The sequence below is a fragment of the Humulus lupulus genome, chromosome 9 (assembly GCF_963169125.1).
Source record: "Humulus lupulus chromosome 9, drHumLupu1.1, whole genome shotgun sequence".
NCBI classification, from domain to species: Eukaryota; Viridiplantae; Streptophyta; class Magnoliopsida; order Rosales; family Cannabaceae; genus Humulus; species Humulus lupulus.
The window spans coordinates 165,484,646-165,556,734 of NC_084801.1; the positions used below are offsets into that span (position 1 = coordinate 165,484,646).

The 72,089-nt window shown below is 38.8% G+C and overlaps 2 protein-coding genes and 1 long non-coding RNA gene across 3 annotated transcripts; 1 reads left to right on the forward strand and 2 right to left on the reverse strand.

The window, feature by feature from the left end:
* Positions 1–34,710: 34,710 nt before the first annotated feature.
* LOC133800270 (uncharacterized) lies at positions 34,711–35,154 on the reverse strand. Its single transcript, XM_062238226.1, has one exon. The coding sequence runs from the start codon at positions 35,152–35,154 to the stop codon at positions 34,711–34,713; it is 444 nt and encodes a 147-aa protein (XP_062094210.1).
* Positions 35,155–36,717: 1,563 nt separating this feature from the next.
* LOC133802379 (uncharacterized) lies at positions 36,718–39,934 on the forward strand. The gene is made up of 3 exons (XR_009877281.1): positions 36,718–37,136; positions 38,575–38,640; positions 39,693–39,934. It is a non-coding gene; the product is annotated as an uncharacterized LOC133802379 (long non-coding RNA).
* Positions 39,935–51,500: 11,566 nt separating this feature from the next.
* LOC133800944 (BAG family molecular chaperone regulator 4) lies at positions 51,501–54,594 on the reverse strand. Its single transcript, XM_062239059.1, has 4 exons — positions 54,173–54,594; positions 53,447–53,703; positions 53,214–53,360; positions 51,501–51,890 (listed from the first exon to the last, which is right to left on the reverse strand). Exons 1-4 carry the CDS (start codon positions 54,387–54,389, stop codon positions 51,693–51,695), a joined length of 819 nt encoding a protein of 272 aa, XP_062095043.1. The 5' UTR covers positions 54,390–54,594; the 3' UTR covers positions 51,501–51,692.
* Positions 54,595–72,089: the final 17,495 nt, after the last annotated feature.

Here is a 72,089-nt window from a genome sequence, read left to right on the forward strand (position 1 = left end):
TCGCCTAAAAGGATGTCAAGTACTCCTCTGATGCTGCAAACCCGCATTGACTGACACTTGGCTTATCTCTTAGATCTCGAGGACAAGGTCCTTGCCCTGGAAGATAACTGATGATAAGAAAGACCATGGACTGCCAAACAGCTCTTAAGACATGGCCTTGGAGAGACATATGTGTTCTTCCTTTGTCCGAGGGGAGTAATCCCTATCTAAGAGATCAACTCTCCGAGGACTGATCCTCGGGGCATGGCCTCATCTGAAGGAGTACACGCCCTAGCCACATGACCTACTCGGATTGTCACACATCCTACTTGAACTGCCACGTGTCCTTAGGTGAAAACACGGTCAACATTTGCCTCCCAAGTCTCTACTCATCCTCGAACAGTTGAGACTTAAAACTAGGGAAAACTCGAATAGTCCTCAGATAGAAATGTTTGGACTTCTTCTGACGTCACTACAGGATTTCTTGCCACATTTTGAATCCCCATTGATGGGCCCATCAATCCATGCAATTAATGAAGGGTCAAATCCACGACCCGAAAGGTCTTTTCCGTACCCTAGGTGTCTTTTAAGCTTATACTCGAGATTTCCATTTTCCAATGCCAATGATCACGATTCAAACCTTTCTGATCTTCGGCCCTTGGATCATTCTTGAGTACCTATGTCCTAGATAATTTGATGGTCAAGGTGAACTTACTTCGCCCTCAAGCACTGGACCTATAAAAGGTCGAGAATAAAATTTTCAACATTATTTTAGCCCATTTCAATTTTTTTGTGCCTTCAACTCTTTAGTCTCTCGGTCTCTAAACCCATTTTTTAGCATTGCATCCTCTCCAACCCCTTGCCATTCTGGACGACTGGCGTGAAGCCTCATACTTTTGGGTAAATGGCACGAGGTTCTTTAGAGTTTGTACCCGATTCAACACAATCCAACGCTATGAGAATCATGCCCGGGCGTACAAGGCTCCGTGTGGCAACAAGAATCATGCCTGGGCGTACAAGGATGAGTTCTTTTGGGCGGACAACTTCCCAACAAGGACCAACCCCGCACTACACAGTTGGTTAGTACTTCTGTCCTTGTGCAAATTAGTACGATAGTGCTTAGTTTGCGACTCATCCTTTTCCACTTCATCTTAATCAGGTCTGTTTTGTCGCACTTCGTTTGTCGACTCTTTCGACGAAAGTCTTCGGGCGATGGGATCCATTCATCCCGAGGAGCTAGAGCTCAGGTTCCTCATCACCGACATCCACCTCAGATGATACGGGCTGTTGTAGAAGAGGCAAAGTATAAATACGGTGGTTTTAACCAAATTCTAAGATTCAAAGAAATCTCGGAAAGCGGCAAGACTACACATGGAGTACATAGCTGCCAAGGCATAGCACCAATATTTACAATGTCTTCACGAGGAGCATACGGAGAGCGTCCTCACTATTAAGGCAGCTGTGGAAGCGAAGGAAGATGAGGAATTCGAGGCAGAGCTCGAGGCGGGAATCGAATCTTCTTCCATGCCTCAAGGTAAATATCCAATTACACTTTATTACCATAGGCGCGTAAGGGTAGGAACTAGTCCCAACCATTTATTATACTCTTCCTCCCTTTTCTAGTGTGGTCAATTCTCAGAGCGTCGTTGGTCCACGGAGGAATACCAAGATTACCAGGATCTCATTGACGTGTTCCTCCGCAACCCGAGGAGGAAGAGGAACCCCCAAGGCTTTGTGCCTCTTGATGAGTCAACGACCATGCACGCCTCATGGTTTTGTCAGTACGAAACCAACCTAACGTAGGAGATGGATCATCTTGTATGCAAATTTGCTAATACCATCCTCCATTCTCAGGAGCCTGGTCGTGGTGGGGCTCCCGAGGAGTTTTATCTTTCTTTTTTACACGTGTTTTATTCTGTTGTGGTTTTCCTTTCATTTATCGGGACTAACCAGGGTGTTTCCACTGTGAAGACAATATGGGCTTTTCTGACTTGGTGCGCTCGAAACGTCAAAGGATGTCAGGGCCTTCTGAGATTGACATCTTGATGGCATCAACAATGGTGCCCACTCCTTCATCAACTGCCCCAGCACCTTCTGTCGCTGCTCCAACGGCCCCTACCCCAAGCGCAACAGTTACTGGAGAGGTCATTGACCTTGAGACCTCCTCTCCCCGAGATGAGGGATTCTCTGGGAAAGGCAAAGAGATCCTTTCCCACCCCCTCAAGCCAAGGTCTCTTGGTTGGCCATCTTCCTGGAGTATTATGAAGACAATGACTCGGAGCTACACAAAGAGGTCATCGAGTACTACACCGCTCGTTTCGGTGAGGGCAATGAGAATGACCGAATTTTGGCCAAATAATTGAACGAGGACTAGCCAAAGGAATCCATCTTTCCTCCTCATCGTGAAGAGCTGGAACCTCTCCTCATAGGGAGAATATGAGGTAGGGCCTTACCACTCAACACGGAACTCATGCAGGGATTAGCGGCGTCCTTGTGCGAGATGTCTGCCGGCAGCTTCACCCATTGCGGCAATGACAATGAGGTGGCGCTGGTGGCAAACAGCCGCCATGCTTCCAATAGGTTAAGTCTTGATTTCTGTTCAAGTTCAATGAATATTTTCTGTCTTTTTGGCTGACTAGTCATTCTGATTTTGCAGGTTGCGGCTCTCAATCAATGACTTGGGGACCTAGTGCTGACGCGGTCTCTCAACCTAAAGAAGACTCGGGAGGAGCTAGCTCGTGTCCAAATGGAGCTTGCTCAACTATAGGAGACTACAATGCCCCTGGAGGAACATTCGCGGCTCCAAAAAGAGATGGAGGACAGCAGGTCTCGTGTCCGAGAATTGGAGGAACAACTGGTCATGGAGAGGTCGAAGTTTTCTGCCTTGGAGGAAACATCCTCCAAGTTACTGGAAGATGTCGCAGGCCGCACACGGACCATGGAGGAGGAACTGGACCGAGTTTGCGACGAGCTTTGGTTAAGTCGGGTGGAGTTTGGAGCCCGTGTCGGTGAGTAGGAAAAATCCAAAGGGGAAATGGCCAAAGACCTCGACGTGATGGTCGACGACATGCTTTTGGTTGCGTGGCAGAGAAACAGAGACATAGATCTCTTGTTCACAGAGGATCCCAACATGAGGACTAAGCTTAAGGTACGCCTCAAGGTGTACATTGCCCGCGCGGCTCAAGAGAGAAAGGCTTCTGAGGATAACCCGGTGATCGAGTTGGTGACAGAGGTGCCACCAAGCGAAGGGCCTTAGTAATTTGCCTTATTTAACTTTTTTTTTTTTAATTTGAATAGGCCCACGTGCCATAGTTTTTTGGGGTATAGACAATCAACGCTCGAGCCCTCGAGCACAGTTGTAATTATTTTCTTAGTTTAAGAACAATGCAGCTTGCCATACTTTTTCATTTGATTTGGTTCTCTGAATTCAACGTAACCTAATTTCCACGAGAATAAGCACTCAAACCACTTTAAACACTTGGTTCTATAAATTCAACGTAACACAACTGCCACGAGAACAAGAACCCAATCCATTTTAAACAATTAGTTCTATATATTCAACATAACACAACTGCCACGAGAACAAGAACTCAACCCTTTTTTATGTAGAGTCCAAGAACTTTACTTAGCTAAGATAGATAATAGTATGATAGTATTTATAGCATTATCTTTGTAACTGTGGATTTTTGGTTCAGACCGGGAATTATTTGGACACTCATAGTAGTACTTATAGATTTTCTAAGTTTAATCTATAGTTTAAGAATATTAAGTATAACCTAAGGTTTGATTAAAGTGACTGATATTAAGGATTATATTTATTATATTATAAGGTTTAGACATCAACCAATAGGATTTTTAAGCACATGTTTTGAATGGTAATTAAGGATTAAGTATTTTTGAGGATTAAATTAAATAAGGGTAAAGTTTGAATGTTATAGGGTCAGTCAGCAGCTTTGAGTACGTTGAGGGCTTAGTCAAGGCTGTTTACTCCATTCAAACTTAGCTAAAAATGTGTAAATTCGTGTTTAAATATTCAGCGTATGCCGATATATCGCAGCTATAGGGGGCGATATATCGCAGCACGTAAATACGGAAAACACGAATCGATGCACGGTCGCCTCGGGAACAAAGGTCCAGGCGATATATCGCCTATAGGGGGCGATATATCGCCTCCACCAGCATGTTTTCAAATACTTTTGAATTCTTTTCCTTTCAGCCATTCAAACTCCTTCAACAGTCCAGCATCTTTTGAACGAGTCTTCAGCCTCTGCTGAACGATTATTCAAATGATTTTTACCTAAAAAGCCATTATTTTTATTCAAGTAAAATCAAGATATTTTCATTCCCAAACTCTATAAATAGGACCTAGTACCCAGCCATTATTCACCATTTGCTCTAAGTTCAGAAGCTGCTAGTGTTAAGTGAGTGTGAGAGTGTAAACACTTGGTTTGGGGAAAAACTATAAGCTTAAACATCATAAGCTTATCAAACACTTTGGGAAGTGAGTTCTATAGTATTTCGGTGGAGGTTAGATTGATCTTGCAATCTTTGAGGTAAACCCAAAACTCTAGTTCCTTTCTGTATTTTATGTTATTTCCTTTCTCAAAACCTTCTACTCAGTCCCCTAACCTTATTCTTATTTTGGTTAGGGAATCCAAGCTCTTAAGCATATAAGTCGGTAAGTATGTTTTTTATGGTTTAGTCTTTCCATCTCTTTCATTTCATCTCCTTTCTTTAGACTCACTCTCTCTTATGGTTTTAGGAGTGTTCCAAAAGTCCCAACTCAGTCCATAATCCCGGTAACTTTGGTAAGGAAATAGGCTAGAATCAATATGTTATGTGATTATGTTATCTATATGTTTTATGTTATTAAAAGTATTATGATATGTATATGTGTATGTTTGTAGGCTTGGGCATATGACCCATATGACTAACAAGACCCCAAATGGGTTATGGGCATATGACCTACTTAGCTAGTAGGATCCCACTAATCCCATGGGCATATGCTTGTTTAGTCTATGGGACCCCAAGTAATAATGGCCATTATAATAAGTGTATGTTATATGTGTTATGTTAAGTCTTTATGTTTTCTTATGAAATTATGTATATGACTTTGTGTTAGATTTTCCTTACTGGGTATTAAGCTCATTCCTTTCTGTTTTATGTGCAGGAAAATAAGCTTTAGAGGCGGTAAGATTCGTGACGCTTGGAGGATGTGTATCGATGATGAATGGAGTCAAGGGACCGAGCGTTAATCGATTCGAGGATGTAGTTTCGGTTTTATATCTTTTTATATGTATTTTCCGCACTAATTATGTAATGTTTTATTATTTTAAATTATGTTTTTGTTTTAAAGACAATGGGATCCCATATCCGTTTTGGTATTTACTTTGTAAATAACTCTTATTTTGCAAGTTATTCAATAAATTATGGTATTTTCGTAAAAATGTAAGTTTTATGTATAGTTTTGTTAATGGTCCAAATAGTCTAGATTAGTGGGTCATTACATTTTAACACTTGGTTCTATACATTCAACGTAACACAACTGTCACGAGAACAAGAACTCACACCACTTTAAAGGTGATTCCAACATTTAGTGTCTCTTGTAGGCTCATAGTCCTAGAATTAAATTTAATGCAAAACTTACTATTAGTCCTAACTTGGCGTCCTGTGTCCCTTCAATCAAACGATTCGGGCTTTTAGGGGTTCTTGCACGTGAAACTGCCTGCCCCCTGAGTATACACTACTCGGGAGGTCAGCCAGGGGTTTCAATACTGCTCTCCGAGTGCATATCTCGTCACTTCCAGATCATCTCATACCTCTTCGGGCTTGACGTCCTCGGGAGGTCATGCTAATAGAGTGCCCAAGCATAAATGGCTTTGGGCATCCGTCCATATCTCGCAGACTAGGATTTGGTTATTACTCCTTGGGTGTGTGCTGTCCTCAGGAGGTAACTTGAATCTCTAAGTTTGTGTTATATTGGGTTTTCTACAAGTTTTCTAGTTATGGGATATAGTGACGCTAGGGGTGCTTCACTCTTCGAATAGAAAAGCTCTCCATGTCACGGGTTTCCCAAGGGCCAAGTACAAGTGTTGATGCGGTTCTTCGCCAACAGGTAATTATACGAATTAGTAGGATGGATTAGTGCTAATTGGTGAACTGTTATATGAAATAGCTAAATTATAGACTTGAGAAGTTAATATCATGGGAAGGTGATCACTCCTTTCTTTTCAGGTGGTTTGAAGGTTAAAATCCCTCTAGTCCACTAGTCGATATTATTGATATCTCTTGGCTATTTCTTACAGAGTATTTCTTTACAAAAATATGTCAACCCCTTGCACTGCCCAGGATCTTGGTATTTATAGGAAAAGGATACCTGGGTTGGCAATGGGGTTATCACGTGATCTCTTTACCCTTCACGTCATCTTTGTGACACTGATGATTAATTCCTAAAACCTTACAATGAAGTGTGGTCTAACCAATAAATAAGGAGGGATAATGGTCCACATGGCCCAAATCAGGCGTGGGATGTCTAAACATGCACGTTTATATTGCGTGATTGACTTTACAAGGATTCGGGTGTCAGATCTCTACCGCATCACGGGCTCAACGTAGCACCAGCTCGTGACATCCATACTCCTGACCTGCTGCCTCCGAGTAGCAGTTAACTCTCCAATCAGCTCGGGCTGGACAGATGGAAGCCCGTGATGGATCCAAAACGGGTATGTTTTAAAAATTTATACTCGCAAGTGCACGAATCGTATATGGAATATAGTGTTCGTGTAAGCACAAGATCAAACCCAAATGAGTTGTCCAAAATCAAAAAGAAAACTATTTCAAATCAAAAGTAATAAATTCTCACCTAGCTCCAAAGATTGATGAGTTTTAATGTTATGAATATAAAATAAAAGATTTAAAAATAAAGCCATTTAAGAGAATAAAAATAAACCAATAATGATTTGAAAATAAGTGTTAAAAGAAAAGATTATTAAGATGCTAGAATCCACAAAATGTAAGTTTAAAAATATTTATTAGTATATTGATTCCCAAGTTTTAGTGATAGTTAAAATAAATCAAACTATCATTTTCCAAATATATTTATAAGTTTAAGCACAAATAACTTCTAAAAAGATAGGATTTTTCTTCACTTTTCAAAAATTATAATTTCAAAGTATTTAATGTGAATCAACCTAATGAAAAAAAAAAAATCAAATGACATTATTTATAAGGCAAAACATAATATTTTTGTTCTAAGCATGGATGTGTACAATTTAATGACACATCTTACACAAAGAATATTATGTTTTTGCAAAATGAAGAACAAAATTATCTAACAATCCAAAATATGAGATATTAAAGATGAAAGACATATATGAAGAAGAAAAATCCATAAACTTTGTTGCATTACAAGGGAAATCAACATACAACATAAATATTACCTAGTTACAAGTTGCTTCATCATGATCTTAATAATCTTATGAAAAAGATTAGAAGCACATAACTAGAGTAGAAATTACAAAATAAATGACATACATACTTGCAAAATGCTCTTGAAAAAAAACCCAAAATGGAAGAGGGAATGATGGAGAGAAAATGGGAGAAAAGAAGATGGTAACCAAATTAAGCACCCCAAATGGTCTTGAAATTCCATATTTATAGCCAAAATGAATACATTAAAATAATCAACTTAACTTAATTAAATTTATTAGATTAATTAGAGGTAAATTATAGGGTGTAATGATGATGTTGTGGTGAAAATGTGTAGAAAAAAGGGTAAAAAGTTGGCATTTTGGACAAGGGGACAATATGCAAATTGATGGGCTCAAGAGGTGGCTGATGGTGGCTTGGTGTTGGTGGCAGTCGGCTGGGAGGAAAACCGTGGGCCTGGGTACATGTTGAGGCAGCTCGACAGCTAGAGAGACTAGGGTCGTACGGCTGGAGAAGGAGAAGCAGGCATGGGTGCATGTTGAGGCAGGCATGCCGAAGGAGAGGGGGAGAAGGTTGATGGCCCAGGCGGTTAGGGAGGTTGAAATGGGCCTGGGGGCAGCTGGGTCAGCTGGAGATGGGGCATGGGCTGGTGGTCTTCAATAATGACATTTTCAACTCTTTCTTTTCAGTTTTGCCAAAATCTTTTCTTTATTTTTCTTGACTTTTCAAGCACCAACACTATAACAATTTCCTACAAAATAAACATAAATTAAGTCATAATAAAATATTTTTAACTATAAAATAAATCATATTAATTCATTGAAAATAATAATTAAAACTTAATTTAATTTAAACATTTAAGCTCAAAATTTCATATTTTTACTCCTAACTTAACAATATTCATTTTAAATAATTAAACTATAACATAAAATAATAAAATATCTATAAAAACATATAAAAATCTAGAAAACTATAATAAGACGAATAAATTAAAAATTACTTAAAAACTTAATAAGTTAATTAAAATCTCAAGAACTAAGCAACAATTAGCATACAAAATATGGTAAAATAACTCTATTTTGTAGAGTTATCAGCCCGTAACAACAGCTCCGGGTGGACGATTTACACGTGGTAGATCGAATTAGGCCTTTTTCCAACTTGCCAATAGTGCACGGATGTTTAGGGTGTACATTTGCCCCTCAAGCCCCTGCTCGTGACCCATGACGTCATCTGTGACCTTCACAGCAGGGGCTTTTAAGTTTCCCTTTTGACTCTTCATGTCCCGCCCACTGCGCGGGTATCGGACACGTGGAGCATCGTGGTTGGTGACTGTCTGGCTTCCGAGAATTGCATTAAATGGCCTAGCCTGCCTTCGACCATCATTTCGCATCTCGAGTTATGAACCTCGTATCTCGTATTAATTTGGTCGAACGGTCCTCGTACCTTTGTCTCTTACGTATATATAAGGTTGGCCATCTTCCGTATTAGCCACCCTTTATTTGAAATTTTTTCCTCATTTTCTCTTCATTTTAGTCTCAGAAGTTTTTCTTCTTCCGGTTATCATCCCAGAGATCCCTACGCTCCTATCACAAGAGTTTCTTCGTCATTCCAGCTTTAAAGGCTCCACCAGGACTCCTATTCCTACGCTTTTTGCGACTTTCACACGAAAAAAACATTGTAAGTCCTCTGCCTGTTGCATGTTTTGAGCTTTCCGTTTCTCTGTTAGGTAAACTTCTTTCTTAGTCGCACACTATAGGTTGGTTTTTGGTGCATAGGTTTTGATCCTAGGAATATCGACTATATGAGAACATGTCTAGGAATGTGATGTTTAGGACAAGATAATTTATGGGTAATTATTCTGGGTAGCTTTAGGGAATGCGTATTTGGAAAGGGGAATGTGAGAGGTTTCTAGGGTGCAAAACTGGGTAGCTTAGGGGTCACTCTTCCTAGGCGGTTTTGCGTTTCTTTCTTTTCTTTAAAAAAAAAAACTTTCCCTCCAAGGCAAGCATTATCCTGACCCTCTCGACACAGATCCCGAGCAATTGAGGATCCGTTGGAAACGTGGGCGCGTGACCATGGCAATGTGTGGCTTCACACACTGCGAGCTGAGATTACCTCAACCCGTGTTTGAAAATCACTTCTCGTTATATTCCCTTTTCTATTTTTAGGTCGCCTATTTAAACTTTTCTTCATTCTTGTTCATTAGGCGACCAGATGGGGCCTAGGAAGAACATACCCAAGAAGAGCACGCCTAGATCCTCATCCCAGCAGGCCAGCAAGGGGAAAGGGATTGCAGTGGATTCTCCCATCCCCCACTTCGGTCCCACAGTGGAGAAAGAGGTCGAGGTGGGACCTGATGCTTTCTTCGAGGCAGAGAGGATAGTCTCGAAGATTATGACCCAAGGGAGGGTCAACAAGATCCTACTATCCCATAACATCGAAATTGGGACAGGCGCTCTTGTTGCCCGACCTCCCCTCGGGGGCGAGAGGAGCTGCACGCCTATCGACGAGGAGTTCGCGTCTTGGAGCAACGAACACCTCAAGGTCGGGGCCTTCCTACCCCTGGACCAGTACTTCGTAGATTTTCTAAATTACGTGAAGCCGGCTCCCTTCCAACTGCCCCCTAACTCCTACTGTCTGCTAGCGAGGCTGAGGTACCTCTTCCTGAAGCACGAGTGGGAGGTCCCTACACCAGCAAACATCATTTTCTTCTTCTGCCTCAAAGCCAGCCCGGATCAACGGGGGCGAGGCGACGGGTTCTACTATTTAACCTGTTTTCCCAACTCTCTTGCAGTCATCGAGCTGCCCAGCCATCCCAACGACTTCAAGGACCAGTTCTTCATGTCGACGGGGTTTTGCAACTGTGAATACCACTACTTCAACCGTCCTCGTAAGTTCTCTCTATTCTCAGTTCGCAAAATCACCACATTGCTTTATTTCTTTTCACGCATGTTGACTTGAACATCATCTTCAGCCATTTTGCGAGGACGGCCAAATCGATGACCCTTAGGGGTCAATACGATACCTTTGCGGGGCTCCCACCAAGTGAAAAAGACTACTGCCAACTCGTATCTGATGAGATGATGCTGGCGTGTAAGTGAATTTCTCCGGGCCAGACTCTGGACTTGAGGCGGTCGCGGGCTATCCCAGTAGCTCGCGAGCTGGTGCCTATCCCCGAGGGGGATGCTGCGGACAGTGACGAGTAGGACGAGGAAGATGAGGTGTCGCTCGTGCGATGAAAGCGGGCTCTCAAGGCTGCTCAGGGCCTTGAGGCGGATCGAATTTAGTCCGGGGCAGCAGCCGGCCCCTCCAGCCAAGGTAACCCATACTTGTTTAGGGACTTAGACAGGGCTGCCGCAAACCTAAGGCTTACTAGGTTTAACATAAGCCATCTCGTACATCGTCATCGAGATGACCCAGACCTTAACATAACCCTACTCTAGTGTGTAGATCAACTAGTGTTGCGCCATGATATGGGCTGCCCTAGGGGCACTGTAGTAGTAGACAACACCCTGGCTTTTAGGCCGGCCTTTTTTGAGGAGTACGAGACCAACCTTAGGTCATGGCCCTCCCTCCTGGAGGGGGTAGTCACTCGAGGGCTTAGGCAGTATGTAGAGGAGTCCAGTCCTGAGGCGGATCCGGACCCAGAGCCCCCTCTCGAGCTCGAAGGGTAGGACCTTTTCAATACACCTTTAGACTTTTATTGTAATGAAGTAACCTTACATGTATACTAACGCTCCCTCCTTTTTTGTTTCAGGCGAAGAGATGGCCCAGCCCGGAGACAACGTCCTGCGGTCCATCTTCCAGGGGGGGAATCCTCCCTCTGGATTGTCCGGGCCACTGGTCAAGAAACCTCGGCTGACCAAGAAGACTCCTCCCCCCGAGACCACCTCCAAGTCTCCCGCTAAGGGTAGGGGCCAGGTCATCGTAGCCGCAGAGAACATGCCCCCACCTCCCCCGCGACCTCCAGTCCCTACTCGGGAATAGGAGGCACCGGCTGGAACCCCGCTCGATCCCACTCCCACCGTGCGTATCCCAGTTAGCGCCCAGGCCCTGGAGAAAATCCCCGAGGCCTTCCGAGGGACGATTTATGAGACCGCGAGCTATACGGTGGATCATTACTACAATGCCACCCCGAGGGAGTTGCAGGAGATCGAGACGAGGAGCCTCGAGAATGTTATGGATTCTTCGCTAGGGATGACCCTCGTGGTAAGTTTATTTAGTTAACTTTCTTTGCTTTCTCCCCAGCACATGCTTCTTTGCTTTCTTTCCAGCACATGCCTTACTATCTATGTCTTTCCAGGCAGCTTTGGCTCTACACCGTAGCATAGCTCGGTCCAGGGCCAGGATTGATGAGATCAGGGGCGAGTTCCAGGCTGCTTAGGCCGCTCTCGCATCTGCACAACAGCAAGAGCAAAATGCCAAGGTTGCCCTGACGACTGCCAAAGAAAGTGAAAAGGCCACACAGGTCACCCTGGCCGCTGCGAAGGCCGAACTGGAGGCGGCCAGGGCTAAGCAATTGGAGGCCGAGGCTGCACAGGTCTCCTTGGCCACTGCGAAGACCGAGCTCGAGGAGGCTAAGGCTAAGAAGTTGGAGGCCGAGGCCGCCACCGTGGCAGAGAGGGCGTCTTCCAGCTCCTCCACGGAGGCCATGCTCTATCACTGATGGGCCTTCAACTAGGATGTCGACTTCTCCTTCCTGGCACCTGAGGTGTGGGAGCCATTCCTCGAGAAGTTCAAGGCCCGCCTTCAATAGGAGTCGCCTTCTTAGACTGGGGAGACTTCTGCTGTTGGCGAGCAGGAGATCGATGGGGTAACTTCATTGGAGCGGCCTGGGGGGGCCTAGGACTTTTGTATTATTTATTTACTTGTAATCTTTTACCACGAGGTTTTCCCTCCTCGAGACAATTGGTTTCCCTGACTTTCATTTCAATCTATTTTTATTATTACTGTTATTATTTATTTTTTAGCGTGTTTGGTAAAAACTTAGTTTGTGTTAGTTTATTGACTTTTTCTTCGAAACCACAAAGCACTGCCAGTCAATTTTAACTAACTTCTAAGTTTTTAGGACCTGGTTGCATTCAGGACAGTTAACTTTAAAAACTTAGTCCGCGTTAATCGTTATTGATACCTTGTGCTTCTTAAGAGAAACATCGATTAACCAATTTGAATCAACTTCTAAGTTTTCGAACCTGGTTATATCCAGGACATTGATTTTAAAAACTTAGTTCGTGTTAATTGTTATTGATACCTCGTGCTTTTTTAAGAAAAACATCGATTAACCAATTTGAATCAACTTCTAAGTTTTAGGACCTGGTTATATCCAAGACATTGATTTTAAAAACTTAGTTCGTGTTAGTTTTATCGACACCTCGCGCTTTTTAAAAAAACACTGGTTAGTCAATTTAAACCAACTTCTAAGTTTCGGGACCTGGTTGTATCCAGGACATTGATTTTAAATACTTAGTTTGCGTTAATTGTTATTGATACCTCGTGCTTTTTAAGAAAAACATCAATTAACCTATTTGAACCAACTTCTAAGTTTTAGGACCTGGTTATATCAAGGACATTGATTTTAAAAAATTAGTTCGTGTTAGTTTTATCGACACCTCGCACTTTTAAAAAAAAACACTGGTTAGTCAATTTAAACCAACTTCTAAGTTTCGGGACCTGGTTGTATCCAGGACATGTGCCCCCCAAGTAACTAGAAAGGGAACTTTCTTGGTTACTTGGAACACGCTCTTCTAACACTACACGCACACGGAAACATACAACGATATATGAGGGATGTACTTCTCATTTTTTAATAAAACAAGGCGGCTTTCATAATTAAGCCTTACAAAAGTATGACTATTGATAATATTTCTTCAGGTGTGTAGCGTTCCATGTCCGTGGGACTGCTTCTCCATTAGGCCGAGCAAGTTTAAAGGTCCCTTCCTTCACAACCTCTATTATCTGATAGGGTCATTCCCAGTTTGGTCCCAACACTCCGTCCTTGGGATCCTTACTAGCCAAGAAAACTCTTCGGAGCACCAGGTCGCCTAAGTTAAAGACGCGTCTCTTGACCTTTGAGTTGAAATAACGAATGATCTTTGGGGCAGGCTTTATTCAGATCGGAAAAGTCGATGCAGGTCTGCCACTTCCAGTTAGGCTTCGGGACCAAAACAGGATTGGCGACCCAGATCGGGTATTTTGCCTCGTGAATAAAGCCGCACTTTAAAAGTCGAGCTACTTCCTCTTCTAGGGCCTCAGCTCGGGTCGTGCCCAGGTGCCTTTGTTTCTAGGACATCGCAGGCACATTCTTGTCCAAGTTGAGGGTGTGCATGATGACGCTTGGGATGATCCCTATCATGTCTTCATGAGACCAGGCGAACACATCTAGATTCTCTTGTAGGAATCTCAGCAGCTCCGCCTTCCTCTCATTACACAGGTTTTTCCCGAGCTTTACCACCTTCAAGGGGTCATTCGGATCAATGTTCACCTCTTCGAGTTCTTCGATGACCTGGAGCTCGGATCTATCTTCGCCTATCCTGGGGTCGATATCATCATTCAAGGTGATACCCTCCCCATTAGCTTCTTGAGGTTTTTCTATCTCAGGAATAGGTCCTACTTCCTGAGATTCCTCATTCCCGCTTTGAATGGTCATCATCTGTTGCCCGGGTCGTGATTTTCCCTGCATGGAAATGATATATCATTCCCTGGCAGCGAGCTGATCACCTCGGACCGTACATATCCCCGTAGAGGAGGGGAATTTGACTACGAGATGGCGGATAGAGGTTATGGCCTCAAATGCCATCAACGTAGGCCGGCCCAGAATAGCATTGTAGGCGGTGGGACAATCGATAACCATGAATTTGAAGAGTTTAGAGACAATTCGGGGTCCCTCTCCCAAGGTTATTACTAGCTCGATTGTTCCTATCGCTGTCGACCCTTCTCCGGAAAATCCACACAGATCATGGAGGTGGCCTTCAGCTCGGTGACAGACAATTCCATTTTCTCCAGCGTAGATCGGAACAGCAAGTTCACCAAAATCCCATTATCGACTAGTATCCTCCTAACTCTCTGATTGGCGAGTTGGTCAGTTATGACTAGAGGATTGTTATGGGGGAACTGGATTGGACTAGCGTCCTCCTCGGTAAAATGATTGGTTGCCTCTCCAATCGTTGTTGTTTGGGTAGATGCTGCTCCGGGATGAATTCTACTCCGTTATGAGCCTTCAACTCATTGACATATCTCTTCTGAGCACCTCTGCTTGTGCCGGCCAAATGGGGGCCTCCAGAGATTGTGGATACCTCTCCTCCTATTACAGGAGGAGGGGTATCCTGACTTATCCGGGGCCCAGGCTAATTTACCGGAGCTTCCGGGGCTGGCTGACTAGTAGGAACTCGGTTCCGCGCATATTGAGCCAAAGGTCCAGCTCTGATGAGTGTCTTGATCTTATCCTTCAAATGCCTACAATCGTCAGTGTTGTGGCCAATGTCGTTGTGGAATCGACAGAACTTGGAAGGGTCCCTCTTAGCCTTCTGGTGTTTCAAAGGCTCCGGCTTTTTCCAAGGGAGGCGGGCAGAGTTTGCTAGGAAAATGTGTTCCCTAGTGTTTGTGAACTTGGTATAAGCCGCGTAGATTGGCTTAAATTTTTCCACAGTCTTGTTCTTCTTCGGACCGTGCTGGCCCCCCTCGTTGCTCCTTTTTCTCTTACCTCCACCCCCTTGGTTATTCTGCGCAACGGTTTGAGTTGTTTTTATGACATTCGTTTCCACTTCAATGGGTTGATCGAGGGTTTGCCTAGTTCCCGTGACCGATGCTCGCGCCTCTTCCAGGTTTATCCATTCCTGGGCCTTGTTCAGGAATTCATCCATGGTGCTGACACCTCTTCTCTATATCTCTTTCCATTTCCCACCTCCAACGAGGATTCCAGTCCTCAAGGCCATAAGTTTGGAACTATCGGCTGTGTCCCTGGCTCGAACCGCGACGTTTTCAAACCTGCTCAGGTAAGCTTTCAAAGGTTCCCCGGGTTGTTGCTTCACGTTCGCCAAGGTGTCAGCTTTGACGCGGGCAGCTTGAGAAGCTCAAAACACCCTCTTGAAGTCAGCAAAAAAATTCTTCTACGAGCTGATTGAATGCTTTTTACACTGCTAGAACCATTGCCTAGCTGGCCCAGTCAAGGTGGAAGGGAATATCAAACACCTCTGCTCGGGGCCAATATTATGGGCCATCATCAGGGTGTTGAACATACCCAAATGATCTAACGGGTCTCCGTCTCCATCGAACTTAGACAGGTGGGGCATCCGGAAACCCGGGGGGTACGTTGTGGCTGCTACGTTGGGGGAAAAAAGCTCAGGTTCGTCCCCCGAGTCATACTCGTCTTTCTCCTTTTCTTACAAGAGCTTCTTCATCAGCTCCTCCATCTGAGCTAAACGCTCTAGGGTTTGGTCCTTAATCCCTTGGTTGTTCTGAGGCTGTTCAACAGCTCCAGTTCCATTGTACGCGTTAGGCGGGTTATTGTCCCTCCAAGCTTGAGCTTGGTTAGGTGGGAAATTCCCACTGTCACGCCCTTCAGAAAGACCATCCCCTCGGTGAGCGTGACTTCCATTTCTAGCCACAACCCCCCTCTGCGATTTGAGGCAATCTCGAAGGTCGGCCCTCGAGGTGGCCCGGGGGCTTTGCGCCGAACTCAAGCGATTACGCAGGTCTCCACCGAATCTGCCACTTCGGTGGCTCCCGGTCCAGTAGCTCCCATAAGAAAAGCTTGGAGCCCGCTGCTGGGGGTGAGGATCTGGGACCTCCCCGCGTGCCCAGTTGCAATGGGATGGACCGACGGGGGGAGGATTTCTTCTGCTGCTCCTGTGCGTCAGAATGTCTCGAATTAGATAGGGAGGAGATGGGTATCTTATCGGTGACGGGGGATGCCTAACTGGTGACGTGATCCTAGTCCCGTCCGGGTGGATCAAATTAGCTCTTGTCCGTTCTACTCTATCATCTCCAGCATCCTGCGCTCGGCGATCGGACCGCAGCACGGGAGGGCTGGCCGGAGCAGGCTGTCTTCGCAAGCCTTCCCCAGATCTCCTCCGTGAGCTTCCACGAGCCCTTCTGAGCGCGTTCGATGGTGGAATCGAGCTAGGAGTCGAGGTTCGGACTAATCGGCTGAATTGCTGATTGGCCCTTGGAAACTCCTCAAACATAGTTTCATGATTGTGGTGTGAGGTGGGTGTAGAACTCGGGGTTGAGGTTCTGACTGATCAACTGGGTCTGGGTCGATTATCCCTACAGGACTTGTGAGTCCCACTTTGCCTCTTTCCGACGTTAACGTCGGTTGTAAGAGGGGGTAGCCGGCCAAGACTTCTTCGACTTGCTTGCTTGCTCTGGATAGCTGACTCCTCAACTGTATGTTCTCCATCTCTATTGCCGTCAGGAAGCATGGGTTCGGATTCGGCGGTCGGGGCGCCAAACTCCCAGTGTCGTTCTGGCCCATCGCTGCTGGACCTCGGGGTTTTGTTCATCGGATATGGCGGCATGGTGAGCCTCCTGCCCATCATGTTGACCCGCCTCGTTACCATGTCTCGAACGAGTAACCACCATGATCAGGTTTTTGTGATAGCACAAATCTAAATCTTCTGAATCAAAGCACCAAACTGTTGACGCGGTTCTTCGCCAACAGGTAATTATACGAATAAGTAGGATGGATTAGTGCTAATTGGTGAATCGTTATATGAAAATAGCTAAATTATAGACTTGAGAAGTTAATATCATGGGAAGGTGATCACTCCTTTCTTTTTAGGTGGTTCGAAGGTTAAAATTCTCTAGTCCACCAGTCGATATTATTGATATCTCTTGGCTATTTCTTACAGAGTATTTCTTTACAAAAATATGCCAACCCCTTGCACTGCCCAAGATCTTGGTATTTATAGGAAGAGGATACCTGGGTTGGCAATGGGGTCATCCCGTGATCTCTTTACCCTTCACGTCATCTCTGTGACACTAATGATTAATTCCTAAAACCTTATAGTGAAGTGTGGTCTAATCAATAGGTAAGGAGGGATAATGAGCCGCATGGCCCAAATCAGGCGTGGGATGTCTGAACACGCATGTTTATATTGCGTGATTGACTTTACAAGGATTCGGGTGTCATATCTCTACTGCATCACGAGCTCAACGTAGCACCAGCACGTGACAAACATATTGCTGACCCACTGCCTCCGAGTAGCAGTTAACTCTCTAATTAGCTCGGGTTGGACAAATGGAAGCCCGTAACAAAAGCTCCGGGTGGACAATTTACACGTGGCATATCAAATTAGGCCATTTTCCAGCTCGCCAATAGTGCGTGGATGTTTAGGGCGTACAACAAGGTACTCGGTCTTCCATTCACATCTTGAGATCAAGAGACTAGGTTAGAGCTCCTCGGACTTGGTGTCCATGAGAGGTGACAAAAGTCTATTCGCATGCTACTAAGATTATCTAGCTCCTAGGTGTTAAGCTTTGTTCTGCTTGGAACAAGCTTAGTCTTCTAAGCTAAACTAGACTAGTTTCCTAGGATTTTCTATTCTCGAGGTGGTGATGCTAGGCTTACTCTTGATGAGCTTAGTTTCCTTGGTCGTTCCCTGTGAGGTCTGATGTTGCCTTAACCCCATGCCCCCCAAGTGATTGGAGACTAGTCTGCGATCACTTGTCCAGGCGAGCGGGTGCTTTTACATGGCATTAATAGAATAAAGGAAACCATACAAGCAGACAATAAATTTCTTACTGTGTTTTATATACACGGTTTACATTAAATATGCCTGAAGGCTACAAGGGGTACTAAAGAAATAAACAATGTTTGCTGCTCATATCACTGGTAATACCGACGAAGATGCTCGGCATTCCAAGCATGAGGAATTAGCTCCCCACTTAATCAGGCTAGCTTGTATGTTCTCGGACACACAATGCTCTTGACTTGGTATGGGACTTCCCAGTTAGGTCCCAGCACTCCTGCACCGGGGTCTCAGATGGCTAAGAAGACTCTTTGCAACACCATATCTCCGACCCCAAACTTTTTATCCTTCTCTTTGGAGTTAAAATACCTAGCTACCTTCTATTGATAGAACGCTACTTGAAGTTGAGAAGCTTCGTACAATTCCTCCACGAGGTCCAGGGATTCTCGAAGTAAAGCATGGTTCGTGGTCAGGTCATACGTATCCCGTCGGTGTGTGGAGATTGTTGCTTCAACTGGGAGCATAGCCTCATATCCATAGGCCATGGAGAACGATGAGTGGCCAGTGGAATTCCTGGCAGTGGTGCAATAGCCCCACAATGCCCTAGGCAACTCCTCGGGCCAATCTCCCTTTGCTTGTTCCAGTCTTTTCTTTGAAGTGGACTTTAGTGTCTTGTTAACTGCTTCCACTTGGCCATTTGCCTACGTATGGGCCACGGAGGAGAAGCTCTTGATAACTCCATGTCATTGACCTAACTTCGTGAATACTTCATTATCAAACTGCAACCAATTGTTGAAGACTATCTTCCTCGGGAGCCCGTATCGGCAAACGATGTTCCTGATGACAAAGTCCAAGGCCTTTTTAGAGGTGATCGTAGTGAGTGGCACGGCCTCGACCCACTTTGTGAAGTATTCGACGTCCACTATGGCATATTTCACTCATCCTTTCCCTGTAGGTAGGGACCTAATAAGGTTGATGCCCCAAACAGCAAAAGGCCACAGGCTGGTCATCTGTGTAAGCTCATTTAGAGGCACTCGGGGGATGTTGGCGAAGCGCTAGCACATGCCACATTTCTTGACATAATCCATCGCGTCTCCATTCATGGTGAGCCAAAAGTATCCTTGCCTTGGGGTTGACTATTGGCTCCATCCACCCATCTTGGGGTTGTACGGACTCCGCCTCATCTAGAGCTGAGATACTCAGAGACTCCAAGTAATCAATGGGGACTAGATTGATCAACTCAGTGTCTTTGGTCATTGCCAGTTTAGCCAGGGTGTCGGCATTGGAATTCTGCTCTCGTGGCACCTGCTGAATAGTGAATCTTCGGAAGTTATGCAACATTTCTTGAGCCTTTTCCAGGTACGCTACCATCTTTGTTCCCCGGGCCTGGTACTCTATAAGAACCTGGTTCACAACAAGTTTAGAATCGCAAAAAATCTCGAGTCCTTCAGCCTAGAGCTCTAGTGCCACGCGGAGCCCAGTGATTAAGGCTTCGTACTCTGCTTTATGCCCCTCGGGGGAAACCAAAATAATTCCAGCCCCGACATCATTTTCATTCGAAAACCCGTCAATGAACAACTTCCAGGCTGGCCCAACCACTGGAGTACCCTCAGTCTTCTCCTGATTCCTTGTGCACTCGGTAATGAAATTAGCGAGTGTCTGGTCTTTTATGGCAGTCCTCGGATGGTAGATGATGTCAAACTGACTTAACTCCACCGACCACTTCAAGAGTCTTCTTGACGACTCTGCTTTTTGAAAGACTTGTTTGAGGGGATGGTTTATGAGGACCTTAATCGGAAGTAGGGTCTTTGCTTTTGAGAGGCCACCATTAAGCAAAAATTTAACTTCTCCATCAGCAGGTACCTAGACTCGGCCCAATGAGTCTTTTGCTAACATAATAGATGGGATGTTGAACATGAATTTCTGCCCTTACTAATGCAGCACTGATGGCGCCCTCCGAGACAACCATATAAAGCAGGAGAGGCTCTCTGTCTACTGGCTTGGACAGGATCAGAGGGTTTTCCATGTGCGCCTTGAGCTGTTGGAACGTCTGTTCCCACTCTTCAGATCATTCAAATCTCTGACTTCCTTGGAGGACATTAAAGAAATGGATGCACTTGTCTGTTTCTTTGGAGACAAAACAGCTAAAAGCTGTGATCTTCATTGTCAGGCTCTGAACGTCTTTATGTTTTCGAGGATATGACATCTTGATTAGAGCCTTGATCTTCTCGAGGTTCGCCTCAATTCCCCAAGCACTTACAATGAAGCCTAGGAACTTACCATAGGCAACTCCAAATGTGCACTTTTGGGGGTTTAGTTTCATTCCAAATTGGTGGAGCATTGTGAAAACCTTAGTCAAGTCACCCACATGGTCAAGGGTGGTCCGAGACTTGACCAACATATCATCCACATAAACCTCCATGTTTCTCCCCAACTAGTTTTTGAACATCTAGTTAACCAATCTCTGATAGGTGGCACCAACATTTTTCAGTCCAAAAGGCATAACAATGTAGCAGTAGACACCGTTACCAGTTCAAAATCTAGTGTGCTACTAATCTGCGATGTGCATGGATATCTGGTTATATCCCGAATATGCGTCCACAAATGACAGCAACTCATAGCCAGAGGTGGCGTCGACCATCTGGTCTATCTTGGGAGTGGGAAGCAGTCATTCGAACAAGTATTGTTAAGGTCTGAGAAATCAATGCATGTCCTCTAGGTGTTGTTTGTCTTGGGCATGAGAACAGAATTGGACATCCACTTGGGGTAGTGGGCTTATCGGATAAACCCGTTGGAGAGGAGCTTGTCCACCTCGGCCTTAAAAGCCTCTTTTCGAGTTTGATCAAACGTCTATTGCTTTTGCTAGATGGGAGCAAAGCTAGGATAGATATTCAAGGCATGGCATATGATGTTCGGATCAATACCAGTCACGTCGGCATGTGACCATGCGAACAGGTTTTGGTTTTCTCAGAGGAAGCCCACCAATGCCTCTCAGAGCTCCATTTTCAAGGTTCCCCTGACTTTTATTTTTCTATCAGGGGTGGATGCATCAAAACTACCTCCTCCACCACCTCTATCGGTTCAATGGACCTCTCTTATTGAACCCTTGGGTCTAACTCGCCAGGCCCAGTCTCCTGGACAGCTTGTACCTCCAAAGCCTCGGGCTTCTCGGGGTCTTCTTCCCCCACCATCATCACGGGAGCTTTGAGGGACGAATTGTAACATTGTCTTGCCTTTTTCTAGTCTCCACGGACTGTGCCAATTCCTGCATCCGTGGGGAACTTCATGCACAGATGGCGGATGGAAGTGATGGCTCTGAACTCCACCAGTGCAAGTCATCCCAAGACAGTGTTGTATGCCGAGGAACAGTCTACTACCACAAAGGTGCAATATTTGAAGGTCTGGCGAGGCACAACTCCAAGTGTTATAGGGAGGTTTATATGTTCCATCGGGATGAGGGCCTCTCCCGAGAATCCATAGAGAGTCGAGGCGCATGGGGGCAAGTCTGTCGTGGTCAAGCCTATCTTCTTGAAGGCTGACTTAAACAGGATGTTCACCAAACTCTTGTTGTCTACAAGAATCCATGCCACCATTTTGTTGGAGATTTGGCTCTCAATCACCAACGGGTCGTGGTGTGGGAAATGCACTCTACGAGCATCGTCTTCGAAGAATGTTCTAAATTGGTCATTCATTCGTGGCATTTGGGCAGGCAACTGAGCCAAAGCCATCACCTCATCATCGTGATTCAAAGCTCGTGCATACCTATTCTGCGAGCTTTGGGAGGCGCCACCCAAACGGGGCCCTCTTGAGATGGTTCCTACTCGCCCATTCACAGGAGGAGATCCTTGGCCCACTAGATTTTGATGAACTACTGGAGTAATGTTGGGACCTGTGGAGCAACAGGTGGTATCAGCGATCCTGCCACAGGTGGTTGTGCCTAACGCGCTCCACCCTTAGCATATTGCTGGAGTTTTCCTAGCTTGATGAGATTCTCAATCTCATCCTGGAGCTGGCGGCACTCATTGGTGTGGTGCCCTATGTCATTATGGAAACGATAAAATGTGGCAGAGACCCGCCTTTCCCTGTCTCTCTCGATGGGTTGCGACTTCATGTAGTGAACATGTTGCATTGTGGCCACGAAGATATTCTCTCGAGAGTCTACCAAGTCAGTGTACTTGGAATACTACGAGACCTACTTCTTGCCATATGTAGCTCCCTGCTCAACCTGTGCGGTTCCACTTCCCTTAGGCCTCCGGCCCTTGCCTTTCCCCCCACGTCTACTACTGCCGGAGCTCGACTGGATTCGGGAAGCTGGGATGGAGCAGCAACTCCAGCACTGAACACAGTCTGAAAAGTACTGTATTCAGTGGGCGCCGCCCCATACCTTGCTGGAGCCATACTGAATCTAGGATTGAGCACAATGCTATAACCGGAAGGTGGAGCACATTGGTTGGGTTGGACTTCCCCCAAGCCTGGTTGGACGGGAGCAAAAGAGGAATACTTGATTCCCGAAGCCACGTGGTCTGGCATGGTCGAAGTAGGGAAAACAACAAATGCTCCGAACACCCCAATCTAGGCATCCTCCCAGCTGATATATTCTTGTGCTCGACGAATGAAGTCATCGGCGTTGCCAGCTTGTAATGCCATCAATTGCCAGCCATCATCAACTCTTTTGGTCCTCCCCACTTTCTCCTTAAAGTGTTTTATGTATGCCTTAAGAGTCTCGAAGGGCCCTTACTTTATATTGGCCAAGGCGTTGACCTCAAATCTTACCTTTCGAACTCCTATGAATTGTCTTTGCAAGGCAGACGATAACAGATGCCACAATTGAATGGATCCTGGATGCAACTTTTTGAACTATTCATCTGTCAGTCCCGTCAAGGTGATCGGGAAGACATGACACTTAGCATCGTCTGAGATTCGATGCACTGAAATTAATCTATTGAACTTAGATAAGTGGTCTGTGGGGTCCCAACCACAGTCATAGGGCGGTATTGTGGGCATTTTTAATCCTTTTGGTAGAGGGGCCTCAAAAATGTGAGGAGCACATGGCTTCACTTCTTCATCTTCCGAGTCAAATTCTTGGCCTTGCCACCTGGCCATTCTGAACACGATCCGCTTCAGACTTTCTAACTCTGCACAGAGCGGGTCACGATCTCGGTTGATGCTCTGAGCTGGGTTATCTCTTCTCCAAGCGCTGAGATTATCCTCAAGGTCTGATAACCGTCTCCTGGTGGACTCATCTCCTCCTACCTTATTGCATCTTTGGGCATTGAGGTTGTCTCGTAGGTCAACTTGATCTCGAAACGCATTGTTATCCTTGGGACGAGCCACTTCTGTTTCCCCGTCAGACTTGACATTTTTGTTTACCGAGATACTGATATTGCGTTCTCAGTTATGTGGGGAATTCCTTGGGCGGATCCCTAGACTGTTATTCCTTCAAGGATGGTTAGGTCCCGAAGGGACGCCAGCTCTAGGCCTCGCGCGGTCCTGATGGGCACGTTAGGGTAGAATACCCCGAGCACGTTATGGCCTCTTCTACTTTGGAGCTGGATTATCATCAGCCTATCCTTTACCGCGATCCTATGGTAGCATCGAGGTTCCAAGTCCTGCTCGGTGCCAAGCAGGCACCCCAGCTGGTGGATCTCGCGCTTCTATAGCCGGGTGCTCGAGAGGCACTCTAGCTGCATTAACAAGTGGCACTCCAATGGGGTGCGCAGGTGGCACACCAGTTGGGTGCCCAGCTGGTGCATTTCCATTGGGGTCCACGCAGCCCCTGGGCTACAAGAGTGGCCTTCACAGCAAGCACCATCTCTTGTAGGGCGGCGATGTTACCCTCTTGCATATCGATCTTTTGTTGTTGGGTGACCACCTGCTCACGGAGCATTACCACCTCCGGTGTCTCCTCCGCATCCATGGGCTGAGGGTATTCTTCCTCATTTTACCCTTGGTCGGCTTTGTCATCTTTTTCGTCATATTCGATGTCTTCGTTGTAGTACTCTACCATCTCAAGAACGTCCTGAGGTGGTTGTCGACTGGGTTCCCCTCCTTCGACTCTGGTAGGAGGGAGTACATCGTCTATAACGTTTCTTCGAGTAGTCACCATGGCTGTAAGAGTTCTAAATGATTTCTTCAAGCTCTCAATGAAAGCACCAAAATGTTGACTGCCTTTTTCGTTATTAACCCTAAAACGAGATATTAAAGAAATAAGTAATACGAACACAAGGATTTTTACCTAGTTTAGGTTATAAAAGAACCCTAGTCCACAAGTCTCTGGTATTAAGAAGATTGGAAGCTTGTTATGGCATGTTCCAATGGTGTATTCTCAGGTAGTGTTTAGATTGCTCTGAGTACATGGTGTTTTCTCTCTAAAAAATTGAAACATGTACAGTGAGACTCCCAGCTCTATCTATAGAGGCTTGGGTAATTAATACTAATAATTTGTAATTAATATACATTCTTCCCATTATTGGGGGATTAATACCAATTCAATGCATTGAGTTGCATTGAATAGAGACCATGGCCCAAGCGAGATCCGCGGGGCTCACTGTGGAAAGGTACCTACTTTATGGGGAACATGCCCCAGGTACTGTCAGGGCATGTTGTACATATCTCTGTGTCAGACGACGTAGTGAGAGTGCGAATTGTCGAGTTGTAAAATCGACAACACTGGACGGATCGCCTAAAAGGTTGTTAGGTACTCCTCTGATGCTGCAAATCCGCATTGACTGACACCTGGCTTATCTCTTAGATCCTGAGTACAAGGTCCTCGGCCTGGAAGATAAATGATGATAAGAAAGACCGTGGACTGCCAAACAGCTCTCAGGACATGGCCTTGGAGATATGTCTGTGTCCTTCCTTTATCCAAGGGGAGTAATCCCTAACTGAGAGATCAACCCTCCGAGGACTGATCCTCGAGGCGTGGCCTTATCTGAAGGAGTACACATCCTGGCCACATGTCCTACTCGGACTGCCATGCGTCCTACTCGAATTTCCACGTGTCCTTGGGTGAAAACATGGACAACAAACTTAAAATTTGGGATTCATAAGTGGTTATGTGAACAAATTGAAATTTTTTCCATGAAGTCATTTAGTGAACCAATTTAATAATCATAAAAGATTACTGTTGACTATATTTTTCACTATCAACCTTAAAACGAGAGATCAAAGAAATAAACAACACAAGCACAAGGGTTTTTACGTGGTTCAGGAAATAAAAGACCCCTAGATCACGAGTCTCTGGTATTAAGAGGATTGGAAGCTTATATGGAAAACTCCAATGGTGTATTCTCAAGCAGCGTTTAGATTGCTCCGAGTACAAGGTGTTTTTTCTCAAAAAACTGAACCCTTTACAATGAGACTCCCAGCCCTATTTATAGAAGTTGGGGTCATTAATACTAATCATCAGTAATTAATACACATTCTTCCCATTATTGGGGGATTAATACCAATTCAATGCATTGGGCTGCATTGAATATAGACCACGGCCCAAGCGAGATCCACGGGGCCCACTGTAGAAAGGTACCTACTTTATGGGGAACATGCCACAGGTACTGTCAAGGCGTGCTCTAAGTACCTCCATGTCAGACGGCATAGTGGGAGTGTGAGTTTTTGAGTCGTACACTCGACAACACTGTGGACGAATTACCAAAAAGGCTGTCAGATGATCCTTTGGCGCTGCAAACCCACATCGGCTGACACCTGGCGCCTATCTTAGGTCCGAGAACCAGATTCTTGGATCTGGAGGACGTCTGAGGGAGAACTATTATCGTAGTTACTTCACCTTGAGAACCCCTAACTCCGAGGGAAATCCTTGGGGTAATCTACCTTTAAGGCACCCACGATTGACTAACTGTCAAAGACAAGACCTCACCTAGGAGGATCCTCACCCTGAATAGAGGCCTCAGGGAGTAACATACCCCAAAGATGTCTACGAGTGTCCGAGCTAGCCACTATGAGTTGCCACATGTCGGAGGTGAAAATACGGATAAAAATTACTAAAGTGTTTGTATATCTTAAAAGGTACTTTAATGAAGCATGATTATTATAGTCACTATATTTTTTCTAGTTAAATTGTACTATAAATAGTGACTATAAGTCAAGTAAACAAGTTATTGATAATTAACAACGATGAAACCAAAGAATATCACAAATTATGTAAAGCTTTATTGTAGTGGGAGCGTTAGTTAGTAACTACTCCGTTACAAATATAACATTTAGTTGGTTATGTGTAGCACAATCTATCTATATTTCATTCACATACTAGTATGTAATGAACATATTTTTACAGAAAACAATAGTTGAAACACCATGAATCTAGAAATGGAATTTGCAATTCTATGACATCTGGATTCTTGAACATCCAAAGAGGAGAACAGAGGAAAGTACAGACTTTTCAAAGTAAGGTTGATAGCCTAAGACTATAAACAGACAGAAGAATTTATTACTCGAATAAATATCTTTTACAGTAACCAAGCTTAAATATATTTGCATACTCTTATCCATTGCTTTATGCATGGATTATGAGATTAATTTAAATGGATGTCTAAGTAGTCTTTACTGAATGGTTGACATGACAAAACCATTTGAAGATCTCGACCAGAAAGATTCTGTTGTGATTCTCATTCTTAATATTGATAACGTTCTGATAATTAGGATGATGTAGAGAAATTATCAATAGAAAAGAAATTGTTAGCTGAACATTTCTAAATATTAGATTTAGAAAAGCCAAGAATGTTATATATATTCAAATCTATAGAGATTGAAAGAACAATCTTTTGGCACTGTCTCAAGTGACTTATATAGATAAAAAGCTTAAATTAGTTTACAAAAATCCAAGAAAGGTTATTTGCCTTCCCGGTCAAGGGGATGTATTATCTAAATAATAATGTCTATTTCTTCTTTTATTAGAAAAGAAGGACATTAGACAGTATTCCTACAACTCAGTGATGAAATGTTTTATGTATCGAATGTTATGTCATCGAATCAACATTTGTTAAACGGTGGGAATAGTCAACAGTTGTCGATCTGATGATGGATTGAGCCATTGAATAATTATAAGGACTTAATTTGTTAGTATCTTGAATATAATGCAGATTATATGTTTGTGTATTTAGGCAGTGACCTAAAATCCCAAAGGATAAAACTGATTTTAAACCAGATAGAAATCTTCAAAGATTGATATCAGAATCAGTTTCCACAACTGTGGAGGAGACACATTAATATGGAAATGTATTGGACATTTCAAATTTGTATGTTTCACCATAGAAGTCGAAATGTTACAACTACGAGCAGTTAAATATGTTATTTGATTTAGTTGAGTTCTTTACCATTCTGGAAAGGGTTTCAGACTTGAATAAACTACTAGTATCTCATTGCGAAAGAAAGGGAGATACAACTATTCTAGAAGAACTAGAAATCATGAGAGGGTATAGCACATGAAATGAAGTATCATTTAATTCAATACAATTTTACATAATTGATGTAATGATCTTGAAGATAGCTTCAAAATAGTTTATTACAAAACTGCTAACAAAGTCTTTGTTAGACAAAATCGTTCAGGATAATGTGAGTGACACATTGAGAGAGATGCCTCAATTTTCTTTAGGGCAAGTGGGAGATTGTTGGCAATAGTGTCATTAAAGCAATTGTAGTTGACAAATATTTTAAATGAAATAAATAATTGAATTGAATTATTATATATATAGACTATGTCCGATATTATGTTGAAAATATTAAGTAAATATCACAAAATTCCAAAGTTTATCTATGTGGTCTTAATCTCATTGGTATGAGAGGATCGAGATTAAGATAATAAACTTGAAAAAGTTCGCAATAAAATAAAGTTATGGAATCTTTAGATTAATTACTGCTAGTATGGTTTGCTAGTATTATGAATACAAGTGACCTAGATCTGGGTTAATAGTGTAATAAGACACTTTAATGAAGGGGCTTTATATATAGTGACATATAAAATTGGACCAGATGTGATTTGTTAATACTTGTTTAAACACTGTTTCATAGTATTAATCAAACACATCAAACGATGATCATATACACAATGATCTTAATCCTGAAGTTACTATGAACTCTTATATATGACATATGATCCTTTGATTCATGCATTAAGGTTTGTCAGAATGATCTAGCTAAGAACAATTGTGTTTGGAGACTCAATGATATATGGTTGGGGACATAGTTTAACAAATATTGAATCTATACCTTTTTATAGATTGAATATTGGTTCCCTATTGAGTTGACTTTTGGAACTGAAAAGGTTATGAGCGCTTACGATGCAAACTTGTTGTGATACAACCTTCACTAGTAAAGTCAATGGCACACTAGGAACAAGGTATAGTTAAAAGGGTAAAACGGTAATTTTATTCTCTTTTAATTATGAACAATTAATACAGGATTAACATTGTATGTGATGATTATATCAATGGACACTTTATTCTTTAATAAAGTACTCTATAAATATATGTCTATAATTATCAAGAGTTCAATCTCATATTTATAGTCGAGTAATCATGAGATTAATAAATATGAATATTTGATCAAGGAGCTTTGATTAATAATTTAATATTTATTGGAGCTTAATATTATAGGTCCATAGGTCCCCATGGTGGCTCTATCAACACCATATCAAGGTAAGAGTCGATACAAAGGTAAATCTGTAATTTGGAAATTTGAGAGAATTTTATTCTTCGGGTCAAATATGCAATTATATGATAATTGATTTTGAATTAATTATTAAATTTTGAAAATATGTTTATTAATTTAAATATACATAATTTCGAAATATATCTGTCGAACCGTTTTTTTTATTATTATTAACAAATAAATAAATAATAAAAGAAAAAAATCGGTTTGGAGTAAAGGAGAAAAAAGTAAAAATAAATATCTCCATTATTCTCTCCACCTTCCCACTTCCCATTCTGACCACTCCTCACTTTCTCCACTTTATTTTCACTTTAACGTAAAATTAAGTCTACAAAAGAAGAGAACAAAATCAGACAGAAAGGAGGGGAGAGGAAGAAAAGAGAAAATTGATATTTTGCATCAGGAAAGAAACAGAGAAAAAAAAAATTAAATTACAGTATTTCTTCAAATTGCTCAAGGTTTCACAGGTAAATATCTATCGGATGCACTCATCTAAAAAATCTATGGGAAGCACTCATTCCACTATAAATCTATGGACGCACTCAACCAAAATTTTATGGAATGCACTCATTCCATTACAAATCTATAGAATGCACTCATTCCACTACAAATATACTGAATGCACTCATCCTGCTCTAAATCTATAGAATGCACACATTTTGTCCTTAATTTTTTTAGACTATTATGTTGTCAAAGTTATCACAAAATCTTAATTTTGATAAAAAAAACAGTTAAACAAAATTAATCGGCTAAACAAAGAAATTGTCTAAAATAAATTTTCTTATTGGCTTACTGCCTAATCATAGGCTTTGTAAAGCCAAATTGCAATAGTTGCAACAACTAAAATGCCATATATTCATATGGATATATAACCATATATGTATATGATAAAATTGGTCAAGGAAAAAATAATAAGAAAGATTATCATGATTCACAAAAAAAAAAAAAAGAATCGTGATATACATATATGTATACACATATTAAGGAAAGATCAATACGAATATACACATACAAATTTATGAAAAGATTTATACTGTTATGATCTAAAGTCCACCAAAGTTGTGTGTTTTGATAGTGTTCAACAGAAAAAAAAAATGTGTTTTTCCAAAGCCCAAATAGAATTGTGGCAAATGTAAAAAGAAAAAAATCAAAACAAAACTTTTGGCCCAAATATGGTTTCAAGGTTTCAAAGCCGTCTCTATCCAATTTGTACATGGAATAGACATGCATATACAGTATAAATTATATATATAAGTATATATATATGTGTGTGGGAGTATGAATACCTATTGAAATATTCTGAAACCAAAAGAAAGTCATGATTATATGTAATAACACTTTAACCGAATATATATACATAAATATATGTATGTGTGTATACAAAGCATGTACATTGTATTTATTATATGTATATACGAATATGAGTGTTAGAAATGAAACAAATGCAGTAACGTGATGTGGGTTGTTGAACCTTAAATATAAAGTCTAAAGTGAATAATATATATATATATAACAATCCCTAAAAATTAAGTGGTATGCGTATGCAATTCACAATATCATGGCATCGTAAATATAAATATTCGACCTAATCTACATACTTGAGAACGTACCACAATAGAAAAAATCGAAAATAAATGGAGGTCACAATTAAATCTTCGTCGTCTCCTAAAAAATATATATATATATACATAAGAGATTAAAAAAAGAATTTTTTTGATCATTTATGGTATAAACAATCAAGGAGAATAAACATACTTATTCAAATATGTGCTTCACTTGTGTTTCTCAAATGTGGAGAACTTTGAAGAATAAATTATGTTGAATATGTTGAGTATGGTGGAAGGTTTAAATAAGTAAAAGATGATATCTTTAAATCCTAAATTCAAATTTGAATTCAAATTCAAATTGGATTTTAGAATATAAAATAATGATATTATCTTATAAATATTTATACAGTTAGATTTTATCTCAAAATTTTAAATTCAAAGTTAAAAATAAAATTTGAATTTTAAAATAATGATATCATCTGATGTAAAAATTTTAGATTATTCCCCACAAATGTTGGAATAATCAATTAAAATTTTGATTTTTAATAATCTCTTTATATATAAAATAAATTATTGATAAAAAATATATATATATAAAGAGATTTCAAGACATAAAATTGTCACCAAAATGATAAAATTCTAAAACTATGTGAAATGGTATGAAATTTCCAAATCTCAAATGAGCTCATCAAAATCAATTCAAATGATAAAATATCATTCCAAAATTTCAAAGAGGTCATTAACCTCACAAAATCTCAAAAATGGTAATTTTACCTCAAAATTAAAAGTGCACTAAAATTCAAAGCCATAGTAAATGGTATCCCAAAAAGAGATCATTCACTTCTTAACTTTCAAAGCATCACAAACGTACTCCGGAACTACGTTTGATTTGATTCCTAAAAAAGGATATGTAGGCAACTTAGTTGCTAAGGCTAAGTGCAGTCGCCGATACTGCAAAATGGTATAAAAACACAAATCTCAAAATTCCATAAAAGGTCATCCACCTAGGAATTTTTCCAAAATTTCAAATGGCAAAGAATTCCTGAAAATGGTCATATACCGGAATTCTTATATTCAAATTCTAAAATATCTCAATCTGAACTACAAGTGGCTTGATCCTTCATAAAGAATGTATGTAGGCAGCTCAGTTAACCAAAATTACTGAGTTCAACCGCGATTCCAAATTCCTCAAAATTTTCCCAAAATTACACAAGTACTTAATATCATCCTAATTGGAATCAAAAGGTTTCCTTTAAATAAAAATGGTAGTAATTAAGAGGTTATTCTTATAATCTTGAATGGGTTGAACTCAAATTAATAAACTCTTATGCTATAAAATTGGCATAGGTGAAATTGTGTTTGGCATTAATTTAATATTTTAAATTTTAAATTTTTGTCAAACAATATATAAATAAATAAATAAATAAAATTTTAAAATTAATTATTTTATTTGAGTGAGAGAAAATAAAATTGGTAAGTCAAAACAGTTTTTGATTTCTTGAATTTTAAAAATATGATGATAATGATGATCATAAATTTGAATTTGAATTTTGAATTTAAAATTTAAATTTTGAGATGTGATTGTGATCTTTTCCTTAAAAAGATAATACTATATTTTGTGGAATGGTTGATTTTAATTAAATAAATAAAGAAAAGAAAATTGCAATATCCCTGAAAGGAAATACTGCTATACACGTATGACATAGTCCAGGGACTGTGCCATGCGTGTAGCAGTAATAAAGTATCAATATTATTTTTATCTTATTTATTTAATTAATTAATAATTTGAAAATATATTTTTTTCAAATTTGGTAAGTTAGATATTTACCTAAATAATTCATATCATCATTATGATACTATTAATATATTACTATTATGATTAGGAATAATAATGTAATATATAATCTCTATATATATTATGTAATAAGAAGAAGAAAAACAAAGAGAGTGAAATTCAAAAAAAGTTTTAGAATTTGTCGACAAGAAATTGTCATCATCTTCTTCTTTTATTCTAATCATTCTCAAGTCATAATCCAAGTTCTCATGTGTTGAGATATACTTGTGATTTCTAAATTACAAACTTGTGTTCTCTATGTGCCCATACACATCTTGAGGTGTAGAGAAAACTCCGGAAGATCGTGGTTTGAGTACTCAAACCATTAGATAGGAATATCGATATATATATATACAAAAAGTCTCAAGGACACTTGATAAGCTTCAAGAGGTAAATATTTCTGTTCTTGAATATTTGTATACGTGTGCATATGATATATATAAGTATGTATATATTTACATATATGTTGCATGATTAATTATATTGCATATTAATGTTTCTGTCTGAATGTTTTCTTGAACATATAAATTGTTTATATGATAGATGAAATTTTTTTGTATTTATCAACTGGGTCAACCACGCAGCTTTTACTGTGCACTTTGATTGTTTTTTCAACATTATGCACCTAGCCATTTACACTAATGAGTTCCCAAAACAAAAGTTTTCAGCCTGATCATTTTGACAAATCATAACGAGTGAACCAAAAAACTCATATGGCATAAACAAGAGTTCATAATAACTTCAAAATTAAGATCAATTTATATATGATCATTTTATTGATATGTTTAATTAATACTTATAAAGTAAACAATGTTATTAAGTATTAATAACATATCGGGCTCCGTTCATGTATTATTATATTCAACTACAATATTTAACTAGTTACAACTAAGACAACATTTGAAAGTTAGTTGTAAATAGTTCATGTTATTAAGTGATTCTTTATAATGTGTAACCATAACTAGTTACAACTAACTTTCAAATGTTGTCTTAGAAAGATTTGGCACCCTCTTGAACTTGATCATGAGGAGACACTACTCGGACACTTAGTTCATGTTTGATGCACGTCTCCTCGGACACTTAGTTCATGTTTGATGCACTTCTATCTTTTCGTCTAAAGGAACACAAGCTCACCAGACATCCATATTTGATGTCATTCGAGCTCGTTATACCAGAATCGTTTTACAAAATGATGATTGTCACGTCCTGATATTTTATTTGTGATACCCGAAAAATTAACTTGAATTTTGGGTATAACAGAACTAATAGTTAATTATCATTAATAACTAATAGTTAATTATCATTAAAGAACTAATGGTAAATACTCCTACCATATGATTGATTAATACTCATAATTATTGTTAAGGGTCATCGGCATGTTTATATTAGAATTTTTTGGGAACGCTGAATTATTAACTCTAGCAATTAGTTTTTTAATATAATTTAATTTAATTAATTTTTAACTCTAAAAAATAAATTTTGAGATGTATATAAGCTAATTGATGACAAGGTTTAACATTTATACTATAAATTTTATGGTAAATAAAAAAAAAGAAATTTATTGCAAATTTAATAATGTAGAGTTAATTACTATTATTTATAAATTCAAGAATTTAATTGAAAGATATATCCAGAACTATTTTATTAATCCTGATAAATTCATAAATAAAAATCATGTTATAACGCTTATTGTTATTTGGCAAGCAACAATAAAACTCATTAGACAATGATTATATTTTTCTAGAAAATATTAAATTCATGGTTTTTCTTATTTCGTCTACATTATTTCACAATTAAGAGTATAAAAAAGTGAGAAAAAGTCTTGTTATTAGTCATTTAAATAACCACCATAAATACATCAAATAATAATAATAATCACCATAAAAAAGAAACAGGGAAAACAATCAAGTCAAGGTATCATTTTTATTATAATACAATATGGTTTGGTAAATGGTAATTTAGTGTAGAGACTTGTCACAATTGCGTATGTAGATTTGTAATTATAATAAATGAGTAGTTATGTCGACATTTATCAAACTAACCATTATCAAGAATTGAAATACTTATTTAATTTTTGTTGAATAAAAAAATGAACCAAATTGAGAACCAAACACCATTTATCAGCTAGCTCTATGATATGTGGCCCAGCTTTATGGAAGTCTTCATTTTATAATGACCCAGCAAAGACTTTGGTCTCTCTTTTTTTCCTCTATTTTTGGTTAGTGTGCTAAGTAATACTTTAGATTAAACAAGGCAGAAAAGTCTCCATAAGTTGGGCAAGTTGGACATTAGGTGTATAACAATATTTAGTACATTGAGATCGACTAGTACACACCACCACCACTAAGCCAGGGCGTGCTTAAGATGGGTGAGGCGAAAGAAAAATAAAGAAAAAAATGTTATTTTTCCAACTTTTACACATAAAATAATATATTTTTCTAAAATCTGGGATAACTTTTTGTTTTGTTAAATCAGTAGGACCATTAACATTGAAAACAGACAAACATTATACCTAACAGCGCCTAACGAAAAGCCTGAGAAAACTCTTTTCTATACAACCTGCGAAAAATCTTTACAATGATTCAAACCACTCCATGTCAATACTAGTAACTGTTTTAGGCATAACACCTTGTACTCTATTTTTGACATCACTTATAATATTATTCACAATTAAATCTATTATTCTCACCTTAAACAACCAAAAAACTTCGCTCCTTGCTTTCCAGATATGATAAACCACCGCAGCAACAAAAGCCGCATAAACCAGCTTGCAAAACTTACTCATTTGAGCCCGAGAGATCCACCACAAAAGGCTGCGCAATTCTTCAGATTTTGCACCCCAACCCATCTTCTCTTTCACCTTCTGAATACAACTCTTACTAAGATGACATTCAAAGAATAGGTGAGTTACACTTTCTTCATGAATATCACAGAGTAAGTATGTTGAGTTGTTCACCATTTGAAAATTCAGCAATCTTTGCTTAGTCTTTAATCTGTCAAGAATGGCCAGCCACATGATGACACTATGTTTCGGTATATTCAGTCTTCCCCACACTTCCGAGCACCATTGGATTTGGTTATGAGTAGAACAGAGCAGATGATAACCATTTTTAATGGTATACTCTTCATGTATGAATCCTGGAATGTCAATAAGAAGCTTGAATCTGTCTTTGACTTCCGCTATTTTTTTCCAATACCAACTACTCTGTGAAGGGGCTCTATGAGCCCACCAATCTTCATTCTTAATGTATACATTATGAACCCACTTCACCCATAGATTATCATTTTTTGTTGCAACAACTCATATGTATTTCCCAAGAGCTGCTGTGTTCCATTTAAAGAGATCTCTGAATCCAAGACCCCCCTCTCTCTTTGGCCTACAAGCCTGCTCCCAAGCCACATTCCCAGCACCTACAAAGTCAGCCTGATCTTTCCATAAAAAAGCTCGGCATATGGAATTTATTCTCTTTAACACCTATTTGGGAATGAGCATAATTTGTGACCAATAAGAGTGTATAGAGATCAGAACAGAATTAATCAAAATTATTCTCCCTGCATAAGACAGATTGCAAGAGCTCCATGTCCGAATTCGCACCACCATTTTTTCCAGTAAAATCTCACACTCCTTCGCTGAAATCTTTTTAGCACAAATTGGAATCCCCAAGTACTTGAAGGGCATTTGGCTCCTGCTAAAACCAGAAGCCTCAAGGACCCTTTGCACGTCAAACTCAGTCATACCACAGCAGTAGACCGCTGATTTGGCTTCATTTGGGTGAAGTCCTGATGTTTGTGAGAAGAGTTTCAGACCTTGCAACAAATAATATATGGACCTAAAATCACCATGACAAAAAAGAAGAACATCATCTGCGAAACTCAAATGATTGAATTGTAATTCCTTACAACGTTCATGGAATTTAAAGTCCTCTTTTTGCCCTATTTTCTTCATAATTCTAGACAAGTATTGTAACGTCCTACGTTTTTGGGTACCTTTAAACGACTCGAGTCGGGATTTTTCCCCCGGGTTAAGAATATTATTTTAAATAATATTATATTTTGTTTGTAAGTATTCCATGAGTTATTGCTAGCCAAAATATGAATTTTGTGATTTTAAAAGTCAAGATAGGACTTTCGGTCCTGGACCGACACAAAAACCCTGATCGGGTAAAAATCTCGGAAAATAAAACGAAAAATCATGGCAATTATATTTTGGGCATAAAATATATTCATAAAAGTTAAATTTTGGTCAAAAATAATAAACCTAAAAGAAAATAGAAATTTTAAGGCATTTTGTGGTAAATGCCTAATTTTGTCGAAATGGGGAATTTTATTCCATGAATGGACCTTAGGTTAAATTTTATTATGTGATTGATTAAATTAAATGTGAGAGACATTAAATTTAATTAATTAATGTTAATTTTGGTGATTAAAACTTAATAAGAGTGAAAAATGTGTCAAAAGCCAATTTGGACTTTTCTTCTTATGAAACATTTATTAACCTTTATAAAAAATTAAAAAAATAAAAATTTAATGATCACATATATGGAAAAGGGTGGCCGGCCATGTGTTTTTTAGGGTGGTGTGAACCCAATTTTATAAAGATTAAATCTCATTTAATTAAGAAGTCAAGTGGGCAAGTGGGTAGAAAAGCACTCAAGTGTTTTGTGATATTTTGAAGAGTATTGTGAGCTATTCTAACCCCAAAACCGATCTCCACACTCCCTCATTCACTCTCATCTGATTTTTGAAGACTCTCTCAAGTGTTCTCTCCATTTTCAACCCCAAGAACACCAAAGAAACTTGGAAGCTAAGTCTTGGTCTAGGAAGGGTTTTCCCTAAGGTAAAGTTTCATTAATCTAGACTTTTGTCAAGTTTTAATCATAGAGTTTCAAATAGCTAATTACCTATGTTGTTGGGGGAAGTTGGTTAGGGTTTTTGAAAGGTTTTGGAGGAGCCAAAGCTAATAGGAAGGTCAAAACCTTAAGCAAGAACACCAAAGAGGTAAAAAGTTTACTTTTGATGATTTTGTTGTAGGGTTTTTAGTTTTAAGCATTATTTTGTATATTTAATGCTTAAAGTTTCTTGTTGGTGATGTAATAAGGTTATGGTAGTTGTTTAATAATTTTTATGATGCATGTGTATTGATTTTTGAAAATGGGAACCAAAACCCCCAAGGGTTTTGTAGGATACCCTAAAACAAAACATGTTTTAAGCTGTGACTTCCAAGGGGTCAAGCAGCCACTTTATATTGTTTTTGTAAAATTTAAATTGTACTGTGATGTTTTTGAGATTGAGTACATAAAATTGAGCTTTTGAAACACTAAAAAATGTTTAGAAATGAGTAAGTTATGCTATTTCAAAGTTTAGGTAAAAAAAAACAGTTTTTTCGTATTCTTATTTTCGGAACCAAGTTTGGACAGCCACTGTATAGGGCAAATGAACCCAGTTTTTTCTAAAATTTTGTGGAAATATTTCTGGCATAACCTATTATTCCACTGTAAAATTTGGTAAGAAAATATTGAACGGTTTGAAAGTTATTAACTGTCAAAGTTTGGAAAAAAATAAGGACTTGAAAATAAGGTCATTTTTACCTCATTGTTGGAAAATGATTTCACCAATCAAAAATGCTCATTTTGACCTAAGATTTTACAAAGACCTAAATGGCATAACAAAAATGTAATTGGGAAATTTTGGTAACAATTAGGTAAGTAAATTTCAAGTTATGAACTAACGAAGTATGTAGTTAAAAATGTGAAAAATAGGTTTTTCACACTTAGTGTAAAAATAAGATTTTGGAACATAAGGTAAAAAGTAAAATTTTGCTTATTTCAAGATATAAATTGGTAAGTCTTGAAATCATATTTTCACTAAAATTACCCCTTTGAGTTTAAATGAATTATTTTTCTAGTAAGTAAAAATTGATTAATTGCTTTTGGAAAATTAATTAGTCAAGATGAGAAATTTATAACGGTTTTCCTAATTAAGACAAATTAGGCAATTTTCTTAAATCGGTTTTTAGATATTAAAACCTTAAGAAAACTAAAAGGAAAATTTAAAGAGTTTATTTTCTGTAAAAATAATTAAGGAATTTATTTGTATTTTCTGGATGTAATACCGGCTAAAATCTTACATATTTTAACCGACTAGTCGAAAGTGCGGGTTAATAGCGATACCTTGAAAGAATAAGATTTTTAGCGGGTTGTGGGGAAATATCATTGTGATACCCGAGCCTAGGTATCGAGACCTTAGGATAGGTCTCCCCGAGACTTAGGGTTTAGTCTCGAATATTTTGTATGACTTTCCTTAATAGGTTTAAAACAAAATAAGGATTATAAATCCTTACAAATGACTTTTATTAAAATGACCAAACTGCCCAAAATAATAGTAATGAATTATGAGTGCCATAATTAATCCGAGTATACTGTATGGATAACTACAGTATTGGCTAAGCGTAACTGGACTGAACGTTGGAGGGTGAAAACCTGCTGAGCGCTAAGGACTCCAAGTAAGTCAACTTATATTGTATGGCTGCAACATGAAATGATTATTGTCTTGTATGTTAGTATAGGGATACATGCACATATATAGGCTGTCATAGAAAGTTGCTTAGAGACGTTAGTCTAGTGGGTGCTGATTTAGAAAATATGAACGGTAGAAGTCCGTCATATCCTAGACGGTTGATCCCCGTCACACTGCTTGATTTTATTTATGTCCGGTTCATTACCGCGACGAGTGGCCATGAGATGAGGATAAGCTGGTTAAACCTAGGGCACCAAGATAAATGGGACCTAGGGGCCCTCATGCTTACTTAATCATTGGACGGTTAGAATCTGAGCAAGTGCTCTGATAAGTTATTCCCGGATAGCAGCCGTGAATATTGGCCATTCAGTGAGAGTGCCTAGAGATACTAGGGGTTGCCAAGATTGAGTGAGGCTGAACACCCTAGGGGCAACTGCTCACCAGCACCACTGATTAACATAGATGTCTCCGTAAAACCATGTAAATTGGATTACACTCTTGGATAAGTAGCGATGCCCTAGGTAACACGATAGTTACCCTTGATGAGAATATTTATTGGCTAGATCTTAGTGTGGGGACTCGGTTCTCTTTTACAGATTAGCAATTATGTTAGAGGGCGCGTTACGCATGAATTGTTGGAAATTGTCAAGCGTTGGTCTCGAATTATATGGTGATATAATATATCTGCTTGCTCTGAGATTTTCTGAGTGCAGGGATATAATTGTTGATAAGATATAGTTGTGATATAATATATCTGCTTGTTCTGGCATTTTTCTGAGTGCAGGGATATAATTGTTGATAAGATATAGTTGTAATATAATATATCTGCTTGTTCTGGGATTTTTCTGAGTGCAGGATTTTTATCTAGTTATGAATTAATTTATCCTTGGTTATCAGGCATGACTATAAGTTTGCCAGGACGGTTTAGCGTTCTTGAAATTGATTGTGTAGGGTCCGGATCCCTATTTCTCTATCATGCTTTGTTTGAAAGTTGATCTTACTAAGCGTTTTCGCTTACCTAGTTGTTTCATGTTGTAGGTAAGAGCACGGGCAAGGCAGAGCAGTGAGCGCTGGAGTCTTCCTTGCAAATGTACATGTGGACCGACCTTTTGGGAAGCCTTTTTATTTTTGGAAATGCTGTGTAATTTTCCTAAACTAGGCTCACTCTAATCTTTATAAAACATGTTTGTAACTAAATGTTAAGTATGGCCATACGACTTTTTTTAAAAGTTTTTTTTTCTATGGGTTTTTGAGACATTTTGTTAAATGAAAACATTTATATTTCCGCATTATCGAGTCTTGAAAATCCGAGACGTTACAAGTATTCCATTCACAAAACAAATAGCAGCGGTGACATTAGGTCACCCTGTCGCAAACCTCTTTCAGCGGCAAAGAAACCATGAAGAACACCATTAAACATTAGAGAAAACTTTGGAGGGGTAACACATTGCATTACCAATTGGATGAACTTCGTCAGAAACCTATAGGCAACAAGCATTTCTTCCAAAAAAAATCTCATTCCAATGTGTCATAAGCTTTCTGGAGATCAAGTTTGAGCATACAATTAGGCTTGGCATTCTTCCTCCCATAATGTCTGACTAAGTCCTAGCACATCATAATATTGTGAGCTATAAAACGCCCATGAACGAAGCCACCTTGATTGTGTGCAATCAGAGCAGGAAGAATCAATCGCAATCTTGAGCAGATCATTTTTGTCACTGCCTTGTAGATCACATTACAACAAGCGATTGGCCTATAATCACTCACAACATTCGGACACTTACTCTTAGGGACAAGAGTGAGAACCGTGGAGATGAGTTCTTTCAAAAGACTACCTGAATGTAAGAAAGACAGAATAGCATCACAAACCTCATTTCCAATGATATCCCAATTATCTTGAAAAAAATAGCTAGAAAAACCATCAGGGCCAGGTGCTTTACCTCCAGGGATTGAAAAAATAGCTTGCTTGACTTCATCAATCATGTAGTCAGCCATTAGCATTGAAGCTTGCTCCATAGAGACAAAAGCACCTGCTTCAACTACTTCCCTTATAACATGTCTTCTATCAGCCATTTTAGAACCCAGCAAAGTAGTATAAAACTGTAAAAAGGCTTCAGTTACCTTATCAGGCTGATCATGCCATGTACCACTCTCATCTGTAATTGAATAAATTCTATTTTGTGTATGCCTTGCTCGAATACTTGCATGAAAAAAAGTTGAGTTTTCATCACCCTCTTTCAAGCAATGAATTCTAGCCTTTTGGTGAAGAGAAGAACAATAAGTTTTATGAGTCATAACAAACTGGTCTCTAGCCATTTTCTCTTTCAGAATCAACTCTTTATTTAGAGGATCTTCCTGAAGTTCCAATTGACAATCAGCTAAAAATTTCCTCTTCTGTAAATCTGCCATTTGAATATCAGTAAACCCCACTTTATTGAGCTCCTTGAGAACCAGCTTAACTTGTCTCAACTTTGAAACTAACTTGTACATAGCTGTCCAATTATTGCTAATATTCCAGGTAGTAATAAGCTTGTGAGTAAAATTTGGAGCACTCTTCCACATTCGAAAATACTTGAAAGTTTTCTTGCCAAAATTAGTTTCTTGATACACAGATAAGAGTGCTAGACTATGATCAAACAACTCTTCATTCAAAAAGTTCACCTCTGCCTCATTATACTTGTCTAACCACAATTTATTCGCTAGAACCCGGTCTATCTTTGAATATATTCGAGCATCACCTTGCTGTTTATTATTCCATGTAAAAAAATTTCCTTGAAACTTCATGTCTTCTAACTGACAAACAGCAACACAATTCCAAAAAGCCTCAGATTTTTTATATTTCACACGCATTCCAATCCTTTCCTCTTTATTAAGAATATCATTAAAATCACCCATGACTATCCATGGATCTTCAATTCCACCCGAAAGATGTAACAAATCAGCCCACAAACCAGCTCTTCCCTCTTCTTCATTGAAACCGTAAACAAATGTAACAAAAAAACTCGATGTAGCATGCATAGGTCTCACAAGAAAATGAATCATTTGACTTGAACAGAACCGGATACTAACATCAAACATAATAGGATTCCAACTAACTACTATTCTCCCACCACTATGCCATGCATTATTAGACGTGAAACACCATCCATCAAACATACAGAGGTACAAGGCACCCAAATGTTCAGCCTTGACCCTAGTTACAAGGAGACCAATCAATCAAACTCTCTTTGAAGAAAAGAATTTCTTAACTTCAAATTGCTTCTTTGGATTATTGATCCCCCTGACATTCCAACTTAGGATCCTATCCATTAGATTGGGGAGGATCGCCCCCTTCCTTTATGTTATCTTTTTCCAACTCAACTTGAGAGCTCTCTCCATTTTCATTGTCCAATGCTTGAAAATTGTTAGCCACTACAGTAGGTTGAGACACATTCAGAGCCCTCTTGCCACTTCTAAGAACTCTCTGAAAACCATCCTCATCTATCAAAGCCTCCTGCTGAACTTTTGAATATGTATTCTTCACATTGTTGTCCTTTTTGATCAACCATTCTTTTTTCTGGCCTACCTTTTTCCTGCAAAGATCACTAGTATGCCCAAATCCTTTACAATTACCACATACAACCGACTTCCATTCAAAATGAACATCAATCTTCACCCTCTGACCAAACTCATCTATAAAAGAGATTTCATATGGAAAAGCCTGTGATAAAGACACTTCGATCAATATCCATGGATAATTCAGCCTTTCCCTTTTTTTAGTTATCTCATCAACCTTTATTGGCTTCCCAAGTTGGCTCACAATTTTGAATAAAGACTTCTCCCCCCAATACTTCAATTCAAGACCAGAAAGTTGAATCCAAGTAGGAATGGTTGCCACATCTTCTTTCCTGAAATCTGTTATAGCGTCCCATGGTTTAATAATAACAGGTTTGTTATCAAAGAAAACATATCCTCCATTGAGAACTTCATCCCTGTCATCTACATATTCAAATCTGATTATGAACACACCATGAGAAAGAATTCCCACTTTATCAACTTTAGTCTTCCACATTCATTTAGCAAACCCTTCCAAAACAGAGATTGGAGCGTTTGCACCTAGTACATAGCAAACTATAGATGAGTTCCAGAATTGAACTTCATCTTCAATATCTTCCATTTCAATCTTAATATCATCAATTGCAGTCCTTTTCCTCAAATCACTATCAAATTTCGAAATCAGATTTTGAACAATATGTAAGATCGGAGGAGAAGATTGCTTACCTTCTGCAATTTCTTTCGAACAAATCTGAGAAGCTTGGATAAAACGAGAGAAATATCTTCAGATGTCCTCCTGTCGCTGTAATTGCATCAGAGTAGATCTCGGAGATACAATTTCCTGCTCATCTATATGGGTTTCTTGCTCATCAATGTGAAAATTGCCATTCTCAAACTCTATCGGTTCCACACCCAAAAGCTCCGTCATGGATCTAGTTTTCCAAACACCATCAGAAGAAGATGGTCCTTTCTTTTTCTTCTTCTTCTCCTGAGCTTTTGCCTTCCCCTGAACCCCCTTTGCCATTGTACCAGCTAGAAGCTGAGAGAGAAAAGTTTCAGACCGACCTAATTTGGGATAACTTTTGTATGTAAAAATTGATATTTTTCTAAAATTTGGGAGTCATTTAGGATGGGAGCCTAGGCGTAGGCCAAATCCACCTATATTCAAGCTTGGCCCTTACTATATCAACTTGAATATGTTATTTAATATATTCATTTTGATCCTATTAATAATTATTGCTAATAAATAAGCATAGTAGAGTTCTTATGCATATTGTTATACACACAACAAACTGTTTGATCAAATTGGTATCAATGGAGAGCATGAGTAGAAGTTTCAAGGCTAACTTTTCTTTGGTTGTATGTAGTGATTTCTTTGACATTGTTGAGAATGGGATGAGAAATATTTTAACGGGGAGAGAAAATGGGGGTTTTCGTGTGGTTTGTATCGGTTTTATTCATAACAAACTTATCAGTTTGATGTTATCCTTTTTTTTATCTATTTGTAATTCACTTGAAAAACGACATATCTTTCTCAAAAAATGATAATATTCTTAATAAACAATAATATTCTTAATAAACGATAATATTTGTCCAAAACGACATGTTCTTAAAAAAACGACACTTATCCTGAACGACAACAATTACAATAAAAAAGACAAAATCCTTGAGAAACGACAATTTTTTTTTAAATTGATAATATTAAATCATCATACCTGACAATTTTCTTTAAAACACACTACCCTTTGCTATCCCAAAAATTTGCACATATGACGTGGCATCACACTGTGGACACATGGCATCATATTTTTGACACGTGACATGGCATCCAACAGTCAGTACAGGTTGGTCGGAATACACTTGACAAATGAATAATAGTCACTGCTCGGTGCGCTTGCCAGGAGAGCGGCTGGTCGATATGACGAACAAACATACATGCTTGAATGCAGACAGTTACACTCGCCCTACGCCTAACAACCCTAAAAACTCAATCAAGGCTCCTGAAGAATAGGACAACAACCATTTGCGAGAATGTAGGGATATTTCCTCATCAGTTATGCTCAGGCGCAACCCTTGGGTGAGAGAGATAGTATAAATACAAATTCTCCACTACAGTAGGGGGTTCACGAAAATAGCCTACCGACCAGCACCAGAAACATACCAGGCAACTTTATCTTGATAACTAGTAGTGTGTCAACCAGATTGTATTGTCTTTTATACATAGAAATCCACTTGTAATCCCTTTTGATCTTGTGTAACCTTCAAGATTAATACAAACCTAAGAGGAAGTAGGTTATTACCAATCATTGGGGTCGAACCTCTATAAATCATGGTGTTCTCTATTATTTATTGATCATCATTACTAAGTTCTTGGATCATTTATTGTTCATTGATTGTCTAATTGAAAGTTCTCTAATTAATTAATTTAACTCTGCATTAGTTGACCAAAAGTCAATCAACACTCTCGAAAAAACGTCACTTTACCTAAAAAATGACAATTTTTCTCCAAACAACAACATCATTGAGAAAAAGCAAGAATCTTGAGAAACGGTAACTTTCTTGAAAAACGTCATATTATATGGAAACAACGGCTTCCTTTAGAAACAACAATATTCTTTAAAAACGAAAATTTTCGTATAAACACCAATTTAACTTAAAAAAAATCACACACACACTATTTTTGGAAAACTTTTTTTTGCACAATTTTCGGAAATCTTTACATGTTATGAAAATGAAGATTTTTTATTTTATTTTTGACGAAAGAATTTTTAATTTCTAAGAAAATGACAATATATATATAAGAAAGAGTTTCAAGGAGATTATCTGGCACTCTAAAATATCTTCAAATCATATTTTTCTATTTTCTCCTTTAATCTAATTTTTTTTATTCATTTTATGGGTTAACATAATAATAGTAATTTTTTTTATTCTTTTTATTTTTTTATTCTTTTTATTAATTAATTTTAAAAAATGTAGTTACATGTAACTAATTAGTATAAATTTAGTTACACATTAGTTTAAATTAAAATAATATATTAACAAGATGTTATTATTTAAATTAATAATATTATATATAAAAATCTCATCTTATTATTTAAATTAATATTATATAAAAAATATATCTTCTTGAACTACTGTATACGATAAATTATATACACGTTTATTATATATTAAAATTTGAGTCATCGTGTAGTTATTCCTATCATATTTGCCATCTTAATAATAATATAATAAAATTTACCGTACACTTTTTAACATGTAGTTTTTCATTAAAAATTACTAAAAAATAATATTAATTTAAATTCAAAATTAAAATATCTTAACAATTAAAAATATCAATATATATACATATTAATTTGATTAAAAATCTATTTAGCTTAAATATCTTAACTACTTAATCATTGAAAAATACTAAAAAAAATTAATTAAAAAAATGTACAATACACGTTTTTTGATGTAGTTATTCCTATTTATCATCTTAATGATAATAATAATCTAATAAAATGTACCTCACACGTTTTAACATGTAGTTTTTCATCAAAATTTACTTTAAATTCAAAATTAAAATATCTTAATAATTAAAAATATCAATATATATACACATAATATTAATTTGATTAAAAATTTATTTAGCTTCATGGTCTGGTTCTCAATTGCTCAAGAGAATAGTAATCAATAATTCTAATTTCAATGTAGAATTTTCTCTCCTTATATATATATATATATATATGAATATATGTGTATATATATATACAGATTGTATAGCTAAAATTGTTGGTTTTAGTATATCATATGAGTATCCTTCCAAGTGTACGAGCATTTCCTTAAGTTTTTCATTTATTATATACAAGTACATGACTTCTAATATATATCATGCATATTTTCACACACGCATGCATGAATATCAAACTATGTTCACACTGAAATATCTCAAAAAGTATTTTCAAGTAAGTTTTATGCACCTGACAAATATAAAGAGAACTCATCGATCGAGACCCGCAGATTACATAATAGTTTTCGGTTCTCTATATATCTATTTTTCTTATTATATTATAATTATGTTTTATATTCGAAAGTGAATAGTTTTACAAAATATTATAATTATTATCATCAATCATCAATATTAATAATTATATTTTTCTCTCATTTGATATTTTATTAAGCTTGTGACAATACGATATTACTAATGATATTGTTTGGATTTGTGATTTGTTTTCACTATAGTAAATACATATTTTCTAGATTGTAATTTTAGTGGACATTCCCGCAACAACAAAAGATGTGGAGGTTGATGTGAAGCACAAAGAATTATTTTTAGAAACAAGGAACACATTATGAATTAATAGAATATTAATAAAAACAAATTAATTAATTAATTTAAAATCGAATAAATCATTTTCAAATTATACATATTCATGTACTTAAATAAATTACACCTCTAATTTATGATCGATGACAACAATAATAATAATAAATGCTTATTTAAATTATTTATGTTGTTTTAATTTAAATATAATAGTTTTACAAAAATATATCTTAACAACATATATAATTTTAATTTGATTTATTTCAACGATATATATTTTGAATTTAAATTTGATTAGATATTTAATTACCACAACTATTTAATTAAATTATAAATATAAGTAAACAATATTTTTTCTCATTTTTATTTTACTTTTATAATTTATGGCAATTAATTAATTAAGGAATTTTTTTAATCTTTTTTCTCATTTTTATTTTAATAAAAATTATAATAGATAAAAATATCTATATAGTAATAATAAAATCTATCTATTTATATTTTAACTTTTTGACCAAACACGGGATCCATATATTAGTTTTTAACAATAAAAGATCTAAACGAGTAATCAACCAAATTGTACGTGGTTCAAATAATCTATCTTTATATTCAAATTTTTAACCTTTTGACAAAACATAAGGTCCACAAGTTAATTTTAAAAAATAAAGAGTCCAAATGGGTAAATGGCTAAAATACAAGGTTTACAATGGTGTGAACCCTTATATAAATCATAAATTATATACATTTATATAATTTACTTTTTATAAAGAATTTTTAACCTTTTGAATAAATATATGATTCAAAAGTTAATTTTTAAAAATAAAGAATCAAAATGAGTAATCAACCAAAATATAGTGTTCAAATAATCGATCTATCTATTTCTATTTTAACATTTTAACAAAACTTGAGGTCCACAAGTTAATTTTAAAAAATAAAGGTTCTAACGAGTAATCAACTAAAATACAAGATTAAAAAAGATGTGAACCCTTATAGAAAATAAAAATTATATAAATATATAATTTAATTTTTATAAGAAGTTTGAACATTTTAAATAAATACATGGTCTAATGGTTCATTTTAAAAAATAACGAGTCAAAACGAGTAATCAGCAAAATTATAGTGTTCAAATAATCAATTTATCAATTCCAATTTTAACATTTTTACAAAACACGAGAACTAAAAGTTAATTTTTAAAAATAAAGACTTCAAATAGGTAATCGGCCAAAATAAGTCTTACACAAAACATAAATATTTTTATATATAATTTAGACTTTTTATAAAAAAAAAATTAAAAATAACATGCAAAGCGTATAATAATAATAAATAAAAGAACATGTACAATAAACTTTTTAAACTTTGTTTTCGATACTTTAATTTGTCATAATTTTTTCAAAAACCTACAGAAAGTTCGCTGTATAATGTACAATGAACAATGAACATTATCATAAAATAAAAAATTATAGTCAAGATGCCTTCGTGTATCCATATAAAGAGCATGTTGTACGAGTAAGGTAAAAATAAATCACTACTCCACAATTCCTCAAAAAATTAAATATTTTTTGATAATTACAAAAGATTGTGCGCAACACTTTTATATTTTCTAGTTTATATATATATATATATATATGTATGTATATATATAGGGGAATTCTCCTGTAGGACTTCACTTTAAGCCCTGCCGGTGGGGCTCTCAGTGTTCTTGATCCGTGAACAGTTTTCAGCGCGATTTTTTTTATGACCGTGTATATTGTAGTTATTTAGAGCATCCTGCAAATTTTCAGAAAATTCCGAATAGTTTACGATACCGAAAACTAGGTTCAAACATGTTGTTGTACGCGTGACTAATTTCTTTTATGTGCGTGGAAATTAACATGTTTAAACCTAATTTTCGGTACTGTAAACTATTCAAAATTTTCTGAAAATTTGCAGGATGCTCTAAATTGCTACAATATACATAGTCATAAAAAAAATCGCACCGAAAACTATTCACGGGTCGTGAAACACTGAGAGCCTCACTGATAGGGCTTAAAGTGAAGCCTCTATAGAAGAATTGTCATATATAAATATATATATATATATATATCTTCTATATAATAAGTGTGTAGATAGCGAAAATTCTTGGTTTTAACAGTTTTTTATTTTTTTAATGTTAACTTTAACAGAATATTCTTATATTTAACGGTAGTTTGTAAATACTTAAACTTAAATAAAATAAAATAATTAAAAGAAGATATTTTTGAGATATTTTACAATGATAATTATTTAAAAATAATAAATAATTAAACAAATTAAAATATAATATTTTTGAGATATTTTACATTGATAATTATTTTATAACTTAAATAAAATTTAATTAAACTTAAAGTCACTTATTAGAATAATATTATATTAAATATATAATATAATTTACTACCAATTAGTAACAAATTAATTTTTAAAAAAAACTAGCAAGAAACTTAAATTTAAAATACATATATAATATTTAATATTACATTAAATATATAATATATTGTTGTCACTCCCAAATTCAAAAACTAAAAAAAAACATAAACTTAAACAAAAATAAATAAATTATTTAATTAAAATATTATATTTATTTTAAATTTATATAATATTAATATAAATTTAATAAAAATAATTAATAAATTTTATAAATAAACCCAGCAAAAGTGTTGTTGTTTGTATGTAGTATATATATATAGGGTAATTCTTTGGTAGGGCTTTCAAAAAGAGCCCTACCGTAGGGCTCTTTTGTGTTTTTCAATCCGTGAACAGTTTTTGGCGCGATTTTTTTTTATAATCATGTATATTGTAGTTATTTAGAGCATCCTCCAAATTTTCAGAAAATTCAGAATAATTTACAGTGCCGAAAACAGATTATTGCATACCGAAACACAAAAGAGCCCTATCGTAGGGCTCTTTTGTGTTTCGGCACTGTAAATTATTCAGAATTTTCTGAAAATTTGCAGGATGTTCTAAATAACTACAATATACACGGTCATAAAAAAAAATCGCGTCGAAAACTGTTCAAAGGTGGTAAAACACAAAAGAGCCCTACGGCAGAGCTCTTTTTGAAAGCCCTACCAAAAAAACCCTCTATATATATATATGTATATATATATAAGGGGTGATTTTAATTTTAATGTCCTCGGTCGGTATAATATTCTTGTAGTTTGGAAAATACGTGCCAAACATCTGTACTGTACCATAATCGTTTGACTAAAAAATACGCAAAAATTTATTTAAAATTTTATTTTTTTGAATTCTAATTTTATATTTTATTATGGTAGATTTAGTTCTACTTTAATACTATCTAAAATTATTTGACTAATTATGCATTAATTGTTTTATCAAAAAACAAAATCATGTATTAACTGTATGTAATAAGTAAAATTTACTAAAAAAAATATTCTTCATTAAAAATAATGTAAAAAGCAATAAGAAATAAAAACCATATTCCATCTGCTGCACCATTGCCATTCCTACATGGTTGTGAACTCTTCAAATAACCAATCATTCTGCTTGGACTCTCTGTTGATTCTGGGCAAGGTGGGCAATCTTCAAAAAGAAGCATATGGCGGCTGCTGCAGTTGTGACAGCAGCATAAGAGCAATACATTACCACTGCCGCTCCCGGTTGGCTGAACAAGCTAACAATAAATGGAAAATGGTCTTTGAAGCACTTGTGATCAAGCAAAGCTCGTTAGGTATAAGATTTCATGGTACTCCATACCTTCGAGGCTGTCATGTCTTTGGATGCTCTGGACATAAAAGATGTCTTCTTCTGATCTGATCAAAAGCGACTCCCATTCTGTGGAAAACCTGGCCTTGCTGTTTTCCAAGACATCCTAATCCACAAGCTAAACAAATATATATTCCACACCAATCTATCCAACCGCTACCACTGTCTTCTTACAGTATGTCCTTGCAGGGCCAGACGAATATATACAGTGTAAGGGTGGAGGCTCTCTTCCACTGGGGCGACAAGGATCACTGTTATGTAGTCCATTTCTGGAGTGTCAGTTCACAGCAGCTTATTGGGTATTCAACACCTCAAAAATTCTGCGTGTACTTTTGACAGATTTTCATCAGCGCAACCCTAACTTTATTGCATTTTCTGCTTCTGTAGGTTTACCAAGACCAGAGATAGATCAATTAGAATTCCAACCGAACAATCTCGTCATGATACACGCACATCTGCGCAGCAACAACTCTCCTTGTATGGATATGCTGGGACTTGTTCACTTTCAATAATCCCTCAGCAATAGAGTCATATAAGGAATGATAACAGGAATAACCATATTAACCCCCTGCTGCAGCTTAACCAAATATGCATGCCTCTGAACTCTTGTCTTTCAAACCACACCATCTTCGCTTAGCCAATTATACTCTTATGTACAAGTCTGATTCAGGGATGGGGCAGCAATTTTCAATGGGAGTATGATTTTTGGCAGAGTGGCATAGCACCCTGGTATCCCAACAAATCATGATGTGCCTGAGCAAGCAGCTAAAGTTGCCACAAATTGCTGATGATACACTAGGTGTTTTGCATATGGATAACGTTGTAGTCACTGAGTGGAACTCTCACAGAACTCTTTGCGCATCCAGACCTGAGTAACATGTCCATGCCTGTACCCATCATTCTGAAGATACTAGTAGGAGCACGCTTTATAATAGGCTGGAATGTAGTAATTGCATCCATCATTCTCCAACTCGTCAAAATTAAAATTCCTCTTTGGATGACCAAGGAAGAACCTGATATTGATGATGATGCAGCTTACTAAACGGCAGCCTATGTTCTTGCTGACATGTTCAGAACAAGCAAACTATACATAATAACATTAACCAATATCGTTTTGAGTGTGAAAATCCCAAGTTCAAATTCAAGATTATATGCATCATAAATCATACCCTCTGACAATTATAATAATCAATTAGTGATGACAATTTTCTACAAGAAAACATACGGTGTGTATATATATGCAGCTTAACAATAGAAAAGAAACTAAATAAAAAATAATAAAATGCCTGCTAATTTCATTTGTTCCTGAGCAAACAGCAGAAGATATCGTTCTAGTTTCTACACAAGTTCGTACCACAGCCACACTCACACTATGATTGAAGAATCAAAGCTTAGAAATAACAATTGGTGTGTATACATCCTGAAATAATTTTTATAGATCACATGAACAAAACTTTGCACTAATCAAACCGTTCCCAATCTTGCTTTAATTTTGTTGGAGATTGTGTAGAGGGTGGGGCATTCAAGCTTCCCACGCCATTGTCAAATGTCTCCCATTGGGTTGTTACTGATACAGCATTGCTAGGGCTGTTAATTGGATTGGCATTTCTTCCCTTCAGGGTGTCCAGTGCGTCCACATATTTCTGGACACGACGTACCTGTTAAAGGGAGACGTAAGTTGACAATAGAGCAGCCTTGAGCAGCAATAAACATCTCCATGGGTAACTGAACTTGACATGACCACTCTAATGGTTGAAAACAATTATACTTCAAGCAAAAGAATATACATATTTTGCACAATATAAAACAACAGTAATCACAAGATCAAAAAACATCTCCCTCTACTCCATCCTTTTAGGAATGCCTCAAGAAGCAAATATATTAAACATGAAAAACTAACAAGAACGGCACTGAGTATTATATCTACAAAAAGACACGTGTGAGACTGAGTCAAAAAATTAGTATACACTCATGGTTTCAGCACAATTCACTGCAACACACAAAGAAAAAGGCACTGAAACTAAAAGTGGGTAATGCATATATAGAAGAAAACTAATAGAGACAAATCCATTTCTGTAGATAATACATAACTAAATCTGGATTTCAGTCATGGTGCATTGATAATGTAATATGCACTACCACTTTAATAAAGAATCCAATGCATTGCAATACCATAAGAAAGTACATAAAAAATCAACCAACAAGAATTGTTTTTTATAAAAACGAATAAATAACAGAAGAAGAAGAAGATGATGGTACTAAAGAATGCAGAGAAATCATAATTTCTAAGTGAAGCATATTAAAAAGACGTAAATACATCATGTAAAGTAGCCTGAAAGAATGAAATGCTTAAATGCACTATTGAGGCAATCTTCTACTTGGCTCCCATGCTCCTATGTGACCCCTACTTAAATGCACCCTTGTAATTTATCTTACTTTGATAAGTATATCAATTACTAGCAGAACCCCTCAACAGCTATACTTGAAATGACGGTGGCTCCATACCCTGATAAAGAAATTAATGGGAGGTTTAGAACCCCTTAACAATCCCCAAGGGAGGTGAATCAGAGTGAGAGGACAGCAAAACTAAAGGGCTAAAGTTATACCAATACATAATCTAACACCAGTACCATTGTCATGCCAACAACATCCTCTACAGTACAATATAAGTACCACATAAAGTATAGGAGAGAAATAGAGTACGTATAAACCCAACAACTGCAACTTCCTATCCCTGCCTCCTAGGGGCGTGAAAGGGTTCACTTATAAATCTATTACATAAGCAATTAAAGTAAGGAAGCTTGTAGCACAGTGTGCCCAACAAATCTCTCTCTACACATCCCTTTGGAGAGAATTAATCACTCCAAAAGGTGCTGGCAAAGAAAACAGAGAGCAGATGTGTCTGTAGATTCCCATAGGGATGAAATCAGAAATGAAAGTCAAACGACAACAAACTTTGCACTGATACAATAAGTACAAACCTCAGCCTTCCGCTGCAGTTTTGCTTCTCCTTCAGCTTTTATACCATCCAACTTCAGCAACTGTCTCATGAGCAACTCTGTTGATACGTCAAATTCCTTCCCCTCAACCTTGGTTCCACCAATCACAGCCACTTCCAAGGCATCAACCTACAAATATATAAAAGAAACCAAATGAGTCTCACTGAAATCCTAACCTCATTTGTTGAAAAATCATAATGATAATTGAAATTTACCCTTTCTGAGAGCTTGTCAACTTCAGCTCTGACTTGAGCAACAGCTTCAGATGCTTTTGCTATCTCACGGCTCTTCTTCATCTCCTCAAGCTTCCTTTCTCTGCTTGCGTGATCCTCCAAGAGTACAACTTTTGAATTATCCTTCACCCCTAACACGTGCAAATGCTCCTCATCCTCCCTTTCTTTTCCCCTAAACAAGAGTTTTTGCTCATTGGGCTCCAAACCAGTTTTATGTAGAAGAACCTTCTTTACATCCCCTAAAAAACAAACAATTTAAACAAGCTCAAACTCAAACATATTTCAAACCATAAATATTTTTATATATATATATATATTTATATAATATAAGCACAAAGAAGCGATATGAAAAACCAATAACAAAAGTTAAAAGCAGAACGAATTAAAAAAACAAAAACAAAAAAAAGATTTTCCTTTAGTAATAAAGGGTCTCTTTACAAAAAGAAAAAACCATAAATTTCACTCAAAATTAGATATAAGACACTAATGACAAATCGCATATGAACAAAGCCACTTTCTCTCCTCTATTAACAAAAATCTTCATAAACTAACAGGTCAAAATATAGTCAACTAAATCAAAATTAAGTTGCCAAAACCCTAGCAAAGCTTCAAGTCAAATCATCCCAAAACACAAATACACTCTATAAACAAAAATCCCCAGAATAAATCAAAGTGCATAAGAAGAGGAAGAAGAAGAAGGATACATACCAAAAGTTGATTGAGCAGGGACGAAGAGCTCGTGCTGGGCCGTGTCATGGTAGACGTTGATTTTGATCATAGGACCACGAGAAGGAGCAGCAGGTCCGGCGGCGTCGACTTCGTCGTCTCGCATCTGAACCAGCATGCCGCCGGGCCTCATCTCCCAATCGACCTCATCGCCGTTGCCGTTGCCGTTGTGTACGGGCACAGATGTGTTGTTCATCATATTAGAATATTTGTTCTCAGAGAAAAACGACAACAAATGGAATGTCGTATTGTTAGAAAGGGGAGAAACTAGAGAGAGCGGGGATACAGTAAAAAGACTGGGAAGAAGAGAATGGTAGGAAGGAAAGAATGGGTTTTGTGGTTCGGTGAGTGTACGGTTCAAAAAGTACTTGAGAAAAAGTGGAAGTAAACTATATTAGAAGTCTAACGAAACCGGTCGATCTTTTTTTGGAAAGGAATCAAATAGATTTTTTTTTGTGCAACCAAAATGATTTTTATCATATATTTATTCTATATATAAAAAAAAGTATATTTTTACATAATATTCTTATATTTATTATATAAATAAATTAATTAAAATAAGATATATTTTTTTTAGATATTCTACAATAATAATTATTTAAAAATAATAAAATCATACATTTTATAACTTAAATAAAATTTAATTAAACTTAACATGTATAATATTAATATTATATTAAACATATAATATATAATGTCTTGTTGTCACTGCCAAATTAAAAAACTAGAACAAACATAAACTTAAACAAAAATGAATTAATTAATTAAGATATTTTATGATAATTTAAATAACTAAATCATATTTATTTAAAAATAATAGAACCATACATATCTCATTTTTTATCTTATAAATTTGTATGATAGTTTATTTTTTATCTTTTTTTCTTCATTAAATTCACCAAAGAACATTGTGAGATAAATTAGAAACTAAAAATAGTTAATGCATGAATACTACTGTCTAAACTGTGACTTTTTAAATATTACTGTAATTTATATATATATGTCATGTAGCCATATAAATATATATATGTCAATGTTGTGTTTAAATGTCATATATGTAGAGATTATTGATATAAATATATTGTTTTTTTTTTGTCAATCACATAAGTATATTCCACAATCAAAACTTTACATCTCAGCAGCACCAATTATCATAGACCTGCTACTTTTTTACAATTGCTCAAACCATGCTAAATCCTGTTTTGCCACTTTCTTGGGCATAATACTTTTGATTATACTCTTTACATCATATTTGATTATTTTTACAATTACATCAATTGTATAAATTTCCATGTTCCAAAGAGCTTCATTTCTACACCACCATATGTGATACATTGTTACCGCAAGTGTCGCTGAAATTCTTGGCGCCTGAACCTATTGATTTTTGCTCTAGAAAGCTATTGCAACATACCGGGGACGGTAACCGTAGCAGTAGTCCAATGCAGCCACAGTTTAATTTCAGCCAACACATGAAAACTCAAATGACAGTTAAAAAATAAATGCTCTCCGGTCTCCTTGCTCAGTCCACAAATCGGATATTCCTCATCTGGACATATATTATATTTGAACAATCTTGATTTGAATCTCAATCTATCTAATACCACAAGCCATAAAATAAATCTACGCTTTGGTATAGACAGTCTATTCCATACTTTTCCTTGCCAATTAACCGCTTGAAATTCAGGACAAAGGCTAGCATATCCATCTTTGATCAAGTATGTACCTGTTGCAATGTTCGGGAAGACATTCAGCCCCATCAATTTGTTCTTCACTCTTACAATCTGCTTCCAATACCAGCTGCTGGTAGGAGGCGCCTCATAGGCCCTCCAATCTTCTTCTCATATATACACCGCATTCACCCATTTCACCCATAATGTGTCATGTTTAGACTCGATAGCCCAAACATATTTGCCTATCGCCGCCTCATTCCATTATTTGGTTATTGATATAAATATTTATATATACTATAGAACTATAATTCATTCTATTATATATATATATATATATATTTTAAAAAATAATGAATCAGTTTTTATTAAAATTATAGACAATGTTTACAATTTATATATACTAGGTAGAAGCAACATGCAATGCACGTTTGTTTAGTTTTACAGTTGTAAACATTGTCTATAATTTTAATAAAAACTAGTTCACTGTGTTTTTAAAATATATATTGTACGCCCTCAAAATCAGCACGTACCTTTTTAGGCAGCTCGGGTACAGCTGGCTAGCAAAAGGCTATAATCGATGTTCCATGTGTTGACTTTTCATCCGGGGGAACTTAGCACGATTCCCTAGACAAATAGCTCGAGTTGATGAGTTCAAAGCAACATACTGCCTGGAACCATTTGTGGAGTAAAACATCAAAAGGCACGAGCTGACGTTATGCTAGCTCATTGTAACGCCCTGGCTACCCAGAACAGTTACGGTGAACGGTGGACCGGAAATTTGACTCGTTACCCGAGTCCTTTGGTCAAAAACGTGCTCTAAGTGTAATTAACAGGTTAAGGTGTAAAACCAATAAAAAGGAAATGGAGATTTTATTACAAACTGCTCTGCAGAGCTAAACAAAACATTTACAAGTGGTTCTCAGTACAAAATGGTCATTACAGTTTTAAATTTACAATCCCGCCGACCTAAGCGGCAAAAATAGGGTAAACCCCCTAGTTCCTCTGAGAACACCATGACCGTGGTGGTCAAGCGGCCGCATATGTACACACCACCACATCAGCTCTCCACTCAAGGCTAGTTGAGCTTTTCTTTCCCTTTACCTGCACCACATAGCACCCATGAGCCAAGGCCCAGCAAGAAAACATAACATTTTTCAATAACATTATCAAATGATTATCATTATAATCATACTGAACATAAAGCTTTCAACAGGCAAATGAACATCACATGATTTTAGCGGGAGAGTGGCTGTTAAGTAAGCCACTAGCCTCCAAGCTCTCTTTTCTAGCAGGAGAGTGGCTGTTAAGTAAGCCACTAGCCTCCGAGCCCCGTTTGTTCATCGACCCTCAGGGTCGGTTAGGCATTAATGCTCCTTGAGTCATTCAATGCTAATAATCGATTAGATCTAATCTCCATTGGCTTGCGTGAACCACGCTAAGTCCATCCTTGACTAATAAGTCAGCGCTAAGTGACCAGTGTCCAGTATCACCGCCGAACTTGACTAATAAGTCACAGCTTCTCAGCTGACACTAACACCTTTGCCAATTCTGACTGACAAGTCAGTGCAACGTGACCAGTGCCCAGTACCACTGCCGAACCTGACTAATCAGTCACAGCTTCACAGTTGATACTAGCACCTTTGCCAAACCTGACTAATTAGTCAGTGCTATGCACAAGCGAACAACATACGCTAAGCATCCATATTCAATCCGTGTCCATATTACACAATCAACATGCCTTACAAATATCCATGCATGTCACACTTGGGGTGCAGTTTTCTTACCTCCGGTTCGAGCAAGAACAAATAAAAGAGTGACCCTGAGAACGATCGACCTTTTGGTCCTTTAGCGATTACCTAGTCATAACCAAATTATGGGATTCCATCAATAAAATGAATAATAAAAGGTTCCCAAACCAAAACCTAACCTCCGGGACCTCAAACACTACCCAAACGGGTAGTAGGTTCAACCCCGAGGCCTTAGACTTGAATCCCCATGCTTAAAAAGCTCACTTTGCCCAAAAATGCCTTAAGGGCCACGGCCCTCCTTGGCCATGCCGCGGCCCGCCCCTCAAACAGAGGCGCCTAAACCCAGCCTTCACCAAGGGCCGCGGCTCACCCTGGCCATGCCGCGGCGCAACGCCCAGTTCAGCCAAAACCCCTGTTTTTCTTCCTCTACGATTTCACTTAGAACCAACCCTTCAAACCCAACTTAAACACCACCCAAACCTCTCTCAAACACCCATTTAAACCCCTAAACAACACTCAAAACTCTCCCTCATCATAACCCAAGACAACCCCCTAAAACCTCCATCAATTCCAACAATCCTCCATAAAAACACAAGCTGAAACTTATCATTAAAACAGGGCAAAACCAGAAAAGTTATGATCAAAGCTTACCTCAAACTTAGTATTGAACCCTCTCCAATGGCTGAACTAAAACCACAACCTTAGCCCCTTGATTTCCTAGCTTAGCTCCACACTTGAGCTCAAAATTCCAAAGAAGAGAACTATGGAGATGAATGTACGGAAAGGAGAAGATGAAGCAAACTCTGTTTTGGGTTCTATTTCACAGCCATCCATACATCATATATATCCAAATACCAAAAGACCATTATACCCCTAGGCATAATAAAGCTTCTAAAACCACTCAAGGGCAATTTTGACATTTTCCACCTACACCGTTAATCATAATTAACGCTTCCCAATTCCCGCTAATCTCAATATTCTCAAACACCAATATTTCACATCCCGTTACCCTTTAATGCCCGGTAACACTCTAATCATTAAAACACCCCGAGACTCACCCCGAGGCCCGAGCTTAAGCCCGTTATGACCAAACCGATAATTAACATTCCTTGATCGTCTCATGCCAAATGGCTCGAACAAACCCACATCATAATGTGGTCTCAAATTATATCACCAATATGCGAACAAATAATCAATTTACCCTCAACGGGTCAAATTACCATCACACCCCTGTATAAAGAAATATGGCCACATATGCATGTATTTCACATCATATCATAATATAATCAACATATACATGAATTTAATCAACTAATAGCATAATTAAACAAGTATGGCCCTCCCGGCTTACTGTTCACGTCGTTAAACACAACGGAAAATTCGGGGCACTACAACTATCCCCTCCTTACTGAAATTTCGTCCCCGAAATTTACCTGAACAGCTCGGGATACTGACTCTGCATATCTGACTCCAGCTCCCAGGTCGCCTCCTCGACCTTGCTGTTCCTCCACAACACCTTAACCAAAGGTATTGTCTTATTCCTGAGGACCTTGTCCTTTCTATCAAGTATCTGAACTGGCTGTTCCTCAAAGGACAGATCTGGCTCAAGCTCCAGATCTTCATAACTCAGAATATGGCCCACATCAGACACATATCTCCGAAGAGCTGATACATGAAACACATTATGCACGGTAGACAACGCCGGAGGCAAAGCCAATCTGTAAGCCACCTAACCAATCCTCTCCAGGATCTCAAATGGACCTATAAATCTAGGACTCATCTTGCCTTTCTTCCCAAACCTTCTCACCCCTTTCCATGGTGAGACTCTGAGGAAAACATAGTCCCCTACCTGGAACTCCACGTTCCTGCGCTTGGGATCAGCATAGCTCTTCTGTCTACTCTGAGAAGCAAGCATTCTAGCTCTATTCTTCTCTATAGCCTCACTGGTCCTCTGAACTGCATCAGGACCTAAGTACCTCCTTTCTCCTGTCTCATCCCAATGGATGGGAGATCTGCACTTCCTACCATATAGCATCTCATAAGGTGCTACTCCAATGGTAGACTGGTAACTGTTGTTGTAGGAGAATTCTATCAAAGGCAGATACTTACTCCAAGAACCACCGAAATCCAGTACACATGCTCTCAGCATGTCCTCCAAAATCTGAATCGTCCTTTCAGATTGCCCATCTGTCTGAGGATGATAAGCTATACTGAACTTCAACTTCGTCCCCATGGCTTTCTGCAAACTCCCCCAAAACTTGGAAGTAAAAGTGGGGTCCCGATCTGACACGATCGACCTAGGTGCACCATGGAGCCGGACGATCTCTCTCACATAGAGATCTGCATACTGATCAACTGTATATGTAGTCCTCACTGGCAAGAAGTGAGCTGATTTGGTGTAGCGATCCACTATCACCCAAACGGAATCATGCTGACCAGTAGTCCTGGGCAAGCCCACCACAAAATCCATCGTGATGTCTTCCCACTTCCACTCAGGAATATCCAGAGGCTGCAGTGACCCTGCCGGCCTCTAATGCTCAGCCTTGACCTGCTGACATGACAAGCACTTAGTCACATACTCTACTACATCTCTCTTCATCCCCGACCACCAATATAACGATCTCACATCCTGGTACATCTTCGTGGTGCCTGGATGTAAAGAGTAAGGTGTAGTATGAGATTCATCCAGAATCTCTCGCCTCATTGCAGTGTCTAACGGAACACATATCCGCCCTTTGTATCTCAACAAGCCTACCTCAGACACTGTATAATCCCTGGATGATCCAGCCAGAACATCCTCTCTAATCTTGATCAGCTGTGGATCACTCAGCTGACCCTCTTTGATCCTCTCTAACAGTGTAGACTGTAGCGTAATGTTAGCCAACTGGCCCACCAGCAACTCTATACCAGCTCTGGTCATATCATCTGCTAACTCTCTGGCTATCAGCCTCATACCATGAATCTGCCCCGGACCCTTCCGGCTCAAGGCATCAGCTACCACGTTGGCTTTCCCTGGGTGATACAAAATCTCACAATCATAGTCCTTCACTAACTCCAGCCAACGCCTTTGCCTCATATTCAAGTCTTTCTGGGTGAAGAAGTACTTCAGGCTCTTGTGGTCTATATAGATCTCACATTTCTCTCCATAGAGATAGTGCCTCCATATCTTCAAAGCAAAAACCACAGCCGCCAACTCCAGATCATGAGTAGGATACCTCTTTTCATACTCCTTCAGCTGACGAGAAGCATAGGCAATAACCCTCTCTGATTGCATCAAAACACAGCCCAAACCCTGATGAGAAGCATCACAGTAAATCACAAACTTCTCCTGGTCTGTCGGAAGACTCAGAATCGGAGCTGTAATCAATCTCTGCTTCAGTTCCTGGAAGCTGTTCTCACACTTATCTGACCACACAAATCACAGGCTCTTGCGTGTCAGCTCAGTCAAAGCACTAGCAATCTTTGAGAACCCTTCCACGAACCGTCTGTAATAACCTGCCAATCCAAGGAAACTTCTAACCTCAGAAGCATTCTTTGGCCTTGGCCAATCTCTGACCGCTTCGATCTTTGCTGGATCTACCTTAATCCCCTCCTTACTGACAATGTGTCCAAGAAAGGATACCTGAGACAACCAGAACTCACACTTCTTGAATTTAGCAAACAATCTATGTTCTCTCAGTCTCTGCAGAACCAACCTCAGATGCTGCTCATGTTCCAACTCAGTCTGAGAATACACCAGAATATCATCGATGAAGACGATCACAAACTGGTCTAAGTAATCCTTGAACACTCTGTTCATCATATCCATGAAAGCGGCAGGAGCATTAGTCAACCAAAATGACATAACCAGAAACTCATAATGCCCATACCTTGTACGAAAAGCAGTCTTCGGTATATCTCCCTCCTTGACCCTCAACTGATGATAACCAGAACGAAGGTCAATCTTAGAGAAAACCTTCATACCTTGCAACTGATCGAACAGGTCATCTATCCTTGGCAAAGGATATCGGTTCTTAATTGTCAACTTATTCAATTCCCTGTAATCTATACACATTCTCAGTGAACCATCTTTCTTCTTCACAAACAGAACTGGCGCACCCCAGGGTGAGAAACTAAGTCTAATGAAACCCATATCCAGCAGCTCTTGCAACTGCACTTTCAATTCTTTCAACTCAGTTGGGGCCATTCTGTACGGTGCTCTAGACACTGGCTCCGTCCCTAGTGCCAGTTCTATAACAAACTAAATCTCACTGTGTGGTGGCAACCCTGGCAAATCCTCTGGAAACACATCCAGAAACTCACATACAAGTCTAGTATCCTCTGGTCCCACTGGCATGACCTGGGTGGTATCAACCACACTGGCTAAGAATCCAATGCATCCTCTCTGCAAAAGATCCCTGGCCCTCAACACAGAAATCATAGGTACACGAGGTCCATGCACAGTACCAACAAACACAAAAGGATCCTCACCTTCAGGCTCAAAGGTGACCATCTTCCTTCTGCAGTCAATAGTTGCCCCATACTTTGCCAACCAATCCATACCCAGTATCATATCAAAGTTAGTCATAACTAACTCTATCAAATCCACTGACAACTCTCTGCCCTCCACTGTCACTGGCAAAGATCTGACCCATCTTCTGGATATCACTATCTCCCCAGTGGGTAACAAAGTACCAAACCCCACAGCATAGAAATCACAAGGTCTACACAACCTATCAATAATGCTACTAACAACAAAGGAATGTGTAGCACCAGAATCAATTAACACATGATAAGGGGTTCCTGCACTAAGAAGCTGACCTGTAACAACTGAGGGGGAAGCCTCAGCTTCTGCTTGAGTCAACGTGAACACTCGAGCTGGGGCCGAGCTGTCCACCTTTCTGGGTTCCTCTTTCCCTAACTGAGGGCAATCTTTCTTAAGGTGACCCACTACTCCACGCAGAAAGCAGGCCTTTGCCCTACACTCTCCCAAATGGCGCCTCTTGCACCTAGGGCATTCAGGACGAGCCTTCCAGGCTTCATTGCTCCCAGGACGACCTATTGTAACACCACGAGGTCTCCTGTCAGGACCTGGAACTGGGAAGGTATCAGGAGCCTTCCTCTTCTGATCACTGGGGCCAACACCCCTACCAGAACCAACAAATGGAGGACCTGGCCTCCTGAAATCCCTTCTGGCTGCATTGTCACGCCAGATCTTAATCTCTGCACTCTCAGCTGTGAGTGCCTTCTCCACCACCTGTGCATAAGTAGTGACTCCTGCCACAGTGGTGATGCGAACGTCATGAGCTAACCTGGGCTGTAGCCCCTGGAGGAATCTCTCTCTCCTGGTCCCATCAGTGGGCACCAGCTCTTTGGAAAACTTTGCCAAACGGTCAAACCTTAAGGCATACTCAGTAACTGATAAGCTTCCCTGAAGTAGCCTCATAAACTCATCGGCCTTCGCCGCTCTTATAGCATCGTTATAGTACTTCTCATTAAACAAGGTCTGAAACTCCTCCCAACTCAGGAGATTAACATCTTTGGTCTGACCAACCACTTCCCACCATATCCGGGCATCTTCCCGAAACCTATAGGCAGCATAGGCCACCCTCTCACTACCCACTACCTTCATAAAGTCAAGGATAGTGTTAAGCATGCTCATCCATTGCTCAGCTTTGATAGGATCAGCGCTGCCTTCAAAAACAGGAGGTTGCTGTTTCCTGAACCGCTCATAAAGAGATTCCAATCTGTTTTCAACCCCAAGCTACTGCCCAATAACTGGCACTGACACAGAAGGTGCCTCTGGTACATTAACCACTGCAGGCACTTGTTGCTGCCTCAGGATACGAAGCTCCTCTCCCTGCTTCAACACTATATCCTGCAAATCACTAAACAACTGTTGCCAGTTTGCAGGTGCTGGCTGTGGAATCTGGGATTGGTCATTCTCTTGACCCTGACTATTGTCATTATTCTGACCCTGACCACTCTGGCCAGCTGTAGTGTCTGTCTGTTCTGGGTTCATCCTGTCACTGATACCTTACTGAAATAATAATAACCAATACGGCCAGTCAGGTAGTAATAACTAAACCTCTTGCCACCTCACGGTCCAAGAACAAGCAGACAATTATCATATTCCACAGTCATTCAATATGCACAAACAGATACATGTTTATGGCACTCAGCACTCAGCATGTATCATATAACAGTTCATGATATCTCACACATACAGGTAAAGCATTTGCACCACATTTAGGCAGTTATGCACATAACTACATAAAGAGTTACCAAACCAAGAGTCGAGCTTGACTTCAGTGATGTGTGTACATGCCCAGCCAGTCTACAGGAACCTTAACCTTGGCATTGCTCTGATACCAAGTTGTAACGCCCTGGCTACCCCAGAACAGTTACGGTGAACAGTGGACCGGAAATTTGACTCGTTACCCGAGTCCTTTGGTCAAAAACGTGCTCTAAGTGTAATTAACAGGTTAAGGTGTAAAACCAATAAAAAGGAAATGGAGATTTTATTACAAACTGCTCTGCAGAGCTAAACAAAACATTTACAAGTGGTTCTCAGTACAAAATGGTCATTACAGTTTTAAATTTACAATCCCGCCGACCTAAGCGGCAAAAATAGGGTAAACCCCCTAGTTCCTCTGAGAACACCATGACCGTGGTGGTCAAGCGGCCGCATATGTACACACCACCACATCAGCTCTCCACTCAAGGCTAGTTGAGCTTTTCTTTCCCTTTACCTGCACCACATAGCACCCATGAGCCAAGGCCCAGCAAGAAAACATAACATTTTTCAATAACATTATCAAATGATTATCATTATAATCATACTGAACATAAAGCTTTCAACAGGCAAATGAACATCACATGATTTTAGCGGGAGAGTGGCTGTTAAGTAAGCCACTAGCCTCCAAGCTCTCTTTTCTAGCAGGAGAGTGGCTGTTAAGTAAGCCACTAGCCTCCGAGCCCCGTTTGTTCATCGACCCTCAGGGTCGGTTAGGCATTAATGCTCCTTGAGTCATTCAATGCTAATAATCGATTAGATCTAATCTCCATTGGCTTGCGTGAACCACGCTAAGTCCATCCTTGACTAATAAGTCAGCGCTAAGTGACCAGTGTCCAGTATCACTGACTAATAAGTCACAGCTTCTCAGCTGACACTAACACCTTTGCCAATTCTGACTGACAAGTCAGTGCAACGTGACCAGTGCCCAGTACCACTGCCGAACCTGACTAATCAGTCACAGCTTCACAGTTGATACTAGCACCTTTGCCAAACCTGACTAATTAGTCAGTGCTATGCACAAGCGAACAACATACGCTAAGCATCCATATTCAATCCGTGTCCATATTACACAATCAACATGCCTTACAAATATCCATGCATGTCACACTTGGGGTGCAGTTTTCTTACCTCCGGTTCGAGCAAGAACAAATAAAAGAGTGACCCTGAGAACGATCGACCTTTTGGTCCTTTAGCGATTACCTAGTCATAACCAAATTATGGGATTCCATCAATAAAATGAATAATAAAAGGTTCCCAAACCAAAACCTAACCTCCGGGACCTCAAACACTACCCAAACGGGTAGTAGGTTCAACCCCGAGGCCTTAGACTTGAATCCCCATGCTTAAAAAGCTCACTTTGCCCAAAAATGCCTTAAGGGCCACGGCCCTCCTTGGCCATGCCGCGGCCCGCCCCTCAAACAGAGGCGCCTAAACCCAGCCTTCACCAAGGGCCGCGGCTCACCCTGGCCATGCCGCGGCGCAACGCCCAGTTCAGCCAAAACCCCTGTTTTTCTTCCTCTACGATTTCACTTAGAACCAACCCTTCAAACCCAACTTAAACACCACCCAAACCTCTCTCAAACACCCATTTAAACCCCTAAACAACACTCAAAACTCTCCCTCATCATAACCCAAGACAACCCCCTAAAACCTCCATCAATTCCAACAATCCTCCATAAAAACACAAGCTGAAACTTATCATTAAAACAGGGCAAAACCAGAAAAGTTATGATCAAAGCTTACCTCAAACTTAGTATTGAACCCTCTCCAATGGCTGAACTAAAACCACAACCTTAGCCCCTTGATTTCCTAGCTTAGCTCCACACTTGAGCTCAAAATTCCAAAGAAGAGAACTATGGAGATGAATGTACGGAAAGGAGAAGATGAAGCAAACTCTGTTTTGGGTTCTATTTCACAGCCATCCATACATCATATATATCTAAATACCAAAAGACCATTATACCCCTAGGCATAATAAAGCTTCTAAAACCACTCAAGGGCAATTTTGACATTTTCCACCTACACCGTTAATCATAATTAACGCTTCCCAATTCCCGCTAATCTCAATATTCTCAAACACCAATATTTCACATCCCGTTACCCTTTAATGCCCGGTAACACTCTAATCATTAAAACACCCCGAGACTCACCCCGAGCCCCGAGCTTAAGCCCGTTATGACCAAACCGATAATTAACATTCCATGATCGTCTCATGCCAAATGGCTCGAACAAACCCACATCATAATGTGGTCTCAAATTATATCACCAATATGCGAACAAATAATCAATTTACCCTCAACGGGTCAAATTACCATCACACCCCTGTATAAAGAAATATGGACACATATGCATGCATTTCACATCATATCATAATATAATCAACATATACATGCATTTAATCAACTAATAGCATAATTAAACAAGTATGGCCCTCCCGTCCTACTGTTCACGCCGTTAAACACAACAGAAAATTCGGGGCACTACACTCTTGGTACGTCAGAGGTCTAACGTACCCCAGGATCTTTATAAAGTTGACCACGTAATATAAACGTGCGTAAACAGACATCACGTGTCTATTTAATCCCGAACTCCCGGATACGTAATATAAACGTGCATGATCAGACATCACACGCCTGATTTAGACAATGTGATCCATGATCCATTTGACCTAATGATTAGACCACACTTCAATATAAAATGTAAATGTTAATCATTAGTGTCACAAAGATGATTTGAGGGATCAAGGGATCACGGGATGACCCCAACACCTACCCAGGGATCATTCTCCTATAAATACCAAGACCTTGGATAGAAAAGGGGTTGGGTTTTCTCTGTGTAATGAAAACATTCTGTCAAAATAGAGAGAGACATACAGTAATAATATTGACTCGTGGACTAGGGGATTTTAACCTCCGAACCACGTAAAATGGAACGAGTGTTCTCATTATATCATTCTAAGTAGCTTGAAGAGTGATTATTCTCCTTACGGTATACCTTTAAGCACTAGTTTATTCCAGCTAATTTTCGTAATACACTGTTGGCGAAAAATCGCATCAACATATATATATTTATATATAATAGAATGAATTATAATTCTATAATATATATAAATATTTATATCCATAATCTCTACATATATGACATCTAAACACAACGTTGACATAGATATATATTTACATGACTTATATATATAATACAATAATATTCAAAAAGAAATTGATAATAGAAATAAAATAAGAATAAAAATAGTCATAGTGTAGACAATTGTATACACGCATCAACTATTTTTAATTTCTAATATATATCACAATGTCCTTTGATGAATATGATGAAGAAAAAAAGCTCCAATCACTTGATAAAAAATAAACTATCACACAAATTTATAAGATAAAAAAAATTATATGTATGCATTTATTATTTTTAGATAAATATGATTTAATTATTTAAATTATCATAAAATATTTTTAAAATATCATATTTTAATAAATTAATTAATTTATTTTTGTTTAAGTTTATGTTTGTAGTAGTTTTTTAATTTGGCAGTGACAACAAAAGATTATATATTATATGTCTAATATAATATTAAGTTTAATTAAATTTTATTTAAGTTATAAAATGTATGGTTTTATTATTTTTAAATAATTATCATTGTAAAATATCTAAAAAAATATCTTATTTTAATTTGTTTAATTATTTATTTATTTAAGTTAAATTAATGTTTACAATCTACCGTTAAATATAAGAATATTCTGTAAAATATAAGAATATTCCGTTAAAGTTAACGAAAAAAATAAAAAATCGTTAAAACAAAAAATTTATGTTATCTACACACTTTTTATATAAAAGATATCTATATTTGGTATAAATTGATTAGTTTTATTTAGAAATTATTATATTGTTTAATTATCATTTAATTTTTTTGTAGTAATTATCATTTAAATTTTAAATAAATAAACAATATCATACTTTATAAAAGAATGACACAAACATATTTGAAAAATTAAGTCAAAACATTGTCTATAGTTTTAAAATAAATAATATCATACTTTTATTTAAAAAATTCGTCAAATTAAGATTCTGTTAGATACACACTTTTTACATATAAAAATATGATGCATTCTAGTTTCAAAGTAAATTATTTGATGTTGTTTATTAGTTCGAAATTTAGTGTTCATAATAATTTAAATTTTGGTATTTTTTATGTTTTGATTTATATATTATATATGTTGTTGACTGCCTTTTCGCTATCAACCTAAAGATGAGATATTAAAGAAATGAACAACAAGAACACAACATTTTTTATGTGGTTCAGGCTATAAAAGAGCCCTAGTCCACAAGTCTCTGGTATTAAAGAGATTGGAAGCTTGCTAAGGCAATCTCCAATGAGGTTTTCTCAGACAGCGTTTATATTGCTCTGAGTGCAAGGTTATCTTTTTCTAAAAATTCCAAACCCTTTACAAAGAGACTCACAACCTTAGTTATAGAGGTTGGGGTCATTAATGCTAATTATTTGTAATTAATACATATTCTCCCCGTTATTGGGGGATTAATACCACTTTAATGCATTGGGTTGCATTAACTGGAGACCACAGCCTAGGCGATAAACGCGGGGCCCACTAAAGAAAATTACCTACTTTATGGTGAACATACCCCTGGCATTGTCAGGGCATGCCACACGTATTTCCTTGTCAGGCGGCGTAGTGGGAGTGCAAATTGTTGAGTCTTACAATTGACAACATTGTGGACGGATCGCCAAAAAGGTTGTCAGACGACCATCTGATGCTGCAAACCTGCACTGGCTGACACTTGGCCAATCTTTTAGGTCCCGAGGACAAGATCCTTGACTTGAAATGCAACTGCCTGTCAAGAGTTCGAGGGCTATTAAAAAGTCCTCGGGGCATAGCCTCAGAGAGACGCTCATGCCCTACCTTTATCTGAGGGACGTGGCCTCTAGTCGAGATATCCAACCTCCGAGGAGTGATCCTCGGGGCATAGCCTCACTTAAAAAGGCACGCCTCTTCGACATGTACCTTACCTGCACCAGTTTCGGATTGCAGCGTGTCCTTTGGTGAAAATACGGACAACATTTGCCCCACAAGTCTTTATTCATCCTCAGACAGTGGAGACTTAAAATTGGGGAGAAACCCAATAGTCCTTGGATGTAAACTTTTGAACTTCTTCTGACTTCACTACAAGATTTATTGCCACGTGTTGAGCCCCTATTGTTGGGCCCATCAATCTGTGCAATTAATGAAGGGTCAAGTCTGCGACCCAAAACGTATTTTCTGTACCCTAGGTGTCCTTTCAGCATGTACTTGAGGTTTTTCTTTTCCCACGCTAATTATCATGATCCATGCCCTTTGGGATCCTGGCCCTTGGATCACTCTTGAGTACCTATATCCTAGGTAATCTGTCGGTCGGGGTGAGTTTACTTTTCCCCCAACCGTCGATATATAAAAGACAGAGAACCGACTCTCCAACGTTACTTTAGTTCATTTCAAATTTCTTGTGCTTTCTATTCTCCAAACTCTCTCAGCCTCAGCCTCCCAAACCATTCTCCGGCTTTGCATCCTTTCTGATTCTTCCGTCACTCTGGACGATTGGCTTAAATCTTCTTACTTCTGGGTAAACGGCAAGCAATTCTTTAGAGTTCGCACTCGATTCAGCACCATCCAGTGCTTCATCTCGAGTAAGTGTCTCTGAACTGTGATTGTTTTTGTGTATGTTTGATGTCTTAGGATGCATGTTTATGAGTTGTTTTTGAGCTTTTTAGAGGTTGTTTTGACCTTATTTGTCGTCGAAAATGGTCTAAATGGCCTATTTAGACGTTCTTGAGTGTCTTGAGGCATCCTTTGTTATTCTGGGCCCTCGACTGGAATCTGGAAAATTTCTAGATTTCGGTGATGTTCATCATCTCCGATGGTGTTCATCTTTTCTGGTAGTGTCTCCGACGCCAGGTGTCTAGCTCCAAGGACACTCCAATGTCATTAGTTTTTCTTTCCTTACCTTTTCCCCGAGCAGTAGTCTTAGGGTTCTCGTTTTGGCCTATCTTTCTTTGAGTCAAGGCGCTAACTGCTTGGTGTTTGTTTTAGATGTCCGAGGAGTTTCATCAGCACCATCAACAAGTTTTCTATGCCTTTGACAACGAGATCCTCCAAATGGCCCGAGAAGTGAGACAGCGCCCCGAGAAGGGGAAACAAGTTGCCGGTAGCAGCCAAGCTCTTGCGGTGCGGGAGAACTTGGAGTTAGTGGCACCGAGACCTCTCAGAGTTGGCCATCCAGAGGAAGAGGCCAATACGGGCCCAACGCCATCAGACTCCCCTTATCCCCCCATAGGGTTCGATGTAGAAGACATCCCGAGGAAGCTACGACACAAAGGTAAAATATGGGGTAGATGATGGCAAAATACTTGTACGCCTGGCTCGGGAGGACGAGAGGACACACGAGAGCATTCATGGGCTCTGGCCCTGAAGCGCCTCCCATCTCCAAGTGGGTGCAGCCCTGCCACTGCACCAGTACTATGTCAACTTTCTCAAGTTCTTCGGCATAGCTCCTTTCTAGTTGTCCTTGAATGGATATTGGGTACTGGTAAGGCTTTACATTTTTTACAAAAGGAAAAACTGGCCTACTCCGTCTCCCACCAAAATATTGTACATCTACAGTTTTGACACTGTGCAAAGAAGGTTGAAAATGGGGATATTATACCTTGATGAAGCACACGGTCCCAGGGAGAGGCTACAAAGCCCCGAGCAGCAACGAGAATCACGCTCGAGCTTACAAATACCAATTCTTTTGGGTGGATGGCTTCCCGACGAGGACCAATCCTACTCTACTCCTGGACTTCGCTGCAGTTGGTAAGTACTTTTGTCCTCGTGTAAGTTAGTATGAGTATTTAGCTCACGACTCATCTTTGTCTGTGGCCTTAATCAGGTCCGTTTCGCCGCACTCCCTTCGTTGACTCTTTTGACGAAAGGCTTCGAGTGATGGAGTCCATTCATAACGAGGAGCTAGAGCTCCCCTTCCTCATCACCGATGCCCACCTCCGACAATCCGGGATGCTGCACGCGAGATAGAGCGTAAATCTGGTGATCCTAACAAAATTTCAGGATTCGTAACAATCTCATAATGTGGCAAGGTTACACACAGAGTACATGGTGGCCAATGTGCAACATCAATACACACAGCGCCTTCGCGAGGAGCACGTAGAGAGCGTCCTCCCCATCAAGGCAGTTGCGGAGGCGAAGGAAGACAAGGAGCTTGAGGCGGAGCTCGAGGCGAGGATCGAGTCGTCTTCCATGCCTCAAAGTAAATCTCCGATCACACTTCATTATGCTAGGCGTGTAAGGGAGGGAACTAGTCCCGACCATTCATCATTTTCCCCCTCCCTTCTTGAATGCAGCCAAGTCTCGGGGCATCATTAGTCCTAGGAGGAGTACCAAGACTACCAAGACCTCATCGACATGTTTCTCCGCAACCCGAGGAGGAAGAGGCACCCTCAAGGCTTCGTGCCTCTCGACGAGACGACGACCATGCACGCCTCTTGGTTTTGTCAGTACGAGACCAACCTAACGCAAGAGATGGGTCGACTCATACGCGAATTCACTCATTCTGTCCTCCACTCCAAGGAGCCTGATCGCGGTGGGGCTCCTGAGGAGTTTTATACTTGGTCTCACACTTTTATCTATTGTGATTTTTCTTTCTTTTATCGAGAATAACTAGTATGTTTCCTTTGGGCAGAAAGTATGGGCCTTTCTGATCTAGTGCGTTCAAAACATTAGAGGGTGTTGCCTTCTGAGATAGACGGCCTGATAGCTCCAACAGCAATGCCCACACCCACATCAACTACCAAGCACCCTTTGTCATTGCTCCACTGGTCCTTGCCCCGAGCACTACGGCTGCCGATGAGGTCATTGACCTCGAGGCCTCCTCCCCCCGAGAAGAGGGATTCTCCGGGAAGGGCAAGGAAATCCCTTCCAACTCCCCCCATGCTAGGGAGCCTCGACTAGTTATCTTCCCGGAGGTTGTCGAGTACTACAACAACTGAATCGGGGAGGGCAATGAGGACTCCCGACTCCTAGCCTAATATTTCTGTGAGGAATGGCCAAAGGAACTTGTCGTCCCTCCTCGCTGTGAAGAGCTAGAAGCTCTCCTCATGGGAGAATAGGAGATATGGCCCTACCGCTCGACACGAAGCTCATGCAGGG

What these genes read in the sequence shown, in the direction of transcription:
- LOC133800270 (XM_062238226.1), bottom strand. Translation starts at nt 35,154, where the DNA reads ATGTGGCTGGCCATTCTTGACAGATTAAAGACTAAGCAAAGATTGCTG.
- LOC133800944 (XM_062239059.1), bottom strand. Translation starts at nt 54,389, where the DNA reads ATGATGAACAACACATCTGTGCCCGTACACAACGGCAACGGCAACGGC. An exon ending in CCCTGCTCAATCAACTTTTG is followed by an intron (nt 53,704 to 54,172) that starts GTATGTATCCTT and finishes TTTGTTTTTTAG; the next exon opens with GGGATGTAAAGAAGGTTCTT. An exon ending in AACTGCAGCGGAAGGCTGAG is followed by an intron (nt 51,891 to 53,213) that starts GTTTGTACTTAT and finishes TCCCTTTAACAG; the next exon opens with GTACGTCGTGTCCAGAAATA.